The sequence below is a fragment of the Centrocercus urophasianus genome, unplaced genomic scaffold (assembly GCF_019232065.1).
Source record: "Centrocercus urophasianus isolate 14NV4802_14NV808 unplaced genomic scaffold, USGS_Curo_1.0 seq_10, whole genome shotgun sequence".
Classification (NCBI taxonomy): Eukaryota; Metazoa; Chordata; class Aves; order Galliformes; family Phasianidae; genus Centrocercus; species Centrocercus urophasianus.
In genome coordinates, this window is record NW_024884142.1 from 31,770,239 (window position 1) to 31,842,327 (window position 72,089).

General features: G+C 36.9%; 1 protein-coding gene across 5 annotated transcripts; it reads left to right on the forward strand.

Annotated features, from left to right (window-relative positions):
• The first annotated feature begins 19,034 nt into the window (after window positions 1–19,034).
• On the forward strand, window positions 19,035–48,431 carry FUT9 (fucosyltransferase 9). Of its 5 annotated transcripts, XM_042829055.1 has the most exons (4): window positions 19,035–19,152; window positions 30,048–30,168; window positions 32,558–32,722; window positions 47,010–48,431. In XM_042829055.1, the coding sequence occupies exon 4, from the start codon at window positions 47,018–47,020 to the stop codon at window positions 48,095–48,097; it is 1,080 nt and encodes a 359-aa protein (XP_042684989.1). In that variant the 5' UTR covers window positions 19,035–19,152; window positions 30,048–30,168; window positions 32,558–32,722; window positions 47,010–47,017; the 3' UTR covers window positions 48,098–48,431. The 5 variants fall into 5 exon arrangements, with proteins under 5 accessions (XP_042684989.1, XP_042684998.1, XP_042685006.1 ...); XM_042829064.1 differs by lacking the exon at window positions 30,048–30,168; XM_042829072.1 differs by lacking the exon at window positions 30,048–30,168 and having other exon boundaries at window positions 32,607–32,722.
• The last annotated feature ends 23,658 nt before the right edge of the window (window positions 48,432–72,089 follow it).

Consider the following 72,089-nt stretch of genomic DNA (forward strand, 5'->3'; position numbering starts at 1 on the left):
ACTAGAAGACATCAAAGTAAATAATCCTGAGTTGACTCTATTCTGCCCCACATTATCTAAGATGCAATAAGAGCTTGATTCTGTTATGAAGGGAAATTCTTTAGTTTTGTTTTTCTGTCCTTCTACTCACATTTCTTATTCTTATATATATTATGACACATACAGAAAGATGTTGCATATTTACTTCAGATAAGGATCATTGTCTCAGTACAAATATTTAGTGTTTATTAAGCATACACATAATTAAATTACAATAGCAATTAGTTTTTATCAGCTTGCAAAGGTAAAAAAGTGTATTTTCCCTACATTTGTCCTAATATAATTTGAAATTATTTGTTAAATATACATTTAAAATACTTTTTTACACATTAAATTGTTTAATAATATTTTCAAGGCGTCAGATTCAATACTTAGAGAAAGTAGCATCCACTGTTTTCAGTATAGAGAATAGATAACAGAAATACAACAAACGTAACCCACTCTTCAAACCACATGAAAAGAGTTAGGACTTATTATATTAACAGATTACAGATCTAAAAAATGATGTATTTTCTATTAATGATGTAAGTAATGTGTGCGGAAGCAATTACTAAAATAAATCAATAGGGATGATCACATAAAGATGTAATCAATGTAAATTGTAAAAAATATTGTTCAGTATAAAAATTTGCTTAGAATTATTAGTACTATCCTAAAAACTGGGGGAAAAAAAAGCTAACTTAAAAAAGATAAAAGGCATAATTACAAGATAATCAGTGTGGGGTTGGTGATATAATAGCTTTTTATCTGAAAAATGCCAACCAATGTAACAAATGACAGCACCTATCGCAGCACTTCAGAGAGCACAGCAGGAATGTTAGCTTCTAACTTGAAGAATGTGATTCAAAATTTAAAAGTGCTTTCCAAGCACTCACTGCCTCATCTCATAGAATTATTTCCCTTTCGGGATAATGAAATTCTAATTAAAAAATTTCTCCCTTCATATACTCCTAAATGCATCAGGAATGCAATTTTAAGAGATGATTTTCTTTTTAATTAAGTGTTTTGAATCACACACAACTGTGCATGCTCTTCCTGTCTGCCCGATGTTTGTTAGTAGTGACTGCCAGGAGCAGGGCCCTTGGAGAATCCCTCTCAATCAGTAGAACAAGACCTGTCCTTTCTCCCTTGCAATGTTAAAAGTACTACATGTACTCTCTGTCATCCCTAGTGACTATGAGAGAAGAAATACATGGAAATAAAGGGCAAATGAGGGGCTTTAGAACTTAAAAACAAGAGCAATCTATTTGATTAAGGACTACTGCATACTGCAGTTGTTTGCAAACACCTCTGTGGAGTTATGCGTGTGTTTCTCCACTCTGAGCTGCAACATCCCCATTATTTTGTGTATTTCATGCTTAAAAAACTTTCTGTTTATTCTATTATCCCCACTCATTTCATTCACTTTTAAGACCAAATTATATTCCTTCTCTGAAATTTTCGTCCCACATAACCTTCACGATGTGTGTGTAACAGGCAGAATTTGTTTCTTTGAGAGACATAATTGCTTCCTATTTGTTTTAATTTAGTTGAAGCATAATCCCAAGTTCTCTTGGGAAATCTGTCTAAACTAACTCATCACATCTAGAGGTTTATGCTGCACCTACAGCAGTAGAGCACAATCTATTCTTTTCACCAGGTAACATTGGGGATTCAATTTTTTTCTCCTTAACATCAAACTTGGTAGAGGACACTCCGTGTTGTAAAAGTTCAGCAGGTCACTCTACTAAAAAATAATTGCTTTGAAACACGAATCATGAATGGTGACTTATATATACTAAGATATCCGATTTTCCTCTAATGTGTTTTAATGTTTTCATCAGAAATCATACAGTATTTCTGTAATCACATATAAGGTATAAGTTATGTAATTAGTCATGGAAAGCATTTTTTCCTCTTCATCCACCAGTAAAAATCAATTTTTCCCAGCTTGAATAAATGCTAATCCATACTTATATTTTGAAAACAAAATATTCTCATTAATTATGAGGTTTGCCATCTTCTTATCCTTAATTACTTAATGGATTTCTTTAAAAATCCAAAGTATATAGGTTGAAACTACCCAACTTAATTTCAGTTAATGGAAAGTGGTATTTTTCTTCATTTCACAGTGTAGAAGATTTTGCAAAATGACTGTTTAATCAGGAAACTTAAATATGATATGGTTTACATCTTCTGGTAAAAAGTATATACCTTTCCATTTTAACAGTTTCAGAAGATATTAACATCTTTATTATGACTTATGAGTTGTATTTTTGTGTTATTGTACTTATTACTTAATTGTAATAAATATTTTCATGGATTTTGTTGTATATAACTTATATTCAATTACAATGCCTTATTCTTCAAATGAAAGTCAAGCAGAGCTCTGATTTTTTACTCTAAGGTTTCATATTCCATAATTAGAACTTCTTTTAACATCTTTCACAGATAATTTTATTTGTACAGTGCTCATTATTTTAGGATAGCTCATGACAATCTCATAATTATGCTGCTTATGGTGAAAGTATGTAGTTGATGACCAAAAGAGTGTTTAAAAAGAGATCAATTCTCACATCAAAAAATACAGAAAGGATTAGAGATTTTCTAGTTCTGAAACCAGAAGCACAAAAAGAAAGGAAATATAATTGCAATAATGACATATATATCAGAAACACGAATAGAGGAAACATAATAGCAGTGATGCCATACAAGCATATACTGTATTTCTTTTATTAATTTTATGATATTACCTTTTCCTCATATGACTGGAAGGCCAAGACCATCACAAATGACACTCTCCTGATGTTTCATCACACACAATTCTGTACAATATGGGTTCTACACTGAGTCACTTGGTGTCTAAGGAACAGTGAGGGCTCTCTCTGAATATTCTCGGCTCAGCCATTCTTCTCTACTGAATTTTTCTCCATTCCTCATTTCAAAATCTTGCATGCTTCTTCTTCTCCATGCTGTTATCTCCCTTGAGACATTACAGAGTGGCCCCCACACTTGAGAGTAGTAGATATCAAGCCACGCATAGGAATAAAAGCAAGATCAATCTATACCAAAGAAGGGAAAGGAGGGAAGGAGGTAGTTAGAACATAACTGGAAAAGAAGTGCCAAGTTCCAAGGCAGGAATAATTGGATAACTTCCAGAATGTAAGAAAAGAGAAAGCAAAAAATAAAGGAAGAATGAGAGACGTAAAAAGTAAATGATTGCACAAAAGAACAATTTTAAAATGTATTTTTAAAAAGTACAAAGATTCTCAACACAGAAAACATAAATGAAAATTTGAGTCCACCATTATTCTAGTTAGTTAACAAATTTTCTTCTGGTGTCACTTTGTTTTAATAACATTATATGTTAGCATGTGCAGACTGTAAGTGTAGATTTCCAGTTATGCTGTGAGTATCATTCATTTCAAATGTCTGTGGCAATGGAGAAAATTAACTTTGTTGTTAGAATACCTAAGTATAAAACCAGCAACTTTGACAAAGGCAATTACAGGATAAATAAGATCTTCCTTTATTTAAAATATTGGTTAGCAGATAAAGCAAAAAAAAAATTTTTCTTTTTTGTTTGTTTCTGAAATATATGCAGTTTTTCACATACAGACTAATCTTAAACTAGAAAAGAGTACCTTGCGTGCTGTGCTGTATAGCTATGTTTGTTAGAGAAAATAAATTAGATTAAAAATGAAGCCTGGGGAAAGTGCTGCTGTATTGTAAGTCACTTGAGCATCACTAACTTGCCTTTCAAAATGGCTTGGTAACATAATGAGAATTCTGTATTTCTTGTTTAAGTAATACATAGAGTGGGAAGAATCTTGCTCTGGGCTATTATCTTTTTTCTCACTTTTGTCTTGTATATACTGAATCATTATTTGTTATTTGGAACTGTTGTGGGTATCAGTAAGCCTACACCTCATTGTATATGCCGAAGTATAGAAAAGCAACCACTTAAGTCACTGTAACTGTAAGCAGAAATTAACTTACTTCTATTTTGAATAAAGTGGAACTGAAGTCCTACTGAGATTATTCATAAAGTCTGTGATACACTTCAGTAGACTTGGCTTTAAATCAAGTTCTCTAGTGAAATAGGTAAAATCCTCTCTGATCTCACTTCAGTGTACACTCATTTAAATGCTTCTGGACATCCCAGTTTCCTATACTCAATTGTTTCTTTTGAATCTTCAGATATATATATATTTTAATCTCTTTCCTGATATGCTAAATTCTAGCCATTGATTTTTCCTGGAGCCAGACTTGTTACTAGCAGGCAGGTCCACTCATACATGTGTTCTGTTTTTCCCTCAGTAGGGAATCCAAAGATTTTCACCTCTTCCAAAAGAGAAAGAAGTGAATGTTTTCCTACTGGCTTTTTTTTTTTGTCCTACAGATGTTCCTGCCAAGCTCTGTAATTCATACAATAAATTCAAGAATGCTCTTTCGGTGATTGATATCAAGATATTTCCATCAACTCACACACCATATAATTTCTTCAGTATTTCAATTTAGGTCAACAAAATATATTTTTTTCCAAGTGGATGGTGTTAGATTTGTAGTCACTAGACTGAGAAATTATTCATCTGTCCTCTTATGAATAACTGATTATGGCTAATGAATTCAGATAGGCACTAATTAAAAAATTCAGTTCTTTCCACAATCCTATGAATTGAATTCTGAAAGAATGAAGGTTTTGCATCCTTCATGTTTCAGAAGAAACTTAGCTTCATAGTTATACAATATTCTTGTGCTTCCTTGCCCAGTAGGACAAAGATGATAGCCAAAAAAAGGCAAATGTTGCAAGCTGAGGCCAGCTACTATTGAAGCCAGCACCGTTTTCTCCTAACCTTTTCTTCTGACAAGTTTGAAATTAAAAATCAAGTTGTGTTCTCTCTGTCATCTGCCTACAATGACTAATATTTTTTCTCACACTGTTTTCTAAGATGTTAGTCAGCTTACTTTCCTCCTCTACCTGTTCCTTTCGGAGTTAGTTCACAGGACTATCATTCCCTAAACACTGGTGTTATTCCAATATCATTTCCCTGTGTGGCCATAAAGCATACCGATTTCTACTGCTCTCTCTTATCTTTAGTCAGTGCTTAGCTATAGATTTGTTTTACCTTTTTGATCTTTCTCATAAATCAGTTCCTTCAAAACTCTTTACCACTTTGCTTCTGTTTCCCAATCTCATTCTGTTTTCATCAATACTCTCTAAATCCTTGGTATTTAGGACCACATCCTCCCCTGAGTGGTACAAAGATGTTGTAACATATTATTTTATTTGATCTTATTTTTTTTAATCTTAACATGAAAATGTATTGTAACTAAAAAACAGCTAAATATATCCTGAACTGGAATATGTTTTCTTAGTTTTCTGGTAATGTGAAATTTCTAGTAGCTTGTATTCTCTTCATCGTGGCACATAATCTTGTTCTTTTCTTTTCAAAATGAACACTGTGTTTGTTTGTTGGCTGGTCAAAACATGCTTAAAGCAATTGAGGAGAATGTTTCCAGAGCATGTATAGTTATACTGATAGTAAAGTGAGACAGCAGTGTTGACTATGCTTGACCATTTTAACTTGGATCTTGCACAAGATGTCTATTTCAGAATATAAAAGCATTAACCAAATATTTAATGTCAGCTCACAAAACTCAACAGCAAATGAATGGGAAAACAATTTTTTTTTTTTTCATTCAGGTTTTGAGGAGTAGCTGTTGGTTGTTTTTTTTTTTTTCTTTAATTCTCTTGGCACTTCATAGGATTCCAACTAAAATTTTGATGAAATCAGAGGATAAAAAAAGTGCATTAAAAATCCAGATGAAAAAGATTCCAAGTTGTGTCATCCTTAGATGCTCAATTTCTGCCAGACCTTCCAGGCTCCTATACATCTTCTCCATGATCAGAGACAATGGTTATGCCAAAGTTCTGAATAGAAATCAGAAACACTGGCTCTCTATTTTGTTCAAAATACCATTCCTCCTCATCTGTATCATCTGATGTAAACATCAGAACAATGTTTTTCTAAGTCTACTTGCACTTGGTTATTTTTTATTTCTGGAAGCTACTATATTGGAAAGTCTGAAGCTGTTCCTGCTGCATCTTTGAAAAGATTGCAAGTAATAGTGCTGGATAACTTCAGACACTCGAGTGAATGCAATAAAGCTGTAAATCATGCAGTATTTCACCAAACAAGACAGAAATAATGCTGTGTGCTAAACTGTTGTGAATTCTTCTTCCATACCTACTCTTGTTACAATAATTTCATTCCAATTTTGAGTTTTACCCAAATATTCCGCCTCCCTCCTGTTTTATGCTGTTTGCTGCCACCCATTTAACCCTTGACACTGTTACCTTGGATTTCTTGCCACAAGTTGGTTGTGCTCTGCTCAGGTTGTGCAGATTCTCCTAAACAGAGACCTGTCCCCAGTTGGTCAAGAGTTCATCAACAGCATATTTTCTGGCTTTCAAATTTTTGAAATTGCAGAATTATCATTGCTTTTTTCTACGCATAGAGCTTCATTACTTTTCAGTGGAAATGGAAAAAAAAATGTCAAATACCATTTATCTCCAATAACGTTTATTTTCTTCTGCTTGGTGCTCTATTTTGTTTTCCTTCTTGTTTCCCTGCTGCTTCATGCTTTATAGCACATCAAACACAATAATTGTCGTATGCCTTGCACCTGATTATGCTCAAATTTCCTGGAACATTTGCTGGAAATTTTCCAGTACTACAAAGGCAACAAATAATCTTCATAGAATAGAACAGATGGCAGGCACCTTTGACTTTATTATGGCATTGTTGCTTTAGAAATCTGCAGGTCCAGATGCTAAGAAAAAAATGGAGCTTTGTTCACTGAACCCAATATCTACTGCTTGTTTCACACTGAGTTAAAAGTTATGGTAGATATATCATGTTTTTATGACCCAGTAGCTTAGGTTTATATCTGCAATTGCTTATGTGCTTTTATTTCCCCACTTAGTTTAATAAGAAAATCGCAGACTCAAAGTATCTCAAAATGGTGACAGTGAGAAAATCCCATCCTGCTGGTATATGATCACAAGTAATAAACTCAAATTCATTTAGCATCCATCAAGCTGCTGGGATGAGTGATGAGAATTAAAGAAGTCTTTCTTACCAGAGAAGGTCTCAACTTTTCCAAGACTGAATTGACCCAATACTGCAGCTTAGACAGAAATGGGAGAGAAAAACAGTTCTTAGGAGTTAGCTTCCATGTATACTTCTGCATTATTATTATTTTTTTATTCAGAAGGCAGCAAATTGCACCAGTTTCTCATCTACAAAAATTAGCATAGCTGAGTAACAACATGTAGTAATTCCTCTAAAATTTTTACTTTGTTTTTGAATTATGAAGTTCAAACACTAATCTACTGTAGACTCACTTGTAAATTCAGACCAGTCCCTCTTTAACCTGCAACATGAAATATGTAGCCATAAAATAAACAATTCCCTGCTATGAGGAGTTGCCTGAGAGCACAAAAAAAAAGTGTATAAAGTAATATTGTGACATCATGCCAAGGTATTCTGAGAAAGAAGTAGGAAATGTTAATCAATTTGATGCACAATGAAATAACTTTATTTAGGAAATTGTGCAACACTCAAATTTAGCCCAGACAATTGCTTTATTGATTTGAATCACACTTTTTACAAACTTTATCCCACCGAAATTAGTTCTTCACTCACAAAAATAAATAAATAAATAAATAAACAAATACATAAATAGAAGAATTTCACTTGAGTTGAAAAGCCAAAACACCGTACATCTGAATTGAGGCTGTTTGTCAGTCTTCAGTCTACCCTCGTTTGAACGTGCGTGTTAACTCTTTAATTACATGATTATATGCTAATTTTTCCAAAGGACATCAGAAACAATCAGCACAAAACTTGAAAAGTACTCAGTGAATGAGCAAAGCAAAGAAACAACTGTTGAAAAGGCATTATTATCCTGAAAGAAAGCTAAAGATTTTTTGTCCATTAGTACAAAACTGATATGAGAGAAACTGATTTTCTCGTGACAGAAGTGAAGTGGATGAATACTTTTGACTAACATCAAGGTATCTAAGGATATGTATTTGAAATGGAATTCACTTTGATTGGGATAATTCTGTTTTCCTAAACAATTTTTTTTAATTTTTATTTTTCAGTACTTAAATTCCAGTAAGCTTTAAAAAAAGATCAAGCTGCGTGATTTCTATTAATTTCTACTGTATTTGCTTAACCAAATTTTTCCGCATAGCCACAAGTTTTACTTCACATTGTGTTTGATAATAAATATTATCATGCATTGTTTGTAACAAATAATGGTAAAACAACCTAGTTATATATACAAATTATAAACTAACTAATTGTAGATATACTTAATTGCTAGACAGCAGAGCAGATGGAGAAACAAAAGTACTGCTAATCTTAGTGCTAAGCAATAGTAGGAGAAATACATCATGTGTGAAGATGTAGTTCCAAAGTATGACACCAAGCTGAGTGGTGGAGCTGAGGGAAGGGATGCAATCCAGAGGGACCTGGACAGGCTTGAGAGGTGGGCCCATGCCAACCTCATGAAGTTCAACAAGGCCAAGTGAAGGTCCTCCATATGGGTCAGGGCAATCCCAAACATGGATACAGGTTGGGCAGAGAATGGCTTGAGAGCAGCCCGAGGAGAAGGATTTGGGAGTGCTGGTTGATGAGAGATTCAACATGACCGGCAATGTGCACTTGCAACCCAAAAGACCAACTGTATCCGGGGTTGCATCAAGAGAAGAGTAACTATCAGACCAAGGGAGGTGATTCTGCCCCTTTAATCTGCTCTGATGAGATTCCACCTGGGTACTGCATCCAATTCTGGAGCCCCCAACACAAGCAGGACATAGAGTTTTCAGAGCAGGTTCAGAGGAGCACCACAAAGATGATTAGAGGGCTGGAGCACCTCCCCTATGAGGACAGGCTGAGAGAGCTGGGGCTCTTCAGCCCTGAAAAGAGAAGATTCCTAAGAGATCTTATAGTGGCTTTCTAGTATCTGAAGGGGTTCTACAGGAAAGCTGGGGGGAGCTTCTTATAAGGGCAGGTAGTGACAGGATAAGCAGAAATGGCTCTAAAATGGAGGAGGGTAAATTTAGACTAGATAATAGGAAGAAATTATTTTCTTTGAGGGTGGTGAGACCTCATGCCCAGTGAGGTTGTGTATTCCCAGTCCCTGAAGGCATTCAAAGCCAGGCTGGATGGGGCTTTGAGCATCGTGGCCTAAAGAGAGACGTCCCCTATAACAGGAGAGTTGAAACTAGGTGATCTTAAAAGTCACTTCCAACCCAAAGCATTCTATGATTCTATGAGTCTAAATGAAAGGAATAAGCAGTGAGAAATCAGTGTGGTAGAGTACCTCCAAATGGTTCAAAAACCGGGACACGTAAATCTCATTGGGTTGTCCGCACTTTGAAATCTGTTAGAGGGAACTAAGGAAACATTCTCACTTTGCAATAGTCCATTACTTATGTCCAGTTATAGAGCTATTTCAGGCATTGAAAAATAGCTATGTTAGCCTTCTAAACTGAAACAGCTGGGTAATCCTTGCATTATGCAATTTGTAAGCACTAAATTTTTTGGGAAAAAATAATTCTATATTTCTAGTTTCATTCTATGATTTCTCATGCATATCTTATGTTCCAGGTTTTCCGCATTGCTCCCTAACTGATTTTCCTTTTATTTTGCCTGCTAAGCTTTTTATCTGTTTTACTCATTCGTTGTTTTTCTTTCAAAACCAGTTACACAGCATAGTTAGCTTCAGTTCTCTCTTAAGAAATCTCTTAATAATCATGAGATTGAGCTACAAGTTTTAATTATTGGAGGAAGGATAGAAAATAGGGTACTTAACAAAAACAGCCACAGAAACAGATTATTGAAGCAACAGAGAAAGTAGAACTATGCATGTCATATAATAATTGTCTGAAATTTGAAGCACCTAAGCTTTGATCCTGCAAAGGAACACATACTCAAAGGCTTAGCTTAACTCACTAAAATCAATGGAGCTTTTGCAGTGCAAACTTGCAAGCAAGTGTGCGTGTTTTAAAGGTGTCTATAATCACATTTTCATATGAAAGGCCACAGTGTCACTGTTTAACAGTTTTTAGGGGATGCTTTGGAAATCCCATTGATTTGAACTGCATGTTCAGCTTTCTTTATTCATTAAAATGTAAAAAGTGTCCACTTTGAAGGGGAAAAAAAAGGGGAGGGGATATTGAAGAGGTCATCACCTTTTACAATGTATTTCCATGTGACAAGGCTATGGGGATACCTCACTGCAGCCTTCCAGTACTTGAAGGGGATCGACAGGAAAGACAGGGAGGGACTCTTTATCAGGGGTGATAGAACAAGAGACAATAGTTTTAAACCAAAAGAAGGTAGACTTCAGTTAGGAAGATTGTTCACTGTTAGGATGGTCAGGCACTGGAACAGATTGCCGCATTTGGAAGTGTTGTATGGGGCTTTGAGCAACTGGATCTGGTTAGATGTGCCCCTGTCCAGAGTGGGGAGGTTAAACTAGATGATCTTTAAGGTCTCTTCCAACCAAAACTGTTCTACGGTTTTGTAATTTTCTCATACAAATCTATAGGAAAACACATTCAGGTGGTAGTAAGACTAAGCTGGCTTTTTGTTTTACTTTTTCTGCCTTACTTCTGCAGAAATGTTATGTGACAATTTTGGTTTATGAAGGTAATGAGACATGAACAGTATGACTGCAACGAGATCCAAAACAGCATTTCATAAAACCATCAAACACTATAGATTATTTATACGCAGGTTAGTAATGCATCAGGAACACTGGCAAGTTTGTCAGGAGGTGATCTAAGAGGCAACACAATTTTTTTTATTTGTTTCATTATTTTATTTCTAACTAAGCATCTCCTCTCCAAAGGAACTCACAGATATAGAATAGTGCTGCTTATAGCTGGAATTGTAAAGTTGAATCACCAAGATCTTTACTATGTAACTGAAATCTTTGTAATTTCAAAATATAATTGTATTTTTTAATGGTATATTTTTACTATAATGAAAATTCTTCCACAAAAGGTTATAAAAGACTGACTTTTTTATTATGGAAAAGTCCCCTTACTCATTCCATTCATGGATTTGACTCTGGACTCTTTGATATGGCCTACACAAAATACTTTAACAGTTTTTATAGAGGTGGAATACTCTAATTCCTCTGTACACACAAAGAAAAAGATATATTTTGTCAATGCAAATGTTTTATCTGGTTTGGTGTTACAGACTGCACTAGCTATATCATTCTTTGGTAGCATAAGTAACATCTGTGTGAAAGACACACTAACAAAAGGACAGATACCTGCTGCTTGGCACTGCACATTTGCAATATTAAGAGCATTCCACTTCAGAGAAAGTTTCATACAACTGGATTTAAGCATTTTAGTATTCTCTGCAAGAAATGTCATCCGCATATGAAATCTATGCTACATCAATTAATCTTCTTAGGTAGATAAGAGAGAAACACAGCAAGACACCACTAATCTTGCCAGGTGTAATGCTGGCAACTCACTTGTGTCTTATTTTACTTTTTTAAGGAGTCATAAGAGGAAACAGTGAGCAGGCAAAAGCTATGAGGTAAACAGTTCATCCTTAATCATAAAGATGAAAATTCTAGCAACAGCACAGATCAGGCTTGCAGTGCATAGCACCTGCAGAAACGTAGCAGAAATATGATATTGTATATCCCTCAGACAACGGTTCTCAAATAATAAGAATTTTAATTCTAAATTCTAACAAGCTCACTGTTTGCACAGAATACAGTATTCCATATAAAGTCCTGTGGCCTTAGTTCCCAGCCTGTTAGTAAATAGCCCGATCATGCATTCCTTATTCAAACAAATCTACAGTTGATCTTTTTAATTTACTTACCTCGACATATCTGCAATTTCTTCAAAGGATTCAGGATACAAGCATGTATGCTGGGACCTATATTCTTTTAAAAATTGACATGGGAATTGATCATGTATTGTTTGTTCAAGCAGAACTTCCAGAAGGAAACCACTTTTTTTTTTTTTTTTTCCCACCAAATCACAGAATGTTTTATGTTGGAAGGGACCTCTGAAGGTAATCTGGTCTAATCCTCCTTCTTAACCACTGTAATAATTCATTGCCCTTTTTTTAAAAAAGCTGTAATAGACAAAGGAAATGTGTAATTAAAAATATTCGTATTTAGCTTAGCTATTCAAATTGAAAATCACATAGATAAAATTTAAAAATTTTACATTGCAAGATAAGGAGGGTATGTTCTTATATTTTTATACTAAATGTCTATTTTTACTTTCAGTGACTTTTGTTACTTATGTAAAGTCTATCAGATATTCAGCTCTTTTAGATCATTTTTTGATCCATTATATATTTAACAGCATATAATAAATGCATATCATTATGTGTTATGTATAGATATATATATATATACAAATCTATTTATAATTTTAAATCTTATATAAAGAAAAGCCACATTACAGACTAAAAGAAGCAGAAAAAAAAATTGAAAAGAAAATGGAAAAAGAAAATCTTAGATATGGTGAGTTCTATTTCAGATAGAAGGGTGGAAGTAATTATTTGATATTTTAAAAGTAACAGAGAAGAATCTGCAATGGAAACAGATCTTTAAAGAGAATGGCTTAAAGGCCCTAAAATGGAGTCCTGTGGAACTCCACTAGAGATTGGTCACCTGCTTGATATAATCGCATTTACTACCATCCTTTGAGCCCAACCTTTCAGCCAAATCTTCATCCCCTGAATTATGTATTTGTCTAGCTGGACATTTTGTCCACAAAGATATTGTGAGAAATGGTACTGAAAGTCCTGCTGAAATCCAGAAATATTCTTCTAGTCACATAGATGGGTAACCTTGCTTAAAAGTAAATTAAATGCATTTCCCCTCACAAACCCATATCGGCTGTGCACAATGACTGCATTGTTTTTCACATGTTTTTCCCAAAACTCCCAAAATAATTTTCTCCATAATTTTGCCAGGCACAGAATTGAGACTTATAGGCTGGGATAAATCCCTTCAGGCTCCCAGCTAGATGACTTACTTTTTGTTGGTTTGGACAATTTTCTGAGACCACTCTCTCCAGCTGAGTGCTGTAAAACAGCCATGCTTTCTTCCCATCACAGGAAGCAACGGTCAGTCAACATGCAGTAGCCAAGTTCAGGAGCTGGGCTTCGGGGCCTATAGTCAAGTTTAAAGGAGATGACTAACTACCACCTACCAGTTTGTAACAGAAACAGTGCTGTAGATTCACCCTTCTCTGGAGTGGATTAAGCATCAAATTATTTACTTTCTGACAGGACTTAAATGCTCTTGTAGGCTTCCAGGCATTTCATTTATTCAAGAGAATGTGGATTTCATATTGCAAGCTCATACTTTTCAGTGCAAACATTATACTCTGTTTAGAGTGTGTAGGATCTAGTCACCGTAGTGTTAAACTGCAGTTGCCTTAACCCTTTTCTAGCTTTAAAAACAGGTAACACTGAGCACTGTATTCTTATTCTCCCATTCTCCATTTTTTCCTTCCACTAGAAAACAAAACAAAACAAAACAAAAAAAGCAAAAAATACCCCTGAGAGTTGCATTAAAATCGACCTGCTACTGAAAGAAAAAGCATAATTCTACTGAGAAAAGCCAGAAAGAAGTGGCCACTTTACTGCCAGCAGGAATGGACAGAAGATGTATATGAGTTCTGAGCAAAGGAAATTGCCATTAAAGCAGGATTTATTTCAAAAAGTATTTAAGATGATTTTACCTCAGAGATTAATGCTTGAAGTGAAGAGAAGTGAGAAGCTGCAGCATGGAAAGCTGATTTGTGAAATGTAATCTGGGATGGAAACTTTCAGTTTGGGAAAGGATTGTAGTATGATAGGGTAATTTTAGAGCTGTTTTACATTTAGATAATGCATCTGGGATTTGATGGAGAAAACTGACGGAAAATGCTAAGAAAATCATTTAACTGAGGAGCAATGCAATTATTGAGAAATAATTCATACTAGCAGCATGCCTGGGATTGGCAAAATGTGCCTTTTAACTTCTGCTTATTGAGCATAAATATATTTTATAAAGCTCCCTTCTAACTTGAGCTCAAAGGGGACATACCCTGTAGAGAAAATCCCTTCATTCAGAGGTGCAAGGTTAGAACACTTTTATTGTGGTGCCCAATCTGCAGGAGAGAAAAAAGAAGATAATGCAGTGGCAGCCAGTAAAATATCCTCTACAAGTTTTTATATCTCGAAGGCAATATGAAAAGTTAGTTGTAGAAAAACAAAACAAAACCCAAACTAAGCTAATAAATAATGCATTTAGATTTAAAGTATTTGGATTATTTAGGGGATTCAGCAAACACTGAGCGAAGAGATATCAGTATGGGAAACTTGGACCATGCTGGGAAATGTTTGTTAAATAGAAAAATTTCAGTCTACACAGGAAAAGGAATAAACTGATGAGAAGCAGTGAATGATTTAATACATGTGTACACAGGGATGCTCTGTGTTTCCCTTACCCAGATGGCCACCCCTTCCCACCTTCAGACTGAATTGCCATTAGACAGTACTTGCAGAGTGCACAGACGACTCAAACAGAAAAAGAGTGTGACCTCTTAACAAAAAATAGTTTTCATTTCTTTCTTCTACTTTGCTTCTGTTGCCATGATAAGGTCATCTCTTGCCTATTTTTCCTAGTAAGTGGTTTACACTCTGTTTTCCTGCCACTGGTGTTAAAGCTGTCATCTGTGTTTCATTATCTATTCTGCTGGGTTTTTAGCCACTCTTCAACTTATGAAAAACACAGCTGCCAAAATAATCAAGTCAGCTATTATGAGATGTCTGCCTCTATTTTGAAGCTCTACTTTCTTGCACTGTTTCCTGCCAAATCGGGATCAACCATTACAATTTTGACACAGCATATCATTTTCAAACATGTCCTCAAATGAGGTTCAATAAGGCCAAGTACAGGGTGCTGCACTTGGGTCGGGGCAATCCCAGGTATTTATACAAACTGGGGGCACATCTCCTTGAGAGCAGCCCTGCGGAGAAGGACTTGGGGATCCGGTAGATGGGAAGCTGGACATGAGCCAGCAGTGTGCGCCCGCAGCTCGGGAGGCCAACTGTGTTCTGGGCTGCATTAAAAAGGGGTGGCCAGCAGGGAGAGGGAGGTGATTGTCCCCCTCTGCTCGGCTCTTGTGAGGCCCCATGTGGAGCACTGCATCCAGGCCTGGGGCCTCCAGTACAGGAAGGACATGGAGCTCTTAGAGTGGGTTCAGAGGAGGGGCATTAAGGTGATCAGGGGGCTGGAGCACCTGTCCTACGAGCAAAGGTTGAGGCAACTGGGATTGTTCAGCTTGGAGAAGACAAGGCTCCAGGGAGACTTTATTGTGACTTTCCAGTACTTGAAGGGAACATATTAACGCTCTTAACATGTAAAAGTAAGGCAAATTTAGTAGAAGAATTCATATTCTGGATATGCAAAATCATCTAAATTTTCTGTATGGCCTAAGTTTTCTGTGCATGACATTTGCATGACAATTTTTCTGGTAGTATAGGTTATGATGATGATCATCACTAGGACTCATTAGGAACTCACAAGTTCCATTTGTACTCTTACTCTACATATGTCTTATATTATAGACACCATTTACATATATTTTAGTGTATCTCAGATAATGCAATGCCCTTTAACATTGTTTTTTCCCTACATAATAGCTATTATTTTCTGAATAAAGTTAAACTTAGGTCTCTAAAACTACATAGACATAAGGACATAGAATCATAGAATCACCAAGATTTAAAAAGAAATCTAAGATCATCCAGTCTAACCATCCATCTATCCCAAATATTTCCCACTAAACTGTGTCTCTCAGTACATCTAAATGTTTCTTGAACACCTCCAAGGATTTCATGATTCAACCATCTCCCTGGGCAGCCTGTTCCAGAGCCCAACCAATCTATGGCAGAATTATTTCCTAATATCCAACCTGAATCTCCTTTGGTGCAACTTGAGGCCATTCCCTCTAGTCCTATTGCTAGTTATGTGAGAGAACAGGCCAACCCCCATCTTGCCACAGTCTCCCTTCAGAGAGTTGTAGAGAACAGTAAGATCACCTCTGAACCTCCTCTTCTCCAAACTAAATTATCCCAGCTTACTCATCTGCTCCTCACAAAACTTGTGCTCTATACCCCTCACCAGTTTCATTGCCCTTCTCTCTTCACTGAGGTTCCAGGGCCTTAGTGCCTTTCTTGTAGTCAGGGGTGCAATACTTGTAGTCAGGAACACAATACTTGAGGTGCAGCCTCACCAGTGTTGAGTACAGAGGGACGATCACTTCTCTGCTCCTGCTGGCAATACAATTTCTGATACAAGCCAGGATGCTTTTGGTCCTCCTGGAAACCTGGTCACGCTGTTGCTCATGTTCAGCCAAGCACCAGTCAATATCCCCAGGTCCATTTCCTCTACACAGACTCCTGCCCCTCCCCCAAAATCTGTATCATTGCCTGGGGTCATTGTGGCCAAAGTGCAGGACCCAGCACACCATCTTGATAAAAATCCAGTCTGAGAACACAGTTTCATGGATACAGATGAAGGAACTTACCTTTAATTATTTCATTTATGATCTCTGAGAGCATCTAGATTGCTAGCTAGGCCAGTCTACAAGCTCACTTTTTCAGGAAAAAAAAAACCAAAACCCTGGGCAAACACATATGTTGAGCAGCCTAACCTGGCTGCGTACTACATGCATTATATTAGTGATATCGTTATAAAATGCTGTTTAAGCTAAGTTAATGATTCCTAGATGAGATCAGACTGTGAGCTTGAGAGAATGTGGGTGAATGAATGCTGACGTGATATGAGGTGGAGCAAAAGTACATACTCTCTTTTGATTTCCCTGATGAGGTAAACAGAGGCAGTGTGGGAAAAAGTCTGTTGGAGGAGAGTGGGTGGAAATGCATGACCTCGGTAAGAACAGAGAGTTGACAGGTTTTGTGCTGCTATCTATTTTCAATATTTTATGTCAGAAATTGCCCAGGGTATTCGTGGGAGCCCCTAACTGTGAAATTTCACTGTAGCAGCAAGTAGCTGTACTACTTTATCCTCATATGAATGTATTTAACAAATCCTCTAAGCTACAGGTTCTTTGACTGCTAGAAGGTAACGCTATGCGGCATCATCGCTACCAGTAGGAGTTATGCTCCAAAGCCTCCTGTGTGTTTTGGGCAGGAATAACTACATCTTCAGCAGACCAAACAATTTTAATGCAAGCAACAAAGGTCACTTGAAATGCTTGCCTTACACAGCTGAGAGCTGGAAATATTCAGAACACGTTGACTTTGACCTCGATGTTGCTGGGGAATTAGGCATAATCCAGAGAAAACCGGGGGCTAACCAGGAGCAACACTGAGGCATTTCCTGATAAAGCCAGTGATGGTCAGTCGCTTAGCATGTATGAAGCATATAAAAATCAATTTTTTCTAACATTTTAAAACTTTACAAAACAGGAACTGCTTAAGTATGGAAAAATCTATGCAACAACTGAAATATCTAAAGGATCCATAATTTCTAGGAAATGAGAGAAAGGCTATAAGCGTGTAAGATATCTTCTGTTTTGTGTACTTGGTTGTTCCCTCAAGCCCAGAGCAGAGAGGTGTGGCAAACATGTAGTGAAGTTGGATAGAACAGAAGGCAGAAAAGAGCTAAACATGTTGTACCTTTTTGATATTCTAACTGCATTGCCTCCTTCTGTTGCTTCAAATCACATCTGACACTTATTTAGTTACATTAATCTGATAGATTGCAAATGTGTATCCAAGGCTTTAAATGTAATCAACACACGTTAAAAATATAAACGTAAAAATCTGAAGTATCTGAGTCTTGTCCTCCTAAGGGCATTCCTAATTTTTTTACTTGTGTCAAAAATACTGTCTTTTTTTATATTCCTAGTTTACTCAGTGCCTTTGGATTTTTAGTTATTTATTACACTGTTCAGATTTGGCAGTTTCACTTGCCAGGGTCAGTGGCTGTGATGCCCATAGCTGTCATTCAATAATATGGCTATAATATGAAATTGTACTTTTTTTTTCTTCAGTATACCCTGTTTTTCTCAATTTAAGAACGTTCACAAAAAGTATACAATTGTTCTCGAGCTTGATAGAAAAGATTATGATTCTGTTCCAAAAATCACTGTTTTTCTTCATTACTACAAATTTTGTGTATATTTTTTCATATTACCAACATCACTCTAAATTGCAAAGATAAATTTTTGATTTTAACCAAAAAAGTAAACCATCATATTTTGTCCTGCCTTCTTAAGTATTTTAATCACGTTTTCTTTGCGGTAAGATTTCTTAAAACTGTGCTTCTGGATATTTTTTTTTTGTTTATTTGGTAGGTGGTTGGGTTTGGGGGTTTTTTTGGTTTTTTTTTTTGGTTTTTTCTTTTTTTTTTTTTTTTCCATGTTTGAAATGTCTTATTTCCTTGACAGAAGTTAAGTCCTGAGTTCACGTTGGCAGTTGACTGACAATGAATTTCTCATGGCCTTTAAAATACTAATTAGTGACACTGTCCTTTAGATGACAATTCTAAAAGAATGTAGACACGTACAGACAAGATGTGCATATCCACCACCCTACACTCTGCTTTTACCCGTTCAAATTACACAGTTCAGCCTAGACTGTTGATGGGGTGTAGAACATGTCTGATTTAATCATGTTTCATACTTAATTACCATGATGATTTATCTATGCAAAGTCCACAGAGCAGGTTAAACACACACAGGTGTTACATTGTACTTCCTTGACATGTCCATTTCGCAGAATCCTTGTTCAAGCAGTAGGCAGTGGCAGTAGCGATGGCTGCATTTGGTTACACAATAACCAATGGTTAACAGAGCATGCGCGAACCAAACACAGCTGGTATGCAATACGAGTCAATATCTTACACCATAAATAGCAGAGCCGAGAACTAGTTGAACTCTTCTGCATGGCAGTGGGCTGCATGCAAGGATCTTCCCTTGAGTAGGGACGCCACTCAAGATTACTTCTCAAGGCTGAGAGATCCCTTATCCACAACGGATTCTCAGTAAGTCACTAATAGCTTTGCAAACTTTGCATTTTTTATTGAATTTGTACATCATCCTTTAGGCATATACTGTTGATCAAGTCTGGAGCTTGGACCCCAGTGCACCGATGTTCCTCTGAGGAGTTTAGAAAGCAAACCTGCTGATTCGATGGAAGGATCTCCACGACAGTTTTGTCTGACATTGTCCTCTGCAGTAAATACCCACACGTACTCTTCCACTGAATCTTGTTAAACTACAGTCTTTTTATGATTTTATGTTGTTTAATCACTGTGTTATATCAATAACATACTGCTGCTTTACACTTGCAAGTGTATTTCTGCTCTGTGACAACAGGGAACTGTCTTAATCTCCTACTTTCATTTGCTATTAGATATTTTGCATGATAGAACTAGATTTTTCTCCTGGCTAACGATTTTTTTTTAATGTAGTATTATTAGAGTTTTATTCATGCTAAAGCATGAACATGCGATTTTTTCTTTTTCTTTTTTTCCCCTTTACTAGCCAAAAAGACCCTAGCCCTAGAATTAATGAATCTCATTGAGGAATCACCATTTCTGGGTTCTTGTTCTTAAGAATTTGCCTAAAAGTTTTTGATTATTGGACTTATTTCTCTGCCCTTCTTATATCCTGTCAGATCACAGTAAGGTTTTTTAAAGTGATTAAACAGGACTAACAGCCTTATCAGAAAACTTGGTTGTGCACTTTAAAAATTTCTGACATAGTCTTGTTGATTATGTAAGGTTCAATGTTTTTATTAATTCAAACACTTCCTTGACATTAGTGGCTATACTGTGTGGATTATTACTTTGAACTGGACAAAGGTCTTTATCCTCTTTAAATATCTGATGCAGTTACCAAGTTGAACTTCCTACCTGTTTGATTTATCAGCACAAGCTAGAAGAAGGTGCTGTGTATCATTCTTAGAAAGAAAAAGAAATAGAGGCATTGGGTTGATGACTGCTACCCCTGTGACTGTATCCTAAGACAAGTTCTGCACACCAGTGTCCACCCCTTATCATAGGTGGGCACATAGCAAACCCCAGGTTTGCTCACAGCTCAGCCTATGTGCAAGGAAAAGTTGTTTTAACTTTTTAACTGTAGCACTTAGGGGGGAGAGGGAAAAAAAAAAAAAAAAAAAAAAAAAAAAGAGAAAGCCAATGTCGTTCTTTCTTAGCAAAATCACACAACAGATTTAGAATAGATGACGGAGAAGTGCTATGATTTTAACTATGCTACCCTTCCATCTGAGGATGATGACACTAAAAGAAGGCTACAACAAGCCTTTAACATAATATGAAATGTTTACAAATGCACTTGATCCATTAAAAACAAACAAACAAACAAGAAATTTCTGGTGAAAGAAAGAGTAGTTGCGTGAGTTACGGGACACAAGCCACCGTTTCTTTTTACATTGGAGTAGAAGGCATGAATTGCCTGTGATCTTGCAGTGTTGCTGCATGGAAAGCAGACTCCACGTGAAAGAAGCAGTCTGTGAAGATTCTTGCTGCTTGATGCCCAACAAAATCCTAATAAAATATACTGTCAGAATGACCTTACTTACTCAATATCTGTGAACCGTGGCACAGCTCATTCTAAATTCCTCAATTTACATAAATGCAACATAGAGGAAAGATTTTACAACTTTGGCTCGAATCTTTCCTGATAATTCTCTTATCTATATTGCCCTTAGACCTGGAAATAATATTTCAGAATATCCTACCTTGCCATAAACAAGAATAAACACCCCTATTTGCCTGGAGAAGCTTGTATTTCATAGACTTGATGAACAGATGCCCTACTTATTCTACAATGTAAAAAAAGTGAAACCAGGAGGACCTCTGAAGCACATTGTTTCTTGTGTGACTGCTGCTGAAAGACAGAATCACATGTTAGGCAGCCAAAAAAATTCACACACAATTTCACTGTTTTGTTCACATAGAATAAAAATGAATGGTTTGAGGGCAGCTTAATCCTCCACAGAGCCTGATTCTGAATTATAAGATTAGAAAAAACTTGATCTACCAATTTCAAAGAAACTACCAACCTCCCCCCCCAAAAAAAAAGAAATTGGATGGTAATTACTTGTTGATTCAAAATGGCATTGCTTATGCATCATGAATATTACTGTGCAATTTCTCTGAAGGGCATGCAGCTTTTTCTTTTAACTGTTCCCTGAGAGATTTGTATAACTTACTATCAATCTGCAGTACTCAAATTCAGCAGCTCCATGGTACAGATCTGTATTTCAGAAGCCCATCAGCTTCGAAACAATTCTTGTCTGTGCCTGTAAGTATACGTGCCTACTCTGGCCAGAAGAAGAAAGTATTTTATTATTTTTTTTTCAGTCCCCAGGACTTGCATTCCAAGCCTGCATTCCATATACTGTGTATAGTTTTTTTGGTGTTTTTTTTTCCCAGTTTCTGTTTGTTTTCTTGGTTGTTTTTAAACCATTAGATTGTGGTATCTATATATATTATCTGGAAGATACCCTTTAACTCATTTTTCTGTGGAACTAGCAGGTGGGAACAACAAAAGTGGACTCTTACATTATGATTGTTCTTTTTTTCTGGAAGCAATTTGAGCATTAATTAGATTTAAGAGCCAACAAATGGACTTTGCATTTGCTTCTTTTTTTAGATGCAAGACTATACGTGAGAAGTGAATATTTTTGTACAATTAAAAAAGCCAGTTTACATTTTTAGATTTTGGTAATAGGAAAACAACTCTACTCATTCCCCATACATAATTTTATCTGCAGTCTATCTGAAGACATAAATATAAAGCACTTAAACCTCACAAACTCTTAGCAAGTTCACTGCCATTATTTCAGTGTTACAAACAAATTGTGGAGAAGAACAATTAAATACTTTGGTTAAGATCACACAGGACATTTGCTGAAGATGTGTAAACTGAATTAAATTCTGCTGATTCTGAGTTTGGTACTTTAGCCACAGAACAGTCTTTTCCTGCAAAATCTCTCTCACTCTTGAGGCATCTCATGCATAGTCTAAATTAGAAGCATCATTAAAAAAGGAAGTTAATTACCTTCTCTGCTTTAAAAACTATTTGCTGATTTTAATATTGAATAAATTCAAGCAGTTTTCTCATGCAATTATAGAGTGAAGGAATCTAAACATAAATCTGAAAATAATCATGATGTTTCTTCATGTTTCCATGGTATAAATAGCAGAAAACACCCACAGCAACTTTATTAAGACAAAAGAATTGAAAATACGTGGGTTTAGTTGGATTCAGTTTTCAAACTGAATGCACTAAAAAATTATCATTTACATTCTCCTTATTCTTTATTTATTCTACATTATGCTTTTAGTAAACCTGTTGTTACAGAAAATAAAAGAACTCTTTGAAGCACCAGAAACTGCAGTGTTTTTTAGAAAAACAGGAGAATATTAAAAAATAAAAATAAAAAAAAAAACCAAAAACCACATGAATGTTAACCTATGAATTGTACCCAGAAACTTTAGGAACTTCTCCCAGCACATTGACTGACTGCCATAAAACCTTTGATCCATAGGCATTTCCGGAAAGAGGCATGGAGATCACTGACCAGTTACCATCACAGGCAAAAGAGTCTCAGTATAAGGAAATTACTGAACCAATAATAGAGTAGAGCAGTGAGAGCTAAAAGCATACTACAAGCAGCTGCCATCCCCACCCACTCTCTCCACACTCTGCCTGTGGGCTGTGGGGGGAAGGCTCTTTCCTCTGTGGGTCTCTCCTGGGCTGCAGGGAGTTGCTGCTGTGTGCCTGGAGCTCTTCCTGCACTGACTTTGGTGCCTACAGGCCTGTTCTCTCACATTTCTCACTCTTCTCTCTCATCTGTTGCCACGTAGTGGTTTTTTCTTAAATCTGCTCTCCCAGAGCACACTAAACATCATTTATGTCTCAGCTGTGGCAGCAGCAGGTCCCATTGGAGCAGCTGGAGCTGGCTTTGCCCTGGTATGATGGGGCTCCTCTAATAGGGGCACCTCTGATTGGATTTTGAAATCAAAATGGTCTCTGCCTTTGTTGCCTGCATATTTGGACCCCATCAGAAATTTTGCCTGAGCTTCCTGAGTCAGCATAGGCAGAGAGAAAGGATAGCAATTTGACAAGTATCTAAAAGCATTTACTTACAATGCCACAGGCTATAGTAAAAATGTGTTTGATTTGAAGATCCAAAGCAGAGATTTATACCTTCTCCTTGCCCTTGAAGCTGCTTTGTTCTGGAATGCATCATAGAAGGAGGATGTTTGCCTTCACAGCCACAGTGGTTTGGTCAGTTTCAGGTTCTGCTGTAGTAGACAAGCGTTTAAGTTTCACTCTGGGTCACAGAGATCTTCATTTCTGAATGCCATATTACAACTTAGTTGCTAGGTGTCTTACCTAGAAGATAGGAAACCAAATCAAATGCAGGCAGAATTAGGATTCGATTCTCCGTATTTCAACCTAGAAAGGACTGACCTAACTTCAAAAGAAGGTTAATGAAAATACATCTAGTGAAATACAATAAAAAAAGAAAGTTCTCTCAGAGAAGCAAGGATCTATCCTCCAGCACAATTATCTTATAGTGAGCTGAATTACTTACTGAGATGTCTCTCTCCTTAAATATAAGTAGATTATACTACCGGCTTAGAATGGATACCTAACTTTTAGGATAGCAAAGTTCCAATTGAAATGCCTTAGTTAGTTTTTAGTAATGTAATAGATTTCTAAAGCATATAGCCATATAACACCTCTGCAAATAGGACCCTAATGCATTTCATTCAGCATACTTTTCTTAATTTGGAGCTTTGTAGAACTGTGCAACACATTCTAAATTTACTATTTTCGTTTTTCAAGGAAGGGTTTTGTGAGAAAGCCAAGATTTATAACAATAGTTTAAATAATACTTGGTTTTAAAACCATTAGATGTATTAATCAAGAAACTTCAATGTAACTATCATTATGAGATGCAAATGGTAAGATTAATATAAAATTATGTATACCACTGAAATTTGTGGTACTTATATGGTACATATATATATATATACATATATATACATGCGGTAATCATGGGTTTCAGTCCTCCTTTGGATTTTGTGTTGAGGGACATGGTTTAGTGAGTACTACTCGTGATAGGTGGATGGTTGGACTGGATGATCTTGAAGGTCTTTTCCAACCTTGGTGATTCTGTGATTCCTCCTTAATGTCTTTATGGCTAAGTTGTAAAACAATACTATGAGTTTACAAAGGGAATGTTCTTACAGAGTTACAATGGACAATCTTGAAGTTACTATCTAGAGAGTGTTATTGTGATCACAACTGTAATTCATATCTGATAACAAAATACTTCTGAATTGGAAATGATGATTTGCAGAAATAATCTGGAAATCTGAGAAAAAAAGAACTCAGGCAGGGGTAACTTCCACCTTGAGGGGGGCACAGTCCATCACCACCAGCAACTTTATAATCCCTTCCAGCATAATGATTTGTTATTCTGTTTAAATTGATTATGTACCTGAATAATAACATCCAGTAAGGGGATAATATAGGACAGATCTCCATAAATGCGTATTTATTAACTAATGCATAACTGTATCACAGTCTACATTTTATTTATTTTTTTGTTTTTAGAGCCATGCCAGCTAAAAAACACTTGAATTATTTGTGAAAGTAATGAATAGATTAGCAGAGACTGCTCGTAATATCTACTCTTATATCACAGAAAACAGAATGAAAGTTTGTGTCATATCCCTGTAACAAATTTATCTTTACCTAATATTGTTTTTTTACAGAATATTTATTGATCCAGTGATACATTTTAGAAAGAGAGGAAATGTGAAAGTAATAGCTGTACTACATATCAGCTCCGACTGCATTTACCTACTCCTCTTCCTCTGTTTGCCTCAGTTCCCTTCTTCATCTCATCTTAGGACTATATGCTTCTTCCAGGTATTCAAGTCATACAAGATCAGAACAAAATATCTTGATGACCACCAGAAAAAGTGCATGGCAATCTTTCAGATGCCAAGTGCTGTGCAGTATGTGATCATCTTACGTGAGCAAAATTCTAACCTCATTGTCCTTTTGCACAAATTAATAGAAAACATAATGAACTATTATTTATAAAGACTATCACAATGTCTGTGCTGATGAGATCTCTGCTGTATATCTGCTCTGGCTGTACTTGATGACTGAGCCAGCCCTGTTGTGGGCTGTCTTTAGTATCATCAGCACAGCCTACCTTGCTGATACTGTGCTAGAGGTTGAATAGGTCATCTTAGCTAGATAATGTCTGTGATGACGTGCTCACGTATCTTTGAAGTAAAGTGACTTTGTGCTTTTTTGGAGGTCAGGAGCCCTCAATATCAAAAGATATAGACCTACTGGTCTATCAGTAAAGAAAGTCAGAGTTCCTCCTGACATCAGTAAAATGCAGATGATGTAAAATTCTTGCAGATGATGTAGAATTGATATTAAGAAGTAATTTCATAGATCATACATTGGTTTTAATTTTTCCAATCTCTTAGATCTTATCTCTGCTGGTTTGCAAACGTAAAGCAGCCATAGCTCCCAAGCACTCACTCAACAAGGAGTCAGTCAATACAAGGGAACTAATCTTAGTTACATGGTAATTTTCGAACACTCTTTCAGAACTCTTTACAAAGAAGGCACATATATTTAATTTCATTTTACATTTGAGGAAACTAAATTAGGATGGAAATCTGAATTCTCAGTGTCACCATCACCTGTCCCATCACTCAAACAAAGCAAATATAAATGTCATCCAGCACCAAAACTGCAAATATCCTCCTATTTGGTTCCTCTGATGTCCAGTCTCTGCCAAAAAATATGAACGTAGTTTCTCTTTAATGGTAGCCTAAAGAGTGTTGTTGTATGTAAAGGGATTAAATGATACGTTAAACGTGTAAATTAATTTGTACTGAGATAAAATGCTTCCTGTTGGTTTAGAGGGAGGATTTTATTTAAGTAAGATAAAACATTTTTTCATTGCAAAATTAAATACCAGCCCAGTCCACAGTCCTTTCCACAGATATTTTGAAAAAGAAGCTTGTTGGCAGTTTGGCCAGGTAAGAACTCTATCTAGCTACACCCTACAGATACTGTCATTTCCAAACCTGTGTTGTAATAGCCAGCAATTCTTTAGAAGCAATGACAAAAAACTTACCTTAATTAAGTGTTAAGTTTGAGAATCTCAGGAAGTTCGGTGGAAGAGAGTAGAATGTGAACGAGAGGGATGTATGCATTCTGGAAGACTGGTCAGCATCTTGATCAGTACAGACAGTTCTCAGAAAGGGAGTTTTGCCCAAAAGCAGATTCCAGAAGTAAAAGCTCTGTAAGAGTCTTGATTTATTTTTCAAATAAAATAAGAATTGAGGCACTTTAAATGATTTATAAGTATCTCTAAAACAAGATGTTTTCCTTTTGACTTTTGTATGTCATTCTCCCGGAAGTTCTGTAATTTTTTCCACTATCACTGAATAAAAGTGCTCTTTACCTTTCTTCACATTGGAACAGTGGGGCAGTGATTTTAGAGCTGCAGGCAAACCACAGGCATTGCTTATTCTATCAAATGGCAATCTTGCACAGACAGCAGTGGTATACTGTTCTCAGGGAAGAGACAAACCTAAGGAGTTGACCTGGTCTTCCCTGTGTCCCAGTCCAGGGGCACTGTAGAGAGGATGTGACTCCACTACTAATATTCATGGATCAGTTTGGGAGAAAAAAAGAGTAACAAAAAAATATGCAAAAAAACACATCATGGCACATACTGTCTAGCTTATACCTAGAATGCAGTGAAGTAGCACAGGAATACTGAATCAGTGAAAAATTTATCTGTTATAGCAGTCATTCTGTGATGGCAATACAGCAGTTCAGACCGTTCGCATTCTTCATCTCTGATGAGTTCCAGAAAGCAGACGACATCGCCCAAACATTTTTGTATTTTGGACATACTCAGTTGCTATGCCAGTTCTTCATGAAGCATTGCAGAGAAGTGTGTTTGGCATAATTTTACTCCCGACATAAACGAGTCTGCAGTCATGCTGTGGCATCAAAAGTGAAAGTTTAAAAAAAAAAAAAGAAAAAAGCATTTGTTTGAGAATATTTAAAACTTCTCATATTAATAGTCTTTTGCCTTGAACAAACAAGAATTGATTTCTGTAGGCCATATTAGAAGCAACAAGCCTTTCAGGAACTGCTGTCTCATAATCTCATAATAGGACTTCCTGTAATCAGTACTCTGTTTTGGGGGTATACCAAGTTGCTTTTCCAAGCTTTGCTCTACAGCTGCAATTCCTAGAAATATATTTCCTTGGGAAAACAGGAGTACTGGTTCTTGTGCATGCACTATGATATGGTGCCCAGGAACCTAAGGCAAGTTCAGGCTTCCAATGCACTTGAATAAAAATTAAGAAAAAAACTAACAAAATACTGAGAATATTTCCCATAAATCTATATTGTTTATGTGATTCCATGCATGTTTGCAAGGATACAGGAAGGTTACCAACAGGCATACGGTATATTTTTTCACCTTTTCTTCATGATCACTAACTATTATGGGGTTCAGCAAATGAGATGTGTTGAACCCTGGCAATTCTCAGCCATATTTAATGTTTTCTGAACATCAGTTTCAGCCAGAGCCCTTCACAGGGTGATGTGTACCTTCCTGACATGTTTAGCTGTTCAGATCACCTTCCTACAGTGTAGGTGGATGCTGAACAAGCTGGGATTATTTAGAGATGTTGTTCTGCTGCTTAACTGCCATAATGCTGCTTCCCTCATCAGAGACATTTTGATTGGAAATCTGCAGTATGAGTCACAAAGGACAATGTTGATGTAATTAGGATGTCGAAATGACAGTGACAGTGTTAGTTGAGCTGCGGGAATGACATTCAAATACTGGGTTTTATACTCTTTGTTAATAATGGATTTATACCTTCAGACTTATGACACACGGTAGCAAGCTTCTATTACATTATTACAGAGAAAGTGGGACTTACTATGCAGGGAGTGACAACAGCTTTCGAAGATGCAAAGCAAGAGGGAGTGTGCTGACAACCAGGGACCAGGAAAACCCAAATTTGCAGGATATCCTTTTGCACTTAGAAGAATGTACTTCAATTGTCTTTTCTCAACCCTCCATTTGGAATCACTCTGCTTAGGAGGCTTTTCCATTATCATCGGCAGAAAGAGGGCAAAGAATTGCCGTCATGATATCATTTACTTATTAAGCGTCCCTTGCTTTACTGTATCTAAGTGATTTTCTCATCTGCAGCTAAAGCACAAATGACTTCAGTCTCCTATGTTCAATTTTGCATTAGCTTTCTTTATTATTATTTATCATTTGTTTATTATGCTGCTTTATGTGGCATTATGGCACGATCGGTTTGGAGTATATAGATCTTGATTGCTTAGTGGTCATATCTGGACCGTTGCCAAACAGTAATTCTCAGCTGGTAAGGTAAAAACATGTTAAATGTGAAGCATGGTATGCAGCTTCAGTAAATAAGAGTACAGGACCCTTGCTGGATGGATGCTGAGACAGTACAGGGCTCCGGAACTGGCATATGGAGAACGTGATAAATAGTGACTTGGTGGCTCAGAGTGATATCAGTTACTGTCAGTGCTGTCACCTGCATTCAAAATCTTCCAGAAGGCTTTAGGAGCAGAGTGGGGAAGGAAGTGGGGCTGGAAGCAGACAGAGAGGAACACAGTTGGAAAAACATAAGGCCTCATTTCAAATGAGGCATTTACATAGTCATCTACACAAAGCCTGCAGTCATAGTCCAGAAAATGTATGCAGAACACCACTGTTACAACCAAATTCATAGGATTTTTACTTACACTGATTAATCAGACTGAGGTTTCCCCTGAAAGCATCAGTGATCTGGGGTCTGCAGACATTTTTAATTTGGTGTGTCTGCTGCTGGGGGAACAAGGAGTAACTCTGGTAATGAGTAATAAGCAGAGTGAGGCTGGTATGGAATGCATGTAAGATTAAGTAAGAAGTCTGCAGGAAGTGTCAGGGAAGTAATACATGCTGCATCATGTCTTCTTGAAAGTCACAGTAGCTGTTTTAATTAGATACGTACTTGTATGTGTGAAATTCATTCTGAACAGAAAATAACACAGAAAGCTAATGGTTCTTCATGTCTGTATGTAATACAAAATATCCTTAGCAAACAAATACTGCTATCAACAGTCTCTATTATGCAAGCATGGAAGTCCTGTCTTTCCTGAGCAGAGTCCTAAACCTTCCAGTTTCTTATCTAGGAAGTTAGACAATCATAATATTTTCTTTCTCTCATTGGAGTATACTACCAGAAAGAAAAGCTTTCCTCCTGATCTTGTCATGGGTCTTTATTCCAGCACTTTCTATTTATGTAGTAATTATTGTTCGATTAATACATTATAACCTACCAAGAACACTCAAAATTCTGTTGATCAGCCTTAAAATACACTGAAAATGCACAGAAAACATTAAAAGCTAAGTGAAGAATAGAGACAAAAAAGTGACAAAGGCAGTACTATTTGTACTGTTCAGTTAGATGTTAGGATAGCTATATTCCCATATTTGATGCTAATTCTGAGATATGGAAAGACTGTGATTTTGCCGCAAGAGCATAAAAATTGAAACAGGGTAAAAGGATGAAATTAAAAAAGAGAGAGAGAGATTTTAGATGAGGATGCTACAGATTCAAGCTCTTTGAGGTGAATAGTTCAAATTATCCTAGCATAAAAAATGTAGGAACAACTGGGAAGCAATGTACCCCTCTGGTATCTGCTGCCTCAGCTACAGTTGCTGGACTGCCTCCTGATAGAAGCTAGTTCTCCCTCAGGCTATATCTGCATCAAGGTGAGATGCACTTCTGCCTTTGTTTTTCCTTAGGTGTCTCAGTTGTACAGATCAGGAGGCGATGCTGTTGTCATGTCCCATCCTGACATCATGCAATAATGTGTACATGCCCTTCAGATATCACATAGAATGAGATGTCCTCCAGTGATTAAAAGTATGGTAGATTGATAGTTAGAATAATTTCTTGTCCTCTGTAAATTTTTATGATGCTGAAAATGTTCTCACTTTTATCAGGGAAAAATTGAAATCTTTCAAACCATTCCCTCTCTAACAAGCTCTGCTGAAGTTAAAGAATTTATGGGCTTTCCTGAAAATTTTTTCGTAAGTTGCCAAATAATATCCTTGAGAGGATGTTAACAAAATCGATGTTCTCAGGAAGGGTTTTGTTTTTACTCAGTGATAATGCTCAAAAAAACTCAATTTATTTAATATTTTGTGATCATGTATCCTTGAACCTACATAGGAAAAAGCATAGTTTATTCCCAATGCATCAGAATCCAAAAACATTTCTGAAGTAATGCATGGAGAGAAAGTAAGAAACAGAGAATTTAATTCTCCTTGTCCAATGAAAACAGGAATGTCATTTTATGAGTAGGAAGTCAATTTTTCTGTTTACACTTAACTGTCCACTAAATCTCAGTTTGCTCTACACTAATAGAGAACAACAGCTTACACAGTGCAGGAATTTGTAAAAGAAATAAAACTTACTTCTGTATTTTAAGCAGTTTTAACAGTGGAAAGATCTCTATTGTTTTTAGGTTTTGAAAAGCAAGATATTCCAAATCTAAATTCTGTGCTACATTTGCCTCAACACTACCTCTTTTATGTAATTTCCCTTATATATTGCAGTTAAATAAAGTAGTGATGTAAAACCCCAATGGAAAAATAAATCTAGCTAGAGCAATCATACTATCAACGCTTCAGCTCTGTAGAACTCCGTCTTGCTTCCTTGCACAAAATGACAATTTAAAGTATCTTTCCAGAAGTCTCCTGGGAGATTATCATATTTTATTCTCTGTTAAAAAAAAAAAAAAAAAAAAAAAAATTCTTTGCAAACCTATTAGAACTTCCTGATGAAATGCTTACAGTTCACTTCAGCACAATAGGGTAGTTTCAGAATGGCTGAAAAGTAATTTGTTTCATTTTACTTTTATCAGCAGGTAAAGGTCATCTATCCGAAACCAGTTTTTTTCCCGATGCACACATTTCATTTGTTATCATCTTAAATAACACAGAAACACAATCACATTCCAATATTTGCCAATCAAATGTGAGTTCTGTTAAGTGATCTTTTACCTGTTTAAATACTTACACACGGACATTGATTGAATGCTTGCTTGACATTCAAAATGTAGCTCAAAACAAGAAGACTTCCTCTAAGCTGTGCATACACTTCTAAATGTTTCATGAGTTCCTATTATGTTGAAAATACATTTTAAAAATATATTATTTGTAATCTGGAAAATGCCTTTCCCACATGGATATACCTCTGAAAATCCAAAGTAGTTCAATTTTTAAAAGCACTTTTTCTCCGATGTGTAAATATAGTGTTTCTCCTGTTGTGTTTGGTGTTAGTAACAGATGCCATTGAGAGCTCACCAAGAGCTACAAAGCTACAGTCGTAGAAAGAGCTCACAGGTATGCTAAATATGTTACTATATCACTAGGCATATAGCTATGCAAGGTTATTTCTGACTCTTTAGCAAATATACCAGGTCTTGGCACATTTTACTGCTGAGACAGAAAAAAAATAAAAAAAAATAAAAAAATCAACCACAGTTACTTGTTCTTGTGACTTTGTTGCTGTGCTGGTTGCCTGGATTAGATTTGCTTGGAAGCCATACTGCAGTTTTGAAACACAGAGGGATCCCAGTCTGTCTCTCCTTACTACTGTTGTTTCAGTTCTTAGAGAGATGTAGGTGTGCACAAACTAATTTCTTTTCAAAAGAGGAGTATTCAGAGGCTTTGTTTCAAAATTACTCCAGAACTTTGTGAGCGTATTCAGATCCAAACCAATGTGAAGGAATCATGTGGGTCCTCCAACATGAACCCAACTGCACTCAGCAACAGGGCGGATAACAAAACAGCAACAAAGCAGCCAGAGCTCCCAGCAGAGCCTGAAATGGTTCTCAAGCTTTGTAAAGGGTCTTCCTTTTTATAACGGGCTGTGTATGCTTTCCTGACAGCTGCTAGCAGCAACCATAGCTTCACTATCTGCTGTTCCTTCACCATCCAACAAATAAAATAATGAATTCACTTTAAATGCATGCTCAAAAGGATTGACATAAGGTAGAAATGACTCAGATAGAGTCATTTTACCTCTGGTTTCTAATGAATGGTTTTAGCTTCCAATAATTTGAAACTAGTCTTTTGTTTGTTGTTTGTTTTGTTCTAGTTGTTCTAACTTAAAGGAAGCAAAATTAATTCATTAAGTATATTAATGTGGTGTATTTATTTACTGTGTAGCACACATTAGCTGCCAACTGCTATTTATCCCATAACGAACACCAAAGCAGGGGTTTAAAAATCTCTTGTCTTCACAGATTTTCCTACAACATCTTCCTTGTTCCATCTTGGCTATACTTTCTCTAGTGGTAAATCAGTCTGCAGAAGCTCTGCAAAAGAAATCCTCTCTACTGCTGGACATCCTATGATAGAAGCTTGTCAATAAGAGAATGAAGATGCACCAAAGTTGAACTCTCCTAAAGGTACATTTTCACAGTCAGGCACCTAGACTCAGAAGTGTTAAGGAAGTAAAGCAGCTGCATGCACTCAGGTCATCCTTCTCTCATTCTCATATAGAACAAAAGCACCTCTACAAGTACAGAAAGTTGAAGCAGTGTAAATTCAAACATATCCTGCTTACACTTTAACCTTCCCTTTTTGCACTGCAGAGCACAATTCTATAACAATAAGTACCGAAGCCAGGTGCTAAGGTGTCAGTCAATGACATAAGAACCTGAACAGAATAACTTATAAAATGAACACAAGATATGTGGGAAATAGATAAATAAACAAATAAGTAAAATATTTTTTTTGCTGAAACATTTGAAGACCTTATTCTAAAATGTCCTTAGAAATATTTTTCATTTGGTTCATTTAAAAAAAACTTAGACCTTTGTGTTAGCAGCTAAAGTCAATCCACTAGAAATAGCTGGTTGTAAACAGTTGTCATATTTATCATATTTATGATTCAAAACCTGAAAAAGCAGTAAACTTGAAAGATATTCATTGATAATTAAAGTGAAGCTGATAATCACTGCTGACATGGAAAATGCAAAAATGGGCAGAGTAGAAACGAAAGATAAAATGGATTTCAAGAATTCTGTATCTTCAAGGTTTTCTATTCATATTAGCTATCCAGTAGATACCCTTGTTTGCATATAATGAACAATTCTTTAGTAAATCCACTTTATTGCCATGTCATGGACACATGTATCAGAATCTTTGTATGAGCAACTGCCTTCTTTTCCTTGCTGTATTTTTTCCAAAACCCTAAAGGAAACTTCAGATCTCCAGATACATTACAGAAGTCTCATGCTCTAAATGATTTTCAGGATTGCAGGATTCAGCCTTCTGCTGTGCATCTTTTTAAGTGAACTGTTTGAGATCAAAACTCTCTTTCACATCATCATTGATAAAAGGGTTAAGGCATAAGAAAGAAAAAGATTTTATTTCTTATACACAGTAACACCATCTTCATTTTTACTCTCCTCTTTCTACCTATCCCTCCCTGCTCGGTGCCTCACTGAATTCAGTGCTCTTTTTCTCTCCCATTATGTGTTCGTGAGGCAGTAGTAGCTGTTCCATTGCCATCCACACCTGCTCAGTGTCCACTGCTTCTACATCTACCAGTTTGGGCAGTAGTTTCATAAGCAGACACACGTGTGTGTATATTTACATACATGCAGATGTAAAGATATGGACATAGACTAAAAAGTAGAACTGATATGACACATTTCAGTCAATCTAAAAAACGTGTTTCAAATACCACATAAATGTTGTATATATGTGTATATGTTTATATTTACAATGCATTGCAAGTATGAAAACTGAGATGCCTTTAATACATGATTAAATTTCTTTGGGTTACAGATCATGGATGCATGTGTGTCTGTGTAGGGGAGTGTTCATTATTTATAACTTGCTCCAGAGTTTAGGTTCCCGGAGCATGATTTACGTCTGCCTTGCTGTTTCTTGAGTTGCAGTAAGTTTTTTATTTCTAAATTGACTTTATTCACAAAAGAATAGCTTTTGTTCTCTTGTTCTCGCCTCTCACATGTTGTTGCGTTTAGCTGAAGGAACAAACAACTAACCATTCTGAAATTAACAGAAGGATTGCCGTTGTTCACTTGAGCAAAGTTTCATCTCTGATTTGTCTTTCAAGAAATCTAACTTTGCGGACAGATTTTATAATTTAGTTCTGAAAAGAGTTCTGCATTTTTTTACTATATAGATCAAGAGGTCATTGGCTTAAACCTGATTATACCTTCCATTTTCTGCTTCTAATATAGAGCTGTAGAGCTCGGAAACAATGATCTATGCCATTGGTATCTGATCTGAATTAATGTGCTATGACTAGTTTCATGTGACATTTGTTTGAAGGAAAATATTCTATCCCACGGATGCAACTGTTTTGATGTAAATTAAAATCATCTTTGTCACATATCATAAAAACTTTATGGTATTATGTTAACCACTTTGTCTTACTTGGACTTCATTTTCATCCCTCCTTTACTCCCACTAAAGCAGTTTCAGTAATAGTTTTCCAACTGTGGTGTGACTAGAATGTTTATTAGAATGTCTAATGTTAATAAAAGCTCTTAAGAATATTTAAGGTATCTCAGAAGTACTGCTGCATCCAAAGCAGTGCTGTTTTTGCTTTTAATCTGCAGATTTTGAAGTACTTTACTGAAGAAGGAGAAGTATCACATTTCATACTATAGAAGATGAGATAGAAAGCAATTAATTTGTAGGTTAACCCAAATTTAATTTCAGTTAACTGAACTGAAGTATGGATGAGTCAGGAGGTTCTCCTTGTCCTCTGTGCTATGGGAGATGCTTGTTAGGGCACCAGCAGGCTCTAATTGTTGTGGCAGAACTGTACAGTCCTTCATCCTATTCGTATGCTGGGCAATAATATTTCCTAATACCATTTTCACTGCTTTTGATTTCACTCCCTCATGAAAGATTACAGTATAAGAATCCTATTTACTTCCATTTAATTTGGCTGGGAGGGATACTTCTTGATAATTTAATCTTTGTTTTGTTTGATGTCTAGCCTGCATCTGACCTGACAGACCAAAGCCTGTACTGCACTCAAAATCAGCATTAGCACGTCTGGCTGTTAACTGTCAGCCTCAGGATAGGAACCAAAAGTTTCCTTAGGGTGTCTAGGATGTCCACTAACTGAATGAATTTACCTAGGCCTCTAAGTATGGAGACACACAGGACAAGCAATGGAAGAGGCTGCCCAGAACAGGATTCAGATGAGCCTTCCTCCATCTCTCAATAAGGCACATCTAGTCCTCTTCAGGAGCGGGTTCTCCTCCTTGGGTTTTACAGCTGGGAATCTTCCCTTGTTCTCAGAGTGATAACTCCTTTCCTTACAAAGAAATTAGGGTATTACACCTTTTAAGCCTAGCCAGAGGAGAATGGCAAAACCAATGATTCAGAATACAGTCTTTTTTTCGTGATCTTTCCGAAAGAGGAGATTCAAATAATCTCTGCCACCCCCTCCCACAGTGTCCCCCATTATGAAACTGCAACTGCACATGGAAGGAGCAGGCAGACTCCACGCTCTACTGCTGCAGATGCGCCCTGGGCACAAATCATTAGGGAGTCAATAGGCAAGAGACAGAAAGAGGTCAAGGGAAAAGAGTAGTGTCTGGATTAGCAGCTAGGGCAACAACACGGAGGAAAGGATTCTTTCCACCTAATCGTAAAGCTTTTCACATATTTTAAAATCAACTGCCACTGCCATTGAGGAGCTAGTAAATTTTTAAGGCAAGTGAAATATCTTGGTCCAAATCACTTTAGACTTAAGTAGGATTTGTATCCCTCATCCAAGGTTGTAGCTCCAAATGCTGTATAAAGGGACTTCACCCTGTTCCTTTAGAAACAGAGAAGCAAGAGCAGATGCTACCACTGCATTTGAGATGGAGTCTGCTGCTGTAGGTGCAGCCAAGAAGTCCTTCGTAGGGCTGAGAGCTAGGAAAATTGCTGTTTTATCGATGTGAGTGTCCATATCCCAATGAAGAATGAGCCCCTCCTGGGCATGTGCTGGCACCAGTCTGCTGAGTGCACAGAAGGCTGAAAGGCAGAGAGCCAGAGGGAGTTAAAGCATGACTAGCGTTGAGAAAAAAAATGAGCAGAGGCATTCAGGGTTGCAGTATCAAAGTCAGACACTCCCTTGAGCCCTATTAGTAGTGCCTGTTTCTGGTCTGGGGCTCCTTAGGACTGGGAATAGGCTAACCAAGCATGGGGTTAGGTCCTGCTTATCATCCTTGTCATCAAATTAGTCTTATTCACCCTTGCTAAACTGTGCTAACTGCGGGGAGCCACACATTGTTTGTAAAGACAACTGCTTGCCATCATTTTTCTTTACACCAGCAATCTCAAAGCAGAGGAATACAGAATTAAGCAGAGCACTGCTGTCCTCATACCTAGCTCCTTTTTTTTTCTTTTTCCATTTTTTCCATTACTTCTTTCTTTCTCCTTGCATATCCTTCAAAATATCACAGTTAAGTTTCTTTAAAAAGCTGCTCTCTGAGCAAGATGGCTATATGAAGGTTTCCTCATGTATCAGAAAAAACTGAGAACTTTTTCTTTCCCCTGCTTAAATGCTTCTTTCTAATATGTACAGCAGGGTTATAGCAGAGAAAAAGTGTGGGCTAAAAACCTTAAGATGGTAAAAGATTGCCTAGCAAATTCTATTTTCAAGGTATAGTAAATAATTTTATATTAACTCGCTACTGTAGTGGTAAAAGGGACATGAATTCGTTATGGAATTTTTGCTCTAGTAACAATAGAATATTGTATGACAGTAAAATTCAGTAACTGAACGTCAGAATGGACTGCTTTAACTTATGCTGCAGATACTTGATTTTTTAACAGCATAGAAGGAAGAAAATAAGCAAGGAAATAGCAAGTTCCGCTGCAAGTTTTTTGAGTCTTTCCAAATTAAACACGAGTTCTGTACAAACTATCAGTCTGTTTTGTAACAATTTACTGTCAACAGAGAGTACAGAATATTCTTCCTTTCTATATTCTAAGCTTGAGAGTTGCTCTCAGAGGCATCAGTCCATCTGTTCACCTGGACAATAAGTAGTAACAAGAAAACATCTTAGAACATGTAGGTGTTGGTAACTGCTGTAGGATTTTTTCCAGTCTGTAATTCCTTCAACTCATTCATCTTATGTATTTGTCATTTCTTTACTGGAGGATTACTTATTTTTCCTATATGAATTGTCTTTTCGGTGACTTTTTGTTAAGCTTTGTATTTCTCAGCTTGTTAGACTAGTAGTTCCAGCTCGCTGCTCTTCCTTTTGTTGTGCACACAAAGGCATGCTCGAAGAAATTAACCACTGGTTTCTCTCAACTGAGGTTTTGTTTTCTCAGAGGAATGAGAGGTTTGAGAGGTCTGGTGTTGTTATTTTTGCTGGTTTTGCAGTATATACTGTATCAATCATTTTCCAATATATACTATCTAAAATAATTATATTTAAAATATGTTTTCATTCTTGCTGTTTAGTGTTTTGCTGTTTAGATTCTGCAAGATTGAATTTTTATTTCTGTTTATGTGTGTGTGCACATTTATGAATGTTCTTAAAGTACTTTTAAACTTATTATGAACAACTTTTTATTTAATTTCTGGATCTTCCTCTTTCTTTCTCTGGATGAGTAGGAAGTCACTTGGATTCTTTCTTTTTTTAAAGTTTCCTTTTTAAATTTTTTTAATTGTTATTGTTGTTTTAATTGTTCATAGCAACTTAGTATCTTGTTTGCTACAGCAAACTACTTTATTTAAGTCCTATTTTTATTATTACCTTCCATCTTACACCTACCAGGCTCTTTCTTTAAAATAGTTAATACTTAACCAATACAAGTCACCTTGAAAACATAGTTCTTGGTGTGCAAGGGACAATGATATTTGTTATTCTTCTGGTTTTCCAATTGTCCATCAATTTTGTGCTAAGGTATTTGCACTTACAAGTTCTCACTTAGCTGAAGTGATTTTTCCCAGAATGAAAATAAGCAGTGATTGTTTTTGGCACTCATAATCTTAAGATATGAAGGATTTGTATTTTATATACACAGACTTTCACCAGAAGCTTTGAGTGATGCATTCTCTTTTAAGAAAACAAGAGCAGTGTGGGATTCAGCTCAAGGTGCAGAACTTTGATACGGACCTTTAGCCACTGTGAGGCCTGTTGACCAACACTTGGTTACTTCTTTGTTCAGGATAGTCACTTTGGTTGGATGGATTTCTAAAAGAATAGCTGTTCTTTCACCCTTTGAAGGGCAAAAAGAAGTCTTACTTGTAAAGAATATGGCCATATTAAAAAGGAGGGGAAAAAAAAGGCCTAGCAATCAACAGTTCTTTGTTCCATTTTCCTTTCGACTGTCCAAGTAAATACCATTCTCTCTTTCAATCACAGAGCTGTTTACAGTGAATGTGAGCACTTCAGTTTCTCACTTTACTCTTTAGAGTAGTCTCTGTCTGTCTGGCAAGCAGCATCTATAGCAATTTAGGTTTATAAATTAAAGCAAGACCGTTGACTTACATCCCCCCAAAAAAACCAAAAAGCAGGGACATCAGTACAGATCCCAAACCCAGAGGTATGATCAGTTTCTGAAGAAAAATGTGCTAGGCAGACAGAGAACTGAATTGTTAAGAAGAGACAAAATTATGAGGATTTTATGCGATGCTTTAGAGGGTTCTCAGGCTTTCTTTCTAGACTCAGAACTGTCTCAAGAGTTCTGCCAATGGCAGAATCCTCCAGATCAATGCAGTTGTATCTACAAAAAGAGCAGCATTAAATCCCAATTAAAATATTCAAGCTTGCCTATGCAGCAAGATTTAACAGTGTGAGTGCTGCACACAGCCTCTAATCATATCTACACAAACTGCTGTTGCTTAGAGCTCCATAAGCCTCTCTTTGCCACAGAAGTAATGTCTCCTAATAAGTGTTCACTGTTTTAAGCATGTGTCTTCCACCCTTTACTGACTCTGCTTTATCTGCTTTGCCAACAAAAAAATTTATATTTCATTCCATTGTAGTAGGGAAATATATACTAGGAAATCAACTAGAAGTAATTGTGATGCTAGGATGTGGAGTTTAGCATACATGCACAGCAAAACCTAAGATTCTTCTTTTGCTACTTTGTGTCCCATCTCTAGTTTAACTCATACCATTTTCATAGCTACTGGGAATTCACTAGGGCTTCCTGGCAGGCTGGTGGCCATCAGAAATGCATAGCCTGTCTAGATATGTTCTATGTATTTCAGTTGTGTGCAGTTTTACAAGCCAGCCAGCCACAAAGCTACTGAACAGCTCTTTCCTCAGTTCTGACATAGTCAGAGAGAACAGCAGTTTGCTGACCCAAGAGAAAATGGAAAGAAACCATCTTTTGCACTTCAGGATCTGCTTTTCCTTGTACAGCTTCATTTGATCCAGAGTATTTTCAGTGCTTTTGAAAGAAGACTGGATTGTGCTCTATAGCTAGGATGAGTTTTATCTTCAGGAAGACAAAGTGCTTTCCTGGAGAGGTAGATAAAGTAAAGGACATTTTTTTCCGTGCTCAGCACAGTATAGAAAGCCACCACTACCTTCAGAGAACATTATAAGTTGTAAACTAGCTTTGATGTGGACGTGTCAATGTGGACCTATCTCTGCATGTTATCAAGTCTGATGATGCTGCTGAATTTTAGTAAAGTTTTGCATGAGCAAATTTTCCAGTTGTGCCAGTGATGGAACCAATATAGTCAGACCTTAGGGTTCATGAGTAGAAAGTGATACAGGGTAAAGTGGAGTTCTGATGCTAATATTGTATTTGGCTGAAAAATATTTCCCACAGATAGGATTTTCATGTAATTCTTTTTTTTTTTTTTTTTTTTTTTTTTTTTGAGGCAGAAGGGGATTGAAGGAAAGTCACTCCAGTATGCCAGTATGGACAGCAGTGCTATATCCACTCTTCTCTGTTATTAATGGACAGCAGTGCTATATCCACTCTTCTCTGTTATTAAGAGACCATGCACAGCTGGCTGATGCCTTCTGCTGGGCAATCAGATTGCAGAAAGGAACCGCTGAACTGGTGCTTCAGCAGCTGGGGATTGACAGCACATGAGTGCTGCGGGGAGGAGGAGAAGATGGATGACAACCAGGGGAAGGCTGGAGGCTGCAGAACCATTGCAGCACAATGTGCACTGCACAGCAACTTAGAGAGTGGAGCTGAGAGTTGGCTATTTCTCACCACAGCCAAAGGGGATGAGATATAAAGACTCACAGATTTGCAAAATAGCAGCAGTACCCAGCCAGAAACTGACAGGAATGTTTATGTTTTAACTTTGAAGACAGGGAATAATTTTTCTTGTCCACAGAATTTTTCAGTTTCTCGTACTTTTTCATTATGTGAAGTACTGTCCTTCCATTGCCTTCAAGAAAATTTTTAAGATGGAAGATTTTTAACTAAATTTATGCAGCAATTTTCTGCAGTTGTAGGTTACCAGACTGTGTTTTCATTACGTACATTTTACAACCATCTGTGTTTAGTATCATCACTGAGCTGAAAGGAATCAAGGGAGGTCATCTAGCCCAGCCCCAAAACCTGAGGGCAGAGTCAAATCTCATTACTGAAGGATGTATGTCTAACCTGTTCTTTACATTTTACAGTGGCAGCTTCAGCACCATCCCTAAACTAGTCCATCTTAATTAAGCTCTGAGATAATTTTTTTAAGCTGTTCATAACAAAAAATGCCAGTGTTGTACAGAACCATTCTACATTGTTCTCAAAGTGCAAACATGGAACTGGAATCTAAGGAACTGAACAAATAATTGAAAACAAAGTAGGTGGAGAGGGGAAGAAAAAGAATGCTGCAGACAATAGAATAAAAATACACAGCCTGAGATTAGCAGTTCATTCAACTGTCAGCCTAAAAGTATTTAACTATATGCAGCTCAGCTGTGTCTTTTCATATTAGGCAGTTTTCAAGAATCTGCAGGACAGGCATGGAAAGGCATGGTAGCAAGCCCAGGTTTAGATAGCAGGGAAAAATATCTACCATTCCAGTTGATAAAAAGGAAGTATAACTGGGAACAGTAAGAGTTAATTCCATCAAAAAGAAGCATTCTTCAGTCTCAGAGAACTGAACCAAAAGAAGCTTGGGGCACCTGGAGATAAGAAATTACACTCACGCTATCCTAAGGCATTAAGTTTTCATTTTATACTGCAGCTGAAAAATTCCAGCTATCTGGAAGTGTGATCTAAGAGGACACTGCTCCTTGCATAAATGTAGATATGCAGTGGCTGGGACTGGTACAATATGCCAGAGGACAGGTACAGCAATTTCAAAGGAGTGTTTGCCTGTGTGTGATCCTTATCAGTTCACACTGCAGTCAGTGTCCTTTTAATATTTCCAGAGTATCTCCATAGATACTATCTCCTGCTAGAAGGGCCTCTGTCACCTCTGTTTGCCCCAGTGTCCTTCTGCTTCTCACTTTCAATAAATCTCCTGTGCCAGAGATGCCCAGTCTGATCCCCAGAGTGATCCTCCGAGGATACCTTGAGTTCATAAAGTATTTATTCTTGAGCTCTCCCGAGACAGGGTGCTGATAAGAATTAGCCCTGAATATTTCAGAATTCTAAGTAAGACAAGAGAAGTAACAAGTTATCTTTATTCATTAATCAGTGCCCATGATTTCAGTGTCCCTTTGTTCCAGCTTAATTTTAAAATACTGTCCTTAGTATCTCTTTGCACTCTTGGAAATAATTCAATCCTGCACACCTCCAAATCCTCCAGAATGTCATTTTAGCTCATCTAGGAGATTTGCAGCGGCTGCCTGTGCTGACAGTCAGTGTTTTTTTCATGGACACAGTGGCCAGCTCTTTTGGATTGAAAAATCATAGGACTGTGCCACTAATCCTTTGGAATATCTCAGCATTAGACTAGTAATGACAGTTACACCTCTGCAAGTAGGCACATATTTTGGGCTACTGGCAAAACTTTGAGGGTATACCAGTGAGGGTGATGTAAAGGTATGCCAGGAAAACAGGCACTGGCATAACTGACCAGAAATGCTACCTTTCTTCTCTCCGCTTTAGTTAGCATAATCAGAAATAAAACATTATGTCTATCCTTTCCTGGAATAATTAAGAAGTCATCATTGTAAAGGACCCATGAAATAGGTTTTATAAAATTGCATTTTATTTCTTTGTGAACATTATGCCTTCATACAATATTTTGTAAGCCTTGCCTGGTGTACTCAGGGTTAATGCTCCTAGTACCCTGCCCATTATCCCTGTGGTTTTGTTGCTACTACATGGAGTTGCTTGGTGATGGAATGCCAAAGTCTGCACTTAAAAGGAAGCCTTGCTAAGTTTTCTGCTGAGGAAAATAGTCTTGCACTACTAAGCTTTCAAATAGGAAAAAGGCACCTAGAAAATTCTTGCTATACCACAACACTTGGAAATGTAGTTTATAATGAAACTATCAAAGATACTGCATTCTTTCATTTGGCAATAGTCTCAGTAAACACATTTCTTTGACAAGTTTTCTTTTCAGAGGCTGCCATGACAGAAATTGATGGGGGAGGGGATCTGGAAAAAGGAAGTGTGTGCTTCTGTGGTGGAAAGAAAGCCATAAAAGAGGAAGGGTGAGCTAAGGTTACTTGGCTGGATGTATTGCAATGAATGTCTCCACATATTGTCTGTCACCTTTATAGAGAGAAAGAAGCACAGCAAGAGATCAGCAGCTACCTTGAGCACAAAAGGGAAGAAGAAAATGTTAAATTGAAAGACGCATTTTGAAGAACATTGTGAGAAAAATATCTTCCACAAATTTTAGTGGGCAAATTAAACAGAATCAGCCTATATATCCTAGCATTACAGACAAACTACTTCTCAAGAAAATGCAATTTTTTAATAAGTGTTTGCCACATGCCTTCACTGTGCTGCTGTCTGTGTTTAGGACAAAGAGTCTCAAAAGCCATGAAGGCAGTCTGTTTTTTCCTCATCTGCTTTACAGAGGACAAAGGTCAGTACTTCACTCTGAAAAGTGACTGCTACTCCATGTTTACATTTCAAAAGTCATTGCTGCAGTCACAACAAAATCTTGTCAGCTCCTTTAGGCATAGGCAAATAATACTGCTAGAAGTATTCTCTCTTCTGCTTCCTTGCCAACCTCTCATTCCAGGTTGTAATGTGTCTTACTTTTACAAAACTTTTGCAGCATCCCATTAGAAGTAGCTTCAAAGTGAAGCATGCCAACAGCACCTATGTATCTCCTAATGGATGTGTGAGTCTGCATAATAATAGTTTTCTGAACCCAAAAGATGAAAAATTAACATTAGTATCCTGGCCATGAGCTACTCTTTTGGTGAAAGGTAAAAACTAAGAACCACGAACTCAGATCAGTAGGGGACATTTGAGTACAGGGGGCACCAATGCAACATGAGGAAACATTTAGAGAAGACAGAATAAGTAAACTCGTTTAATGTTGCGAGATGCTAATATCAGCCTTGTGGATACAGAAGTAGTTTATCCTCACATTGTCACTACTATTCAAAGACACAAATACCACACAGTGTACACCTAATTTCATGCAGAGAACAGAATAAATCATATTTGACTATTTCCTACAAAGCAGGAACTGTCATGCGTTTATGCAGGGTTTTTCATTACTTAGGAGATGAGTTTAGTTTAAAATAACCCCTGCCAGAGAGCATCAAAGAGCTTTTAATTGGGGGGTGACTACAGAACAAGACAGAAGATTAAGGTACTTTTCTGATTTCCCAGCAATTTTAGTATTCGGAAAATCGTCAGTTTCTGTGAATAGACACCTTCCTCAACCTATTCTTGAACTCAACTCACAGAACTTAAGTCAACTCTTAAGTGAAAAGATAAACCTATTCCGCATGTTAGTTTCAATAGAAGAGAAAGTAAGAATGGCCTTATGAAGATTGGTTCAGCCCCTTGTTTTTGTCTCAAGTTTCATCTCTTTGAGCTGTTTGACCCAAATCCCTTACTCCTTAGAGAACATGCTCCAATTTTGTTCATAGAAAAGCAGGAAAACAATCTTCTGTTCTCATGGGTCAGGTCAAAAACTTCTCTGTAGACATATTTCCAGCAAAAATCAGCATAATCTGAAGAAAAGCCTGTGTGATGTATCTGCAGAACCACAAACTGAACTTGAACTGATGAGACTAAATGGAAAAGTCAAGGACACAACAGTACTTCCCCTCTTCTCCTTTCAATATGGCTTTGCTAAAAGCATAGAGGTCTTGCTAAACTCTATCCATAAGAAGGGGATTGAGATGACAGGCATACTCAACTCCAATATTTTAAATGACTGTACTGGGTGCCTATGTCCATGGCAGGTGGCTGCCCAGTTCCACTGTGCAGAAAAGTCAAGGCTGCTGTATGCCACATACAGCTGGTTCCAGTCAGCTCCCACAGCCCCACTGCAGGGCATGGCTGGGCCCAGCAGTGGAGATGGCATATGCTGGAATAAGCAGAAAGTGTGAGGAGGGAGTGACACAAGAGCTGTTATGAACTGAACACAACCCTCTGTTACCCAGCTCTCCTGCACTGCTTAGAGGGAAGGCAGAAGTGGGAATGAAAGAGTGAAAATGAGCCTAAGAGAAGGGGCTGAGGGGTACAAGTGTTTGAATTTTTGTTGTTTCTTATTATCCACATCTATTTTAATTGGCAATAAATTACATTCATTTTCCCCTAAGTGAGTCAGCCCATGACAGTAATTGGTAAGTGATCTTCCTGCCCTTACCTCAATGAGTCTTTCCATCTTAATTCCTGCCATCCCCTCCCCTGGCCCTGTCCTGCTGAGGAGAGAGAGAGAGCACCTGGGGGCCAAGAGCAAGTGGCAGTCAGCCAAGGTTAACCCACCACAATACATACAACCAGAATTAAGACTATCTGACTTTCCAAAATAAGGAAGAAAGCGTGGCACATTATTTTTTCCTCAAGATATAATACTAGTGTAGAACTCCCCTTTCTGTCCCTTTCCTCAATAATGAATGTGAAAATACATTTTGTTGTACTGTGTTGCTACACTCACACATCAGCTCTTACACTCACAAAGCAGTACATGTACTTGCATTAATGGACCTCTGAATCACATTCTATTGTGTCTTTGTGCTGAATGTAATTATTTATCTCACACGTTAAATGAGACGAACTGACTTAAGAGAAATTCTGCTTTCTGTCAGTGATTATTTTTTTTACACCTTTTTTTATTTAGAGTATATATTTTATACATATATTTTAGGAGTGGAAGTTTTATATATATATATATATATGCATATATACATATATATAATTTATTTATTTAATTATTTATTTTTGGTGCAGCTAACTAGGAAAATAACAAAACTTGAAAGCACTGAGAAATACGCAGGAAAAGAAAGCCAGACAAATTGAAATGCACAATTCAATCTTTTACAGTATGCCAACAAATAGAGTACACTTCTTCTTGGTAACTAACTTCTATTCCTTTTTCCTTTTTAAGTCACAGCATTTTTCACATGGGTAACTGTTTTATTTTTAGAACACTTTTGTGTTCTAGGGCTACATTCAGGAGTAGAGGTTAGCCATAAGCAATCTCTAACTCTGCCAGGTTTCACAAGAACCATACGGAAGACAAGTGTTGTAAAGAGATTTATCAGTTCTCTCAGGAAGAAACAATCAGAGAAAGGACAAAGGAATCTGTATGAACTTCTCACTCTACTCTTTTTTCCCTATAGAGAAAGAAAAGGCGCCTCACAAAGAAGCAGCGTATCTGTACTTTTCTTAAAGTTTAACAAAGGACTGTGGCATAAAAACGTAGTTAAATGATTAGGATACTTTATTGTTCATTTCTCTTTATAAGGCTGATTACGAGAACAGGAGAGCTGAGAACCTGTATTACTGCTTTCCTTCCCTATCTGTTTTAGGACTCACAAGGAAAAAGTAAGAATGTTCATCTCCATATACTCATCAGTCACAAGCTAGTTTTTTAACAGTCTTGTTAATCCCAGAAATGAAGTTCCAGTACCAACTTATTTCATTCCTCTAAAGCTATATCCTCCATATGCACACAAATATATACAGACCAAAACTGCAGCATATTAGCTTTTACCCATACACAAGGAAAGAATCAAAGTATAATTTTGTGCATCTAAAACTCTTGGCCTAAATTCTACGTAAAAACACTTAAGATATGTGATTTATATCAAGCATCACATATCTTAAAACTCTACTTTCAATTTATATGTTAGCTTCTCATGTGAAGAAGATAAATACGAATATGGCATTATCTAAAACTTTTCCATGAATGCTGCGCAAGAACTCATACACTTATAGAATAATAAATTCAGAGAATCACAGAATGATTTGAGTTGGAACCTTTAAAAATCATCTTCCAAGCCCTCTGCTATGAACAGGGACACCTTCCACTAGACTAGATCACGTTGTTCAAAGCACTATCCAGCATGAGTATGAGCACTTACAGGGATAGGGCATCCCTTTTTTACTTAAAAGTTTCTGAAGTTACAGAACAGAAATATTGATGTTTGTCCATTTTGATGTCTGATGTCTGGGTTGTTAGGGTAGTTTGGCTAGGTTGTGGTTGGACTTGATGATCTTTAAGGTCTTTTCCAATCTGAGCAATTCTATGATTCTATGATTCTATGTCTGATTGCTTTAAGAGGAGATAGATATATATGTATTTGAAGAACCTGATGTTATTTGCTCTGTTTGTCTTCCTCTCTTTTTCCTCAGAACAAATTATGACATCAACATCTAAAGGAATTTTCCGGCCATTTTTGATCGTCTTCATTGTTCTTGGTTGTTTCATGGCATTTATACTAATTTATATTAAACCAACAAGCAGCTGGATCTCTACTCCTGTGGAATCAGCCAGCTCAGTTTTGAAAATGAAGAGCTTCTTTTCTTCCAAAACTGATAATTTTAATGAAACTATTATTTTGGTTTGGCTTTGGCCGTTTGGCCAGACATTCGATCTAACATCTTGCCAAATGATGTTCAACATCCACGGGTGCCATCTGACTATTGACCGCTCATTATATAACAAGTCCCACGCAGTTCTCATTCATCACAGGGACATTAACTGGGATCTGACTAATTTACCTCAGCAAGCCAGGCCACCGTTCCAGAAATGGATTTGGATGAACTTGGAATCTCCAACTCATACTCCACAAAAGAGTGGCATTGAACACCTCTTTAACCTAACCCTGACTTACCGGCGTGATTCAGATATTCAGGTGCCTTATGGCTCCATGATGGTCGGTACAGGCTCCTTTACATATGAAGTGCCAAGTAAAGAAAACTTGGTTTGTTGGGTTGTAAGTAATTGGAACCCTGAGCATGCTCGAGTCAAGTATTACAATGAGCTTAGCAAATATATTGAAATCCATACCTACGGCCAAGCCTTTGGAGACTATGTCAACGATAAAAACTTAATTCCAACTATCTCCAGTTGCAAATTCTATCTTTCGTTTGAAAATTCAATCCACAAAGATTACATTACTGAGAAACTTTACAATGCTCTTCTGGCTGGATCAGTGCCAGTCGTACTGGGCCCTTCCAGAGAAAACTACGAGAATTACATTCCAGCAGACTCTTTTATCCATGTGGAAGATTTTCTATCCCCAAGAGATCTGGCAGAATATCTTCTGATGCTTGACAAAAATAACAAGATGTACCTTAGTTACTTCAACTGGAAGAAGGATTTCTCAGTGCACCTTCCTAAATTCTGGGAATCACATGCATGTCTTGCTTGTGATCACGTGAAAAGACACCAGGAATACAAGTCGATTGGAAATTTAGAAAAATGGTTTTGGAACTAATTTGTGTGTGTGTGTGTATGTATGCACTTTTTTGAAGAAGCTAATGGATCTTTAGTCTAAGTGGAGAGTAAAGGAATAAGGAAAGAAGAAGGATGAACCTCACAGAACCTTACATCAAGGTTTATCAGCCATCCTCTCTTGGCTATCCTATTTATATTTTGTAAGAGATTTTAAGAATTATGAGCAGCAGTCATCAATACTCAGTTTTAAATTATAATGTTCATACTAATCATGTGCACTGAAGAACATATGATTGTTTACTATAACTTTTAAGCGAGATTTTTCACATTTTCTGTGGAGTATGTCTCAGTCTTACACATAAATTGACATTTTAAACTATTTTTTTCTTTTTTCTCTTTCCTTTTTTCTTTTTTCTTTTTTCTTTTTTCTATTTCTTTTTTATTTGCTGTTTAATCTATTTGCAAAATGAGAACACAACTCTTAAATGCCATAGAGAATTTTAAAAGGATAATTTGCTCCAGTGTTCTGAAATATGTGTATTTAATTAAAAAAAAAAAAAAGAAAGAAACAGAAACAGTATCTATAATTATTTCAGTGTGATAAACTGCACCCCTTTTTAAGGGTGCAGAATCTAGAAATACAGTTTTTAAAAAAGAATCACAGTAGCAGACAGTCTTTGTTTTAAAAAAAAAAAGGTTTCCCAATAAACAACTTCTAGAGTTACTTTAGCAATACGTCAGTTCTTACCTTCTGAAGAACAGAGAAGCAAGATATTGAGAAAATAAACTATCTTAGTGACCAAATCCCCGATTCATCCAACTTTTCAGTGAATTTAAATGTAGAGCATTCTTGTGTCTCAAGTACAGTTTATGTGAACCAGGGCTGTAATTGGTATTATACTGATGCAGAAGTAAACAGATTTTAAGTTAGGTATTTGACTGAATCAGCCTCATGCACTGAATTCAGCTGGTAATAGTGATTGTTTAGAAATAGCTTGTTGAGAAATTCTAGAAATGTCTCTCATAATCCTTTTTATAATTGTGGTGTTTGTCTCCACTTCTATAAAGGTCTGTTGAACTTTATTGGTAGATGGCTGACTTGCTGGGTGGCAAGTTTCTTTTCTGAAAGATATATGCTGAAAATCAGTAAATAAGTTATCATGCTGAAGTATTCAACCATTCAACTCATTAAGCTAATGAGTTTTGGTTTTTGAAACTATTTTATGTGACAGGTATAAACAAAAGCAATCTCAAGAACAATAGATGCTTTCAAAGGGAAATTCTTACGTATTGAATTGCCTTGACAGCAAATACAAAAATGTGATGATTGTCATGATTGTTTAAAATATGTCTGTCTCAAATGTCTGTTATTTGATCTTATCACTATATCTTTTTTTTTTCATCAGCTCATACTTAAATACCAGATTGCTATGTATTCTCATATGTACAAGGTTTGTTTAATGACATGGACATACAGATATATTTTGGTAGCAACTGAAAGCCAATCAGTTTTTTTCATGCCAAAATATTACAGATTGCTCTTACTAATGAGTTGCAGTCAGCTGCAGAATCATGTCTGTTTTTTCGATATGTTTAAAACTACACTAGATATGTTCACTCTTTTCTTTAAGCTAGAGAAAGGGTTGTAAAAGAAATTGAAATAAATGTTAAAAGTTACGAATTCACTGGTAAACATCACACAGTAGACTAGTACATTATTCCAATAGTTAACAGGTGAATATTGACTTTAAACTTTTAAGACTATCCATAAGTAAAATGAAATGAGGTGTAAAAATGTTGAAGGATGAAGGTGCATTTTCATTTACTGTGAACAAATATACATTCTGCTACTAAAGTAAGGCATGGTAAAAGAAACTATTAAAAAAAATCAAAAGATGAAAAGATTATAAAAGTTAGTGAAAAACTCCAGCTTATGTGATGTAGAAGATTTTATTCAAGCAACATAATTGATTGAACATGTAACATTAAACCTGAAGACAACAACTCTGATGAAGAGATTAAGGGATATGCAATGATAAAATTTAGCAAAAAAAATGTGATCTGTGAGATACTTCTTTTAACTCAGACTGGAATACAAACATGGAAGGCTGTAAGGGAAATATAATTAAACTTATAAACTGAGAAACTCCTTTGGAAATGTTACAGAAAAACTTGTGTTCCTCCCTATGGCTTCAAAAGCTGTTTATTTATTTTGTTTATTGCTGTCTTTAAAAGCTTATTTACAATATATGTGAGCCTTCCAGATTCACCAGCATTCCAGAAGGAAACAAGATGATTTTACCTTACAAATTAATGCAATAGAAGGAAACACAGTCTTCAGCAAACAAAGTGTATTACATGTATGTAATGTGAATTGCATTCATATCATTTTGAAGGCAAGTGGCTACACGAACAAAACCTTTCTATTTCTTCATACCTTTAGTTTTCAGGAGGATTGTGAAGTTCTCAGCTGCTGAAAATGCTATTGATGTGGCTAGGTAACCTGATCTCCTTGATGATGGAATTCAGATTTTTTTTTTTTTTTTTTTTTTTTTTGCACTGACCTCACTAGAAGTATATTCACCCTTTTGTGAACATCCACAGTCCCTTACTTCATTCCTCACACCAGACAGCAGGAGCTGTACTGGGTGTTACAAGGCCTTATTCAGATGAGACCGATTCCTTAGCTTGAAGATTCAGCATCTCAGCTCTTACTTAATTAAATAGTGAGCACAGTAAAGAAATGACTAAAAATGTTACTTATTACTATGAAAATCTATTGGTATTGTGGTTTAACCTAGCAGACAGATAACCACCACACAGTTGTTCTCTCATTCCCCTCCAAGTGAGATGGGAGAGACAATCAGAATAAAAGCTGAAACTCATGGGTTGAGATACATACAGTTTAACATGACAGAAAAGGAAGATAAAATAAAAACAATAAAAGAATATACAAAACAAGTGATACACAAAGTGATTGCTCACCATTTGCCAACCAACACCCAAGCAGTCCCTAAGCCCAGTGCCACTCTCAGCCAACTCCCCCAGTTTTATTGTTCATCACAGTGTCATGCGGTATGGAATACTCCTTTGTACAGTTTGGATAAGCTCTTCTGATTCTGTCCCATCCCAGCTTCTTGAGACACCTGCCTACTTGCTCTCAGGACACCACAAGCAGTTGAAGACTGCTTGACTTATTATAAGAACTACTCATCATCAACTAAAGAATCAGAATTTCAGAATCATCAGAATTCATTCTTCATTAGTTTGGGTGATTCTTATTGTAACACCATTAATGTGGCATATGGCAACCAGAAGCATGAGAAGTTGAAATGTCTTTGATTCAGTGCAAGAAATGCTCAGCTACAACTAAGACATTATTCTCATCTTAGATCCAAACCACAGCACTGTACTGTTAGAAAAAAAATTATCCCTGCTAAAACCAGGGCAGATGTATACACTGGAAAGTTTTGAAATATATGCAAAGTGTTAATATTGTAAATAATGTTGACCTTTGTGAGCACTGGATCCATTCAGTCTGGCAATTCTTGAGCTGAGTTCTAGGGTATGTGAAAGCTTTTTGCTGGAAATGGGAACAGAGTACTTCATAGAAACTCCACTCAAGTTTGTATATGTTGCCTTCAGGATGCACTGATCAAATTGTTTCAAAGATTAATAAGACAAGAGAGAAATCTATTTTATATAGAAGTGACAAAGAATCATGATTAAATCCTAGGCTATAGACAAGGCTCTAATACTACAGTGACATTCCTGAAGCATGTTGACTGTATGTAAACGATCCAGCCATTTTATGAAGATTTTAGGGGGATCTACAGGTATCACCAAGATATAAGCAGTCCTGAATGCAAAAAGACACACAGAGAAGTTGTAGCATCATGTGCAACCTAGGTGGTAAATGGTGTGAGGCGATAAATGTAAATCATACGGACTTCATGCATGCAGAATGACAGTCTGCCTAGATACATATTCCTAAGTTCCTAGTTCATGGAAGATTTATTCCAGTCTCTATAACATTAGACATTGGTCTTAGTCTGTGATTCTTCAGTGAGCAATCCTACCTGAATAATTAGCATTATACGTTCAAATTGTAAGTCACTATGAAGTAGAGTGGGGAAAAACAAGTGATTAGGGAAGGGAAAATTATATTGAATTAGTTAAAATAGTCCACATGGAGCACTGCATCCAGTTCTGGTGCCCCCAGTACAATAAGGACACTGAGCTGTTGGAGCAGGTCCAGAAGAGGGCCACAAAGATGATGATCAGAAGTCTAAAGCACCTCCCCTAAAGGGACAGGCTAAGAGAGCTGGGGTTCTTCAGCCTTGAGAAGAGATGCTCCAAGGAGATCTTACAGTGGCCTTCCAGTACCTGAAGAGGGCCTTCAGGAAAGCTGGGGAGGGATTTTTTTAAAAGGACATGTAGCAACAGGATGAGGGGAAATGGCTCTAAACTGGAAGAACGTAGATTTAGGCTAGATATTAGGAAGAAATTCTTTACTGTGAGGATGGTGAGACACTGGAACAGATTGCCCAGTGAGGCTGTGAATGCCCCTTCCCTGGAAGCATTAGGCCAGGCTGGATGGAGCTGTGAGCAACCTGATCTAGAGGGAGGTGTCTCTGTCTACAGCAGAGGGTTGGAACTGGATGATGACCTTAAAGATTCTGTCTGTTCTATGAAAAGAAGGTATTATTTATGCCTTGATACTGCTGGCAAAAAAAGGTAATTATACAACTAAGGAGAAATGAAAGATGAGAAATTGAACCAATTCTTAGTATTTTCTCAACAATTTTACTTCAATTAGTGTGTTTATTTGCCAGCCCACAGTAATCCAGTGGCACAATTACTTGTTTACTTGTCACAAGTTACTTCTTTAAAGACAGAGAGTATTTTATAATGCTTTCTTTTGGATGTTTTTAGGTGCTCTGTCATACAATGAGCTATGAACATTACTGTCCTTGTCAGTGTGGAAAATAAGACATAAAACAGAAAAAATACTAATAGCAAATACATTCCTATCCCACTGAATGTGAACAGGCATCAGATGAACTGGCAGCAGATCTTCCTAAAATAGACATTTGCTTTAATTTTACCGACACTAAATGACCATAGAAGCTCCTGCTCAACAGATCTTCCTTCCTTAGAAAATCCTGGTTGTGAATTTCTTTGAATGCCTTTTGATATCCAAGTTTGCCCACAGATTGACCAAGAAATAACCATCAACATATTTGTCTTTTAGGAAACATATCAAATAAAATGAAAGATGGACAAAGAGAGCAGCAAAATACAGAGTTGCAAAGTTCATACAGACTGAATGCTGCCTGTGAGCACTGCTGAGCATGAAAAACATCCAGTTACTGGTTCTAGCTACTCTTGTTTGTTTCTCAACCTGAATATAGAAAACGTGCCATATAATTTTCTCCCATTTCTAATCAGACAAGCATCAGTTAAATAACCAATAACTGTTGCTGATTATTCAAGAATGTCACTCCTGTTGGTATTGTATTCTGTCTCATATTATATAAAAGATAACATTTGGGGTGGAAGGATGAAGTCTGTCAGTAAGCTAGTCATATTTCTAGTCCAACATGAAAAATTTCATTCTTATCATCTTTTCATTTTTTTTTTTTTTTTTTTTTTTTTTCAATTTTGAAATGAATCCTTTTTTTATGCGACAATGCTTTTTTTGACCTAGTTCAGGAAGGACTTTAAGCACATGCATACAGACTGGAGACTTGAGCACATGCTTAAATTTAAGAGCATCATAACTGACTTAATGCACCGGAGCTTTTAACATTATATTGTTACTGGCTTTGGGAGTTGTGCAAAAAATCACAGTGTATAGCCGAGGCCAACTTTTATGCTCCTTATTGAATCCATGATTAGTCTTGCTACTCCAAGCTGAATACTCTTTGGACTAATTTTGGCTTAGTGTTAATTCATTCAACTTAGTCCCTAGTCTTCTGATTCAGAACACAGCATGTGCCACCACTGCCTCACGCCATCTACACAGCAGAGCACCCCTCCTTCTGCTGTGAGTGCACTTGGGTGTGAGAGACAGAGCTGAGAGGAGATGAGATAGCATTTAGACAATTTTCCTAGGAAGAAAGCAAAAAATCTCATCATGTCTGCATCCAGTTAACTCAGAATGAGTGTCCTAGAAGGATCAGTATAAGCCATACACAATTTTCCTCTTGGAGGAAAACATTTTGTTCGGACTAGATGGGACTCTGTGAGTGAACAGCCATGTGTGCAAACTGGTAACAAGGTGTCCACTGTTTAGGAGAGACAGAGGGCATCAGTGTGTCTGTGGAGGCTGAGAGGGAAGATTCTGATCTATTTAAATCAAACAGTTAATTTTCAGTTAGTCAAAGTCAGTTAGTCAAATATTCAGGCGCTTCCTTAGTGAAAACCAGTATGCTACAAAAAAGAGAATCTAGGTGATTATCTGACAGTTGATGGGCTTTCTAATTAATACTGGCTAACAATTCCATTGTGGTTTCAGGTTTTTTTGTGTTTTTTTTATTTTTTTCCTAACATACACAATTTTTAAGTGTTAGACTTCAATTGGTATAATTCATACAGAATAGATGTTTCAGCTTTAACTTTCACTCCTTGCTTAAGGAAACCTCCCTCTGGAGTTAGCAGCTGGTTTGGAAGATTCCCATATGGTAATACAGGATTGAGTGTAGAGTGGAATGGCTGGAATAAAAACTTCTTATTCATGAATGGTTCCCTTTTAATATTTGAATAATTACTTCTAGTGCTGTAGACTACCTTCAGAGCAACAGTCATACTGGTTATATATGTTCATTAATATTACAGAAGTGCCAATAAGTTGATGTAATAAAACATGCAATAGTAATTTTAATTCATGCCACAAATACTGTAAGTGATACAGATAATAAAACCATAAACTCATAAGAAATAATGAAGTCTAGAGACATCATCCTGTGGTTTCAATACTGGAAAAAGTCCATTAATTACTCTATCAGAAAGGTAATTAATTGAGAATCTTTTATGTCATTATATTCTCCATGCAATTAACTGAAACCAAGAGTTTCTGTGCAGTGAATAGTTCAGAGATTTGGTCTTGTAGCAAACAGTCTTTCACCTCCAGGTTAATAGCCTAAATTATGAGTAGGTTGATGCAGGCAGTTATTTGGAAAACTCTAGCAGATGATACTGTTATCTCAGTAGGGTTTCTCATTCCTACTTTCAGTCAAGGAGCCAAAGAACTAAAATGATACTCATTTGACATCTTTGCGCATTTCTCAGCATGCAGACAGGATGGCCCAGGATGCTCTTAGTCCTGCAGCCAGCACCATGCCTGCTTATGATTGCACAGAAGCCTCTGCTGTCCTCAAGAACATTGGCTTTTTTTGAAGCACTGTGCCTGTCTGGACAAATGAAGTATTCATACCTGGAAGAACTCTTCATTAACATTCCTAAGTAAATACTTAATAAGAAAATAATCTAATCATTGCAAATTGGCAGAAAAAGCAATTGTTGCTTAGTCTTTATATGAATTACTCCAATGGAAAATAGGTTTTGAAGAAATCTTATCCCCTTGACTTGATACCAGTTTGGATTGATATATAGGGACATGCATGATTGCAAAATTTGAAAGATATACCATAAAACAATGCTCACATATATGAAATTGGGATAAATTTGCTATATGTAACTAACCACTTCAGTAGTCACCAGATAAAAATACTCCAATCAATTCTTTTCTTTATAGTGTGGTATAAAAAGCCAGTCTCATAAATGCTGTTTAGCAAATAATTTAACCCTAAACTCTAAATTTTCCTTTTCTATTTTCTTTTGTAATGCATATGCTAGACAAGAGTTAAAAGTATGGAAAGTTAACTTCCTTGCTGCAAGTTAATGTTTTAAAGATACAAAGAAGAAATTGAAGACAATAAAGTGAGAAGATTTTCCATCTACACAAAATCCTAATGTGCCAACTGTTTCCACTGAATGAAAAAAGCAGTTAAATATAATGACTTTTTATTAGGATTTGCAAATCTTCTACTACCGCACTGTAATTTTGCACTATTTTGTAAGAAAAGAAAAAAGAAAAAAAGAAAAAAGGAACTGAAAAAGAAACAGAGAAAAAAAAATCTAAAAATAGATGCCAAATGTATAGTTTGTAAAATACTATTTTTCTTATATAAGGTGTCATCACATAGTGAATCCAACTGTATTATTGTAAACTGTGAAAAATGTGATGTACTGTTGTGACACAGCCTACCAAGGGTCATTTCTAATACACAGATTAGTCATCTGGACTTGTTTATATATGATACATATTCATAAATCTGGTATCACTTTTATACTTATTTTTTGTAGAATATTTTTCCACATTTACAAAACAACTGTTATTTTTATCAAACATTAATTTTGCTTTAAAATATTATTTAAATAGGTGAGTGGGTGTCTAAAATGTGCCAGAGGTTCAAAACCGTAACAAGGGTAATTCAGAAACTTGTTATTTGCCAAATTGTAATGCTGCTGAAATCTAAAATGTTTTATTGAAGAAGCAAGCACACTGTCAATAAACAATGGTCGCAATAATGTTGATAATGTTACATTCACTGAGATAAATGCCTGAGAGTTATGAGCTGTATTTCCATTCTGTCTTTCTGCAAACTGGCGAAATGGTACAGGGTGCCATAGTCGAACCCTTTGATAATATGGTATGAACTTGAACACTAAAATATATTAATAAGAATTAGGAGAAAACCCTTCAAGCTGCCTGTCCTGATTCAAATCCACTTTGGGAATCAGTCATCTTAACACGGGATCACTGATTGGTGCACTCAGGACTGTGTCTCAAGAAAGACAGCAAGTTCTGTATGTAGAAACATGGGACCACGTTTGTTGTTTTAGTGTAAGATCAAGACAAGATCAAGTCCCTTTCTTGTATATTGGAGAGTACACATGTAGCATTGTATGGGATGTGATATGAATCCTTTCTTCATGTTTTCAACTAATGATGTTCCTTGTACAGAAAACTTAATATTTTATGTGTTTTATATACTATATATAATGCATAAATTCATGTGTAAGAAATGATAACCATGGAAAACTGGATTTTAATAAAATTATGAAAATCATTCTTATCTTCAGGCACATTTTAAGATGCCATGTTAAAGGAAATCTTGTAAAAAACTGTATTTTTTATTTATTAGTGATTGTATATTTTGGCCCATGACATTTATAACAGAGATTCTACCAAACTATTTCTTTGTTCCCTTTGAATAATCTCATCACCCTGAGGTGCATCTGAAAAATGTAGAGGTTTAAGCACTGATGCTTTTCAGTATATTTTTAATTTGATGTTGTTGTTAAGCTTTCTTCTGATTACCTATAACTATGCTCAGAATCTTAAACACAGTTTAACAGCAGTCAGGAGACACCTACTGTGTGAAGCTTCAGGTAACTGTCACCACTTCAAGGACATCCATCATTTATGTGAAATTAATCTCTCTGAACTCTGACATGGTAAACAAGCAGCTCACTGACTCTTATCTATTGAGCACTGGAATTCTCCCCAAAGCATAAACACTGAATTATGTAAATAATAGTGCTCTAAATAAGCCTAATAAATTACTGTATTCGGTATATTTAAAATAAAAGAAAATCTTCTAAGTGTACTACAGTCTTTGATCATTATTTTGTAGGTCTAATACCATTCCTTTTCCTTGTTGTGGATCTCATCAAGGGCTGGATCTACAGATTGTTGCTTGTCATTCTTATTACTTCTGTTTCACAAACAGAATTTTGCTTTTTTTAAATTGTTACACTAGAAATCCTTGCAAGTGCACAGAGTCAGACTGAATTCATATGGACTACTGCATGATTTTGCTGAGTACAGCAAGCAACAACGCTGAATCAGTATGGTGCTACAACTGAGGTTATTTTGCCTTGCTATTGCAACATAGTTAAGCACACTATTAGAGCAATCCTTTGATTTTCCTGAAAGTAGATGTTTTCTACTTGAATATGGGCTTTATTATGTCTATTTAATCTTACAAAACAAATTATCTTTAGAAGTTCTTAGAGTATGATCAGTAATCATTAGTGTGTTCATATTTCATTGCTTCACTGTAAAAATGTCCTATATTTGCAGAGCTTAACTGTATCTCTACAATAGCAAGTGGTTAACACAATGGTGTCAGTTTTATTTTCAAGTATGTATGCAAAAAAAAAAAAAAAAAAAAAAAAAAAGTTTTTTCTAAATAGCTACCACTGAAATAAATATCATAATTAATAAGGTTTTCCCAGTAAAACAGAGCATTTGGTCCCACTGATCACAAAGCAAATCAGAATATTATGTTAGGCTACAGAGCAGCTTGTAGTTAAGGTCTTAGAAAATCCTTCTCCTTCCCATTAGAGAGGTAACTTGCTTTCCACCTAAGCAAGTGGATTTGCTAATCTGGATACATTCTTTAAAAAATTCTTTCACTTATGTAATTTGCTCATATCAAACTTATCGTTATCTTGAATTTGCCCGTGACAAGTGCAGGGATAAACCAGTTTTTAACAGTACATAGGAAACAAGCCTCCACCATATTTCATTTATTCTCTCCCCTAATTTCCCTTTCTTGCATTCAAATGCCACAGCAGAAAGTCAGGCTAGGACAGCAAATACAGCTTTCTATTTTTAAAACAGAGCTATATTTCCCTTTAACTTACAAACTCCCTGGATACACTGCCTTATTGGACATAAAGTATTGTGTCTTTAGGAAGCCAGATCTCTATCCCTGAATGTCAGAGGCAGCTGACTTAATGATTGGCTTCTGGAAGCACAGCACTGAAATGAAGGCTAAAAGAAACAGTCATGCACAGGAGATACAGTAGGGGTTGTTCAGAAGTCGAATCCATATCTGTGACCATAAGGCTGTGGGCATCACTTTCTCATGCAGTGATACAAGCAATAACCCCGTGCTAGCTTTACACAGGCTCATACTTTGGCACGAAACAATGCACTGAACTGAAGATGAAGCTAGTGTGAGTCTAAGAAAAGGCTAGCACTTCCCAGCAAGGCTGATACAGAGGGTAAAGACAAATAGTTACAGCACTTATGGGTCCATCAGCTGGTTGCATTCTGACTGCATGTTGTAAAATACCCCACGTCAATTCTCACACTCATTAGATTGCAGCTTCTTTTCAGATGTAATATTGTCTCAATACATATTTTAATTCCAATAAAATCTTTAGATAGAACAACAAGCCTTTAGGCAGAATACCTGGCTGTAGCTTAAGATATCTCAGAGCAGATGGCTGCATGTAGGTGTGTAGAGGTGCAATGAATAAGTTCCCACTACATGAGAAGGAGTCACAAGTTAAAAAAAGTAGTCTGAGAAGCAGCTCAGTGCACCTAGTCTGTCTTCAGTCCTAAGATCACACTAAAAAGAACATTAACTCGCAGTTCAATAACAATTTTAATTGCAATTTATTCTGATGTACAATGAATCAGAAAACAGAAAGAATACAAAGTTGCTTGTGTTGAAAGCCAAAAATTAGGTCTAATTTTTTCAGTAAAAAAATAGTTCTTGTTGATGTTCCAGCTGACAGATTTATGAAAGATCAATATTATTCCCAAAATTTTTGCCCTTATCAAAAACTTAAAGTCAATATTTCAGTAATAGCTAAAATAATATTAAGATAAATTTGAGAAACTCCATGTTAATTTCAATATTCTTTTCCAGTAGAGGCTATTTTTCAATGACAGGATTCTTGAATGAGGAAAATGTCATCAATTGCATTTTCAGTCTTCACTTGACCACTGTCATCTAAATTCTGTCATGTGTGAAGAGCACACACACAGTGGGATATGGTTAATCAAAATGGAAGAGTTGTTGAAAACAAGTCAAAATTATTTCTAGATAATCACAGCCTTCCTGATATATCATAATTATGTTATTCCTGCAGTAGAAGCAATCATTTAATAGATCATTGTCATATTTGAGGCTCATTCCTTCAAGTTACAGAGTTCACTTTGAACTCAGTCTTGTTTTTCAGCAGCATCACAGTTTCTGGCATTTGCTGACATCTTCTCCTCCTTATGTCAGTTTGGCATCCTCACCCATATCATATCCTCTCCTTCTAAACTGAATTTATATTTTCACATTCTGTTTATTTTGACAGAAGAAATATACCCAGATAGAAAGATTCAAGCCCCTGTGCTCTTGAGCTAGTGAGCCCTATACTCCAACACCTCCTCCCTCTCAATGTCATTTAACTAGATTTAATTCACTGGTAAGCACAGATATTAAATGTAAGGTGCATGGACTATCAGGTGCTTTTTAATTGGTTCTGTTCGTCAAGCAAATACATTGTAATGCAATCAATTGCATGTATCAGTCTCATCCAGAATTGCAGTTTTACCTTGGAAACCTTTTATTCCAGTATTGCTCCAAGCTGCCATATGGTTGTACTGTACTAAACTCAGCCTTGAGCTCAAAACAGACCAATATCACAGGATAACCATGTAGTAAGCTGTTATCCAAGATTTCATGATTAACAGAAAAACAAAGCAGTTGGACATGCCATAAAATTTGCTACAGTGATGTCCACCTGCACAGCTCGTGTCCTGCATCATTATCAGTTAAGCGTGTCCTGGAACTACCAGGACCACAGAACTCCCCAGCTTACTGGAAAAGCTGCCATTCTATTACACCATACTGACTCTCAGAGCTCTCCAGCACCCTGGACAACCTGCCCAGCAATAAAAAAGCATAGATGTATTTCCCAGCAGTTCTGAGAACAAGACAACGCTGCCTATAAGCTGGCCTGTGCCTGAAGACCACTCATCAGCCATACAATATCTGGGTCAACAAGAGAGCATGTTCAAAAGTACAGCTTCCTTTGTCTCCGTCTTTTTTTTCTGTCTTTCATGCTGGATGTCTGAAAAATTCTTTCATCTTCCATTTGTTCGATATTAAAATGTATCCTCTTTCTCACTAGCTCTGAAAGCAGTGGCACTTAATATTATCAAAAACTCTCACAAAAAAATAAAAAATTACAGAACCAAAACCTTTATCTTTTTAGTGATTTTACATGTCTCTGATGCGTTACATTTTAGTTTGTATTTGAGATGAATGCTTTTCATTGTGAGATACATACATTGTAGAGCAAGATAGATTCTTTTACCTTTTTTTATAAGGCTCAAATTCACATTTACAAATGAAAACAGAGCTCACAATCCCTTTCTTATCAGAAAAAATATGCAGGAATGTGCACTACAAAGATAATAATTCTCACTTCTTCCATTCAACCAAAGAGACCAAAGAGTTAACAAAATAGATCTGATTTTCAGCATTTTAAAAGCTGTTTTTCCTCAATCATGCTAACTATTGACCTAAAAGGCTATAATACTCCTTCCTTAATTAAGAAAATAATCTGCACAAATGTTTGCTAAATTTGGGCCTTTAATTTCCAGACAAATTGGTATGTCATGTAAAAAAGCATGTTTTCAACCCCCTACACTAAGGAAAGGAGGCACAGTTTATGAATGGCATAGCCCACTTCAGGTACTCAGAGTGTCTGCACAGCACAGTACAGTCACAAGCAGAATGAACTAGCTCAGCCATTGCACAGCATGGCTGTACATCAAAGTAACCATCCACCCGTACCTGTGCTAGCTCACCTCCAGCCATTGCACTTTTGCAAGGGATCTGCTAGACCCATTATTTTTCTACCTTGTAGCTTCCAGTCTTTTTTCTACATCACAGTCAACTTGATAGCTAGGACTTAATACAGGACAAGAAAGAACATGTTGCGGAACAGAAATCTCAGAAGTAGCCATTCTCAATAACCCTGATCATACTTTTTTTCATACTTTAGCTTAAAATTACTTAGGAAGCAGTTTCGCTGCTTAGAATCATATTGCTTCGATAGGTAATGTATTCCTACTCACTGAAGCCCACATCATCTTGTGACCTGAGAGTCCTGTTCTTCAGCTTAAAAGGGAAGAAACTGTTTTCTCTCTCCCTTAAGCTTCCTTTCCTTTCTCTCTCCCTTTAGCTTCATTATGTGTTTTCATATTGTTGCATACATTTTTAGTTTGCTTTCTCTTTTGCTTTTCCCATCACAGTTTTGCCATGCCCTGATATTTTCAGTTGTCAGAAGCAATTTACCCTTCAGAATCTGAGTGACCAGACTTCTACACGGTATTTGAAATGCATGGTAGTACCAGCCTCAGAGACTTTTAAAGATGCTTTTAGAGAAACCTTCTCTAAAGTGATTGATTCCTTTACCATCTGCCTTCCAGCCCCCACCCCAAAGAGCTCTTTATTGGTAATGTCTTTGTCCTTATTTTTTTATTGTTCTTCCAATAGCTGATTGCTTCAGCTTGAGTATATCTCCCAGTTCTCCTCCTTTAACTGTTTCTCAGTTGTTTTTCTTCACCACTACAGGAGAATTCCCTTAATTCATTTACCAGCTCACCACCCTAATGTTATCTAAAAGCCTTATATAACTCTTGTTTTCCCAATCTAACACATTAGCATAATATAATTGAAATTGCTTGTGAAGTCCAGAAATATTAATTTCAAGGCATTGTTGATTGCATTGTTCTAATACTTGTGGTAATATCCGTATTCTATGATATGACACTCCCCAAGATAGAAAACGTGCTTAATAAGCTTTCTCCTCTCCTCCAAGCTAATTACTTCTGTGGCTTTTGCTTCATGATGTATTCCAGTTTTAAAAAAAATCTTGAAACATCCCTCCGTACCACCGGTTTTTACCTAGACAACATGCAGCTCATTCTCACTCTTTCCTAAACACAGCAATGCCTCTCCAAAACACTCATTCAGTGAAGTTCAAAACCAGCCCCATCCTCTTAACACATTTAATTCTTTTAAGATTCTTCAGCAGAGGGAGGAATTAAGCTCACTTTTATGAATTCAGGTCCTGTAGCTGGGTTCTCTGGCATATAATTTGGTATGATATCTGATTAAAGTTTTTCTCATAACTGGGACATTCATAATAGCTCTCTCTTGTGATTCCCTGGAGTCTCTGGAGGGCTGCATTCAGATGTCAGATTTTCCTTCAGAAGGGAGAATTTACAGGACATTTTGAACTATCCTGTTGCCCATTTCCTTGAGCCTTATGTGAATGTATCATATTTGCATCAGCACATAAGCTGATAAATTATTGAGTGTGAAAGATACAGCCAAACAGTGAAACACAAGGTAGAGACATATCCTTAGGAAAAGTCTAAAATATGTCATTCTGATACATAGCTACTTCCACCATGCAGCAATATAAATATCTGCTAGTTACACACCCTAAGAGAACACAAGCACAAACTTTCATCTTTCATGAAGAAACAAGAAAGACGAAGCCAGCTTCTGTGCTAAAACAACTACTGCTTTGCTTTCAGTCCCATTTCAAACTTTCTTCTTCCTCAGACTCTTTATTTTGTAAGAATCAAAGGAAGTTCCTTTCCTGCAAAGTTTCTCTTCTTGTCTCGCCTACAAAGACAATATTTCCCAAGTGTTCACATAACATTTTTTAAACATGAGAATGACTGGTAAGAGCTTTTACCTCTAGAACATTTACTCACCATCTGTTCATTATAATACAAGCTGTTGACAAATAAGCATGCAGCAAAATTGTCATCAAAGAAAACAATTTTAGGCAGCCTACTGCACTCTGCATGTGGGCATCTGCTTATGTCTGCTCTTGGGGAAAGATCACTGGGTTAGATGGAGTCCAGGTCTAACTCATTTTGATCCTTATGTCCTCATACAGAAGTATCATGGGTAACTTTCCTTCTTAGCATCTGAAATCTGATCTACACCTTTTCATTCCCGGAGACCAATGCCAGCATTGTGTTCACTGGCCAACTTTTAAAATCCCTTTCTTAGGTATTTACCAGTCTACATGCATTCTTCAGGCAATCTCAATGGCATGCAAGTTGGATATAGCAGCAGGTGGCAGACTGTCTGATGCCATCATTTCTCTCAAAGGAAATCTGCTGTGAGAGTTAACTGAAAGCTTATCTATCTATACCTGCATTAGCTCACAGAAGTGTTAAACAGCATGCCCAGCTACACTGAAGTCAGCTACACACCTCAGAGGCAGCAACATGTGGATAAAGCTAATTCACTGTGCTAATGTTGGCATCATGACATTATGCATGGAAGCACAAGCAGATGTTTTAATACCATATTTCTCTATAAAAAAAAACAGTCACGTTTCAGTTCTCTTTAGTGAATGCCTGGAGACCCGATATTGATGGGTTTATGCACTCTCACCTTCAGCCCCACTGAATTGCCCTCCTTGCCTGTCCTTAAAGGGGGGAATATTCAAATCTCTCTGAGATCGGGCTCCAGTGAGACTATGAGCCAGGTCTGCAAATGTAGATGCCGGCATATAGGAAATGGATATATAAGACTACATCTTACCAACATGCACCAACATGGTAATCTGATCTACATTATTAATGGTTAGAGTGATCCCTGGTACCATTTACGTTTCAGGCCAACTACTGTACTCCCAGTATCTCTCCTGCACATTTCAGAAGTCATTTCATGCCAAAAGGCACTTAATATGAGACTACTCAGATCTGGATAACAGACTTGACTAGACTAGTGTGGATACTGGCTGGTACATATGGCCATACATATTTCACTAGTATAAATTCAGTTACAGATTACTGCATATTTAAACATTCAGTATTACATAGTTAAATTCTTGATCCACGCCTTTCTCATGAACCAGAACATTATCACATATCACCATCTAAAAATGATACTGTCATATTCACTAGGGATAGCAACCATTATACCTTGAAAGAGCCATGAATTCATTTAGGAAATACCTTTTGCTGTTTTAATTCAGTTAATTACATGATCAATGGACAACATGGTGATAATCCCATACGTACTGTGAATTCACCCTTTTTAGTGGCGACTTCTTCATAATGAAAACAAAATTCTTCAACTGATCTTAAATAAAGTGTGAACCACATTCAAAACCAAATTTTGTCCTGCCTTCCCTCAGTTACTGTGAAAGTCCTCCAGAGTTCAGCAGTGAAAGAGTGATTTCAACCTTTCAGATATTTACAGAATAGGCAGCTCTCAGTTAAAAAGTTTGTTCATTGTATCCCATCATACAGAGTCTATTCAGAGACAGTTTTCCTTTTCAGAAAGGATACTCTTCATATAATTGAAATAGAAGGTGAGAAGCTGTTCATATAGAACTGGAATAAATAATGAAAGAAAGCAGGATTTGCTCTTTTGATAAACATCTGTTGACATTCCTTAAATCTAAGAATGCATTCTTTTAATGAATCAAGTGAGGACTGGATATGTTTATATCATGTCAGCTCAGATATCCTTCATGAAAGGAATGAAATGGGCATTTGCACATTTGCAAGGAAAACTGAATGGAAGCTCAACTAAATTCACCTATTATTTCACATATCATACTTCACACGTAAAGAGGAAGTCAGAAAATTAATTAAGCAGAAGATGTTTCAAAAATGTATACTTCTTAGACAAAATTTATGAAAACTGTATTTTACAACAGTATTGCAACATTACAACAGCACTGTAATATTGTGGCATGCATTGTTTCATTCTGTTTCTTAGTAGGTTTGAGAGAAGAAAGTGAAACCTAGAAGAAGTTAAGACATCCTTGCAAGACACTGCAATACCAAGGTGTTTATGACCATATGACCACACTATCTTTTTTTTTATGTTCTATTTTTCACAAACAAACAGATACATAAAGATCGTCTACTCAAAACTCTTCACTGGCTCAATATTCTTTTATAAATTCATAACAGATTATGAAAGAAACCTGCATCACAACACATCTTCCACATAAATATGCTGAGAATTGGGTAGAGCTTGCTAAAAGAACAATGGATCACACACACAAAAAAAATAAATAAATAAGGCCAGGTGACACTGGGTTGGATTATTTTCAATATCTCAAGTTGTTCTGAATCAGTCTCACAGCATCTAGATAACAACATCTCATATATAACACGGTGTGAATTAAAAGTACATATTTTTTATTTTCATTTAAGCTACTCTCTGTCCCAGATCACACCCTTCTTCCTTCCTTTTCTGGCAGAAACATGATATATTAGCAAGGCCCTTCTATGGCAACATTCAATTTACACTGCTCGTAAACACTGAAGTGATTCTGAGGGCAGAAATACATTTGCTTGATTTTTTTTTTTTTTTCCCAAATAGATCTAATGTTACTGCAACAGAATTGTATCTCAGCATAATATGAAATTCATAAATTCGTAAGTAAGGCTGGGGGGATAGTTGATTGTTGCAGCTCGCCTTGTTTACTTTTTAATGTCTTTAGAATTTATCTAGTCTTTTTTATTACTACTTAGTCAAGTTCAGTTTCCGGGACCTCTGAACTCAGTGGAAATACCTTTATCCAGAGGCCTTTATCCAAGATAATGCAGTCTAGCAGGGTTTATTTGGTCTATTTTATGTTAAGTAACATCACTAGTAGAGCCTACTACTACCACACGCTAGATCGTTGTGCAAACAGTACAGTGCTACTCGACATGGCTTTAAAACAAGTATAATTTGGTAGCGGTGGACTGCAAGGCTGGGCTCAGTGAGCAGCGCTGCCCATGTGTGAGCAGAGCCAGCTCCAGCTGCTCCAGAGGGACCGCCGCTGCCAGAGCTGAGCCGTGAGCGACGCCGCGTGCGCTCTGCGAGAGCGGACGGAAGGAAGGGACGAACCGCCGTGCGACAGCAGCCGGGAGAGGGGAGCCGACATGGGAGAGAACGGCCCCGCGGGCGCCGAGTTCGGCGCGGGAGGAGCTCCGGGCTCATGGAGCCACCACGGAGGAGCGGGTCGTTCCCTCCCAGTACACGCGTTGGGGCGGAAGGGCCGGGGGAGCTGCGGCCGTGGGGACCCGAGTGGAGCGGTGCCCGAAAGGTGGGCACGGCGCTACGGAGCCTTGTTGGGGCGGTGCTGGGAGAGCTGCAGCGTGTGGGAAGGGCACGTGGGGTCAGTTGGGAAGGATGTTGTGAGATGGACCCGCGTGGAGCAGGGGCAGAGTGACTGCGGAGGAGCTGCAGGGGCGAAGTCAGTTACGGACTGAACGCAGTCACTATTCCGTGTTTCCTTGTAGAAGGAGAGGGTGGGTGTTCTTAGTTTGTTTTTCGTTCTTACTAATCTAGTGGGTTGTTAGCAATAAATTGCATTGATCTCCCTTATGCTGGGTGTGTTTTGCCTGTGATGGTGATCAGTGAGCGATCTCCCTGTCCTTATCTCAACCCATGAGCTTTTTTCATCGTGTTTACTTCCTTTTAGCCTTCTGAGGAGGAACAGTGAGAGCTGCCTGGTGGACATCAGCTATCTACTAGCGTGAAACTACCACACTAATTTCATTCTATTTTGCTTTAAAACTGTCAGCATGTCTTTTGGTCTTAGTTTTTGCTTCCTAAATTTTTTATTGATTTTGAATTGATGACGCATCTACTTATCAAGCCTATAAAAATCTCTAGTAAGGGTTGCACTGTGAGTAGAACTGAATCTGTACACATGCAGAATCTGACACTGCAGAACAGTGTCCCTTTTGTTTGACATAACAGTGTGGTAGATTTATATTATAAGTGCATAGATGTATAGCATCATGAAGTCCTTTCCCATCTGTTTCATTCTTCAAGTATTTCGAAAAGAAGTGAGTCACCTTGGCAAAATCCCACAGTAAATAATGAGTAGAACAAATAAATTTATTTGTTTGTACTTGCATCATCTCTCCTGTTAAGAGGATCTATGTTCATCACTATAACAACAACAAAAAAAATCACATTAAATAAGAGATAAAATGGCCACTGTTTAAGAAGACTGACATTTCTCATTATCCATTATTCTAGAATCTTCCTTGCTGCAAAATAACCATCTTCTTACTCCAGGTATCTATAGATAATACCCTTACACTAATATTTTAGTGTCCATGTTATGTTCTCACCTCTTCTCTTTTCTGGATTAACTAGGACCAAATTCTTCAGAATTGCATTTTGTTTCATTTCCCCGGTCTGTCTCTAATCTTATGCTCCTTTAAATGTATTGCCTGAATTGCAGTTTTTCAGGAGTATTTAACAGAAGTGATTGTTTCCTTTGTGTTCTATTCCTGCTAATATACCACAGAGTGAGATATTCTTTTTTTTTTTGTTATAACATCCCAGCAGGGATTTGTGTTTCATTTGTGATCTGCTGCACTCCTCACTGCAGTATCTTTGACAACTCAGTTACAACTCATTTTGTACTTCCACCTTTGATTTTGCTTTCCTAAATGATGAACTATACGCTTGTCTTTAGTGAATTTCGTCTCTCTGAATTCATATTATTCCTTCAGTTTATCAAGAGCCTTTGAATTGCAATCTTTCTTATTCTTCCAAAGTGCTTTCAAATTGTTCGGCTCAGCATCATCTACAGATTTTATAAGCTTATTCTTTATTCTTGATTCGAATCATTAATGAGGCTATTTTAACAGTGTCAAAAAAAAAAAAAAAAAAAAGACTGAGGAACCAAACCTGAACTGTCCTCCCTAACTAAAAATCCCATTTCTTATGTTGTGTTCATACCATTTGATGTGGTGAATTAACTGGCTCTTCAAGAAAGCTAAGCAGCTAGGACAGACAAAAATAATGCAATCTGGTTCCTCTCTTGGGTTACTGCTATTTACTGCTATATTGTTAAATACAGCAGTTTTTCACAGATAAAACTCAAAAGCATCTAAGACTGAAAAACTAAAACAATTTGTCTTGCAGGTTGTTTGTCAAATAATGTGGTGAACTGAAATGGATGCTGAACTCATTGTGGATGTGCATCAAAGGGCCTGTCTTGTGAGGTGATGAATATTCTGGCCCTTTTTCAGCCAAGGATATGAACATATGCAGCTGGTAACTCTGTGTGATGGGAGGGATGAAACAGAGTTGTAATCACCTGTATCACCTGTCTTTTTTTTTTTTTTCCAGACAGGGAAACATTCCTGCTGAGAAAGAGCAGTTTTCAAAAGTGTGTTTGTAGCAGAAACGTGAATAAGGTTGAATGGCTTCAACTACCTAATGTAAGATGATCTTTGCTAATGTCCCATTATATAGCAAGAGAACAGTTCTACCTATCGCATTGCCTTTCAGCCTTGAGTTTACAATGCACAGTTGTAGGTGGAGAGAAATCTCTTCCATAGCACCTCAGCTCAGCACCAGCTCCCTGCATTTGCACGTGAAGAGAAGCAAGGGTTCAGTACGGGAACGCACAAATTGCAGTGTCATCGCAGCGAAGCAGGAAACTGAACGATCTGTGGGCTTTTAATTGGTAGTTTGGTTTAGGAAAACTGTAAGCGGAATGAAGCAGCACTAGGGATTTGGCATTTACTGTGTAAAAGTTTCTTAGAACCTGGACAGGTTCAAACAGAGGCGTATAATAGAGAAGCATAAAGCAGTTTAGACCTTTTTTAGATATGTCTGAAACAATGTTCAGATTGTCAGTTCAGCTAGAAAAAATATACATTAAGAAATGAATTAAAAGAAGTAAATGTTTCAAGAAAATAAGAAATGCTTTTGTGTTCCTAGTTGTGTTTCTATTGAAGAAATAAACAATACTTATATGAATACTTACTATTCCATGCATTTGTTCTGTGCACAAAATTTCTAAGAGTATTTAAACATCAACTGTTACTGAAATCAAAGATATATATACATATATACGTATTAAACAAACAAACAAAAAAACAGGTCAAAAGCAATGTAAACACTCTACAGCTGAGTAGATCATGAGTGACCCTAAAGAGATCACTTTTCCTGTCTGATACATTCCTGTTATTAGACAGCAAAAACCTTACTATTATAACACATTCTCAGTTGTGCTATCTGATGTGATTTTCACTGCCTGTGTTCTCAATATACTGGAACAAAATTGGCTGAAAATATCATTACAAAAACTGATTTGGCTTAGAAGATAAAATAGAAGGTGATAATTTGGAAATTTACTGGAAACAATGGCCTCCCAAATTGAATGGGTAGTTAAGGAACAAATAGGTTTTTGGTAACGTTCCTTCATCACACATAAGTTTAGATGTCATAAAGCTGGAATTGTAGCTTTACATGAAGGGCATTTCACCCAGGCTTTCTCTTTTCAAACACCCCTGAGGAATGATTAAAAAGGTATGTATTTTACATGGATAGAATTCTTGAAGATACCTGTTTCTCTCCACTGACTGCAAATTAAGTTTAAATGAATGGCTCAAAGTCTAAATATACAATTTCTAGGCAATTAAGTTAGAGGAAGAAAATCCTACCTGGAAGTCCAGAATGACATATCATCATTTCAACTTGCACAGACTTTTCAGAGGTGAATGATCAAAGCAGTGTTGTAGTGTGCAGTGCAGATTAATGAGTAGAAAAGCAGAGAAAGGGATTATGATGTGAGTAAAGCATGAAATAAATATGAGAGAAAGACTGATGTGGCTTCACCTTGAGTACTCTGCTGTTTGGGATGCAGCACTATAAGAGGACATAAAACTTGAAGGGCTGCAAAGATGGTGAGGGGTCCAGAGCATGAGATGTATGAGAGTCATCTGAGGTCTCTTGGTTTGTTCAGCTCAGGGTAAAGAAGGCTGAGGGGAGGCCTCATGGTTGCCTGCGGCTCCTCATGAGGGGAGCAGGGCTGCACTGATCTCTCTGGACAGTGACAGGACTCAAGCTCTGCCAGGAGAGGGTCAGGTTGGAGCTTAGCAAAGGACAGTGGGCTGTCCAGAGCAGTGGTTGTCACCTTGCTGCTGGAGTTCAAGAGTTTGGACAATGCTCTCAAACATAAGGTTTGAATTTTACATGGTGCTGTGTGAAGGTAGGAATTGGACTCAATGTTTCTTGTGAGTCCCCTCCAACTCAGGATGTACTATGATTCTATGAAGATCTGCTTCAGGGATATTAATGTTCTGATGCTTGGGGAAGAATTAAGGTGTAAACAAGTTTTTACTATTTAGTTTTGATGGCCGAAGTGAAAGGACTTCCACCTGAGGGCAATGTGGAAACTAAGAGAATTCACATTTACCTCGGTGGTGGTAAAATAAGGCTGTACTATGAGAAGATACTGCACAAGGAGGCATTTCATGTGTATTTTTCCTTGATATTGAGTCATGTCACAAACAAAATGTGGTTCGGAGTTCACTTAGGATCTCAGACTGAAAAATGCAGCATGAAATTTGAAAGTCAAAGTGTACTGTTACTGGATATAGTATTATAATTGCAGGAGGGCATTGTGCTAGCTCATGTACACTGCTCTGATGCTTGGAACTAGAAAATACTTCTTTCAGAATTTGCTCTGAGTTTTGGAGTATTCACTTCTCCCTCTGCTGTATCATCAGTGATAAAAGCCAACCTAATATTATTATCCAAACTTTCAAGTTCATTTTCTTATCAGTATCCAGTCAATTTTCAAAACTTAAATTCAGACAAATTAGTGGTGATGAAAAAGATACCTAGCTATCTTGCTGTGCAATTTCTGTGAGGCAAAATCAAGTCTGTCCAAGAATGTTTTTTCTTGCTGAGTTGTTCTTATATTGGCTGTATCTCTAAAAAATGTTTGGGATACGACTGTTTACGTGGATTGAAAGTGATAGGACAAGGGGGAATGGTTTTAAACTAAGACAGGGGAGGTTTAGGTTAGATATTAGGAGGAAGTTTTTCACACAGAGGGTGGTGACGCACTGGAACAGGTTGCCCAAGGAGGTTGTGGATGCCCCATCCCTGGAGGCATTCAAGGCCAGGCTGGATGTGGCTCTGGGCAGCCTGGTCTGGTGGTTGGTGACCCTGCACATAGCAGGAGGGTTGAAACTCGATGATCATTGTGGTCCTTTTCAACCCAGACCATTCTATGATTCTGTGATACAAAGTTGAATGGGTACAAATCCATCCACAATTTGTAAATCTCTCCTAGACTTATAAAAATGCAAACATATGCAAGCCATACAGAAAATGTTCATTTTGAAGTATTAGTATAAAATA

Excerpts from the sequence above, each read along its gene's own strand:
- FUT9 (XM_042829055.1), top strand. The coding sequence starts at position 47,018 with ATGACATCAACATCTAAAGGAATTTTCCGGCCATTTTTGATCGTCTTC.